The 72,089-nt window shown below is 38.6% G+C and overlaps 1 protein-coding gene and 1 long non-coding RNA gene across 2 annotated transcripts; both read left to right on the top strand.

Moving 5' to 3' along the window:
• Positions 1 to 26,234: 26,234 nt before the first annotated feature.
• Positions 26,235 to 29,176, top strand: LOC122006041 (scarecrow-like protein 14). The gene is made up of 2 exons (XM_042561361.1): positions 26,235 to 26,400; positions 26,721 to 29,176. The coding sequence occupies exon 2, from the start codon at positions 26,777 to 26,779 to the stop codon at positions 28,937 to 28,939; it is 2,163 nt and encodes a 720-aa protein (XP_042417295.1). The 5' UTR covers positions 26,235 to 26,400; positions 26,721 to 26,776; the 3' UTR covers positions 28,940 to 29,176.
• Positions 29,177 to 29,707: 531 nt separating this feature from the next.
• On the top strand, positions 29,708 to 32,980 carry LOC122003841. Its single transcript, XR_006118118.1, has 3 exons — positions 29,708 to 30,197; positions 30,314 to 30,451; positions 32,645 to 32,980. It is a non-coding gene; the product is annotated as an uncharacterized LOC122003841 (long non-coding RNA).
• The last annotated feature ends 39,109 nt before the right edge of the window (positions 32,981 to 72,089 follow it).

The following is a 72,089-nucleotide window of genomic DNA, read 5'->3' as shown; positions in this document are numbered from 1 at the left end:
TATTTTTCGATGTTGTGTTCTTTTGTTTTTTCTTTTCCTTGTGATTTGATTGTTCTCTTTGGTTAACCTAAAGTTATTTTAGGAAATTAAATATTAGCTTTCTATAAAAGGTTTTGTCTAGTCGGTGGTGGTTGCTCCCATATCCAAGAAGGCCATGTGCCTCGCCACGTCAGTACTGGGAACCAATTATGGAAATTAATATTTAATGGAATTAATAACTTAAGGAGACTTGGGTCGAACGTGTTAAGTTCCGCAGGAGATCCAAGTCAAAACCTAAAAGAACAAATAGATTAAGTTTTGGATCAAACGTGTTAAGTTCCGCAGGCGATCCAAAATTTAATTTAAAAGAACACATGGTAGATAGGAAAATGTTCAGACCTTTGTACAAAATTTTTGTACAGTGGAACCTATAGGTTTTCCGAGTAGCAACCAACACTAGTCACCGAATTCACGAATCTTGGAGAAAAGGTAACCAACCGAGATTCGCTAAGGTATGCGTTTAACGCTTTTTCTAAAACATCTGAATGGTCAATTCTAGTAGATGCATATTACATCTTTAGAGACTTAGAAGTAAGTAATTTAAAAGAATTATTTTCTATCTTTGAAATTCATGAGTCTAGATGTGCAGATCTAAAGAAGGAGTCGAAGTAGAACATTGCCTTAAAGGCAAAAATGGACGAACCAAATTCCGAAAAATCTCTCGATGACGACGAAATGACATTTTTGGTAAAAAAGTTTAAAAATATTTTTAGAACTAATAAATAAAATCAAGTGCAGGACAAAAGAAGGAAAAGAAAAGTGAGATGCTATCACTGCAATGAAGAAGGGCACATTAAAGATAACTATCCAAAATTGAAGAACAAGGACAAGGATAAAAGACTGACCTAGAACAAGCACAAAAATCTAAAGGCGATGTAGGACAAAACGTCGTCAGAGTTAGAGATTGAAGCCCTCGTCGAACTTGCACTGATTGCAAGTCATGAAGAAGAAGACGAAGTATGCTCATTCGAAATGAGCATTGAAAGCATCGAAGAAGGGGGAGCAATGTTAGAGGGAAGCAACACTTCAAGTGGAGCATCATTAATGAAATCGATAAGGTAAGTCAGGTACAGTCTCTACCTCTTGACCAACTATATAAATTTATTAAAATGTTATAAAAATGTAACGACCCCACCCTTCTCTTAGCTAGTCTGAGGGAGTGGTTGTTACTTAACTATGAACTTTACTTAACTGGTGTTGCTCATGCTATTAATAGTGATACTTAGAACTCTCAGAAATTTGCTAAATATTAATTAGGCATGCAAGTAGCATTTCTAATTACTTACAGCATGTGTTAAGAATGCGGCCAAGAAACATTTAAGTTAGTAAGCGCTATCTAACTTGAATGATGCAATTAAGTAGCAGCTGAAACATAAAGGATGTAGGTAGTTCATCTCAACACTCTACTCAAAAGATAAAGAGAGCAACTGAAAACCAATCTGCACATACATGCTACCACTATACGACTCAAATAATGGGACTAATGTGTATAGCAATTGAAATGGAAGAATTCTATGAACAGAATCAGCAATACGAAAAGTACAATTTCCAGCAGTGCAAAAAGGAATTAAACCATCTAAGTTTCCCTATCACTCTAAACAGAATCTTAACAAACTTTTAGTGAAGTTTTCCAAGGCTTCCATTCATCAGTCACCACACACCCATCCCACATCTCCTTGTCACCTTCCTTCACTATAGCTTTCCTTTTCCTTTATCTGCAGTAAGAGGAAATGCAACTATAAGCGGATGCTTAGTAAGCGATGTCTAACTCACAAAAACTCAATGTGCATATACATATATATATATATATATGACAGAACTAAAAATTGAATGCTAAAAGAAAATCTGAAACTGAAATTGCTTAATGAAAATCTGCACTGAAATGCTTGATAAAAATCTGCACTGCAATGCTTAATAAAAATCTATCCTGCAATACTTAATAAAAATCTGCACTGCAACGCTTAATAAAAATCTACACTGAAATGCTAAACTCCACAACGAAGAGATCTAAAATTGCATGTATAAAACTGATAACAACAGATCGAACAGCATGGTTAACAAAAGTTGTTCCTATTAATCGTTCCGAAGGGAATCAAACTGCATGTTTAGATGAACTGCTAAAAGATCTAGCTGAATACTCCCAGAAACAAAGGCTGTTCATGTCCAATACATAGCACAAACAAAACTAAAGTCTGCTGGAATTTCAAAACCTGTGTAAAGCTTGTTTCATTTGTTCAAAACTTATACTATTATACTTTAAAATAATAATAAACTCTCTCTTGGGCCCAGGCGTAGTACCAAAGCGCGCTCCCTAATAGAGACTAGGGTGGCGAACCACCAGTCCTACGAGGGTGAAGACCTTGGTCTTACCAGGGCTGAGACCTCGGAACCGGTCACCTGGATTTGTTTAACGACAACCTCGGAAGTCTGGTACTAGCCTCTTCAAGAAAAATACTTGTTACTTGTTAATATTCCTAATAAAAAGAACACCTCCGAATTTAAACAGTAAGCTCAAAAGGGTTGTTCATATTCATTGCATAGAACAAACCGAAACCAAGCTGTAAGGGTGTTCATGCCCCTTTCATAGCACAAACCAAAACTGCACAGCAAGCTCAAAAAGCCTGTTTGTACCCCTTTCATAGCACAAACCAAAACTGCACAGCAAGCTCCAAAGGGGGTTGTTCGTGCCCTTTTCATAGCACAAACTAAAAACTGCACAGCAAGCTCAAAAAGGCTGTTTGTGCCCCTTTCATAGCACAAACCAAAACTGCAACTTGTTGGAATTAAAGCCTAAATTATAAGGTTGAAAAATCTAAACCTCATGCCTAATCTATGAAATTTATGTATTTTCCTTTTGAGATTCACGGCAGCAAGCTTCAAAAACAACACTCTTTACAGCATGCTTCAAAATCAAGAAGAAACAAGGATCCGAAAGCTACTCCTATTGCAGCTGAGAAGCACTTACCTAGTTCCCTTGACTCACAACCGAGATCGGCTTCTAGGGTTTCGGAGAATCTTGAAATTTTGGCAACTTCTTCACGTCTACGCGTTCTCCCTGACGAGGTGATCGCGATGGTGTGGAAGGCTCTCGGAATTGGTCCTTGGCCGACCGCCGGGGACGAAGCCCTAACTCCTTCGTTTCTGCCCAAGAGGAGCCGACGCCATGCACGAGGGGAGGAGAAAAGGTTTTGGACCAGAGAGAAAACCTAATTCCTCTCTTAACTTATCCCTCTTTATACCTAAGTATTTCTGTTATCACTTACCACGTAAATTTATTTCCGCCCTCTATTTAATCAGCACGACCCTACTGGGTTCTTGGTCATCCGAAACAACTTAAAGCTTTGCTTAACGAGGGGTCTCCGGTTTGATCCTTGGCCCGACCTCTTTTTGACTCAACTTTGTTTCTTTTGGTAAAAATACCAAACGAACTCCGAAAATTACATAAAAATACTCTAAAAATCTCTAGAATATTTCTAAAGCATTTCTAATTATTTATAAGTACTATTAGGACTCGTAAAGAGGAAGTTTGGGTTGTTACAATTCCCCATACCTTATAAAAAGTTCGTCCTCGAAGTTAGAATAATTCTGGATATCTCTATCTCATACTGTCCTCACGCTCCCAAGTAGTTTCCTCGCGCTTCTGATTTTGCCAAATGACCTTCACTAGTGGTATTTCTTTGTTCTTTAGTTTTTTAACTTCTCTGTTCACTATCCGTGTAGGTCTGCTCTCATAGCTAAGATCCTCCTGGATCTGCACCGACGGAGGCTGAACCACTTGACTAGGGTCATGGAGGCACTTCTTTAGCATGAAGACGTGAAATACATTGTGTATCGCTGACATGTCTTGTGGTAAGTTCATCTTGTAAGCTACCTTCCCAATCCTCTCTATGATCAGGTAGGCTCCTACGTAGCGGGGACTTAACTTGCCCTTTTTGCCAAATCTCATCACTCCCTTCATCGGAGCAACTTTGAGGAAAACTGAATCCCCTACTTGGAACTCGAGTGGCCTACGACGTGCGTCAGCATAACTTTTCTGCCTACTCTGGGCAGTCTCAATTCTCTGTCTGATCTTCTGGATAGCCTGAGTGGTTTCATCTATCATCTCCATCTGCCCGCCTAGTTCTGATTCCATCTCTTTTCTTTCTCCAGCCTCCAGCCAGCATATGGGTGATCTACACTTTCGGCCATACAGTGCCTCGTAAGGTGCCATCTTGATAGTGGCCTGGTAGCTATTGTTATAGGCGAATTCAGCTAAGTACAGATACTTGCACCAACTGCCCTTAAAATCTAATGCACAAGCTCGAAGCATGTCTTCTAAAATCTGATTTACTCGCTCTATCTGTCCATCAGTCTGGGGATGGAAGGCTATGCTGAACTTGAGTTTGGTGCCTAATGCATTCTGGACACACTCCCAAAAATGAGAAGTGAAGCACCCATCCCTATCAGAAACAATCGACTTCGGAACTCCATGAAGTCTGATGACTTCCTTAACATATAGCTGTGCCAACTGCTCTATAGAGTGGGATACCTTGATGGCTAGAAAATGGGCAGACTTTGTCAACCTGTCCACTATCACCCATATTTCATCGTACCCATTAGTGGCCCTTGGAAGACCTATTATAAAGTCCATGGATATTTCTTCCCACTTCCACTCTGATATTGGGAGAGTCTGTAGGACTCCTCCTGGTCTCTGGTGCTCTGCTTTGACTCTCTGGCATGTCAAGCAGGTACTGATATATTTTGCAACATCTCTCTTGAGTCCAAACGACCAGAATCTCTGTTTCAAATCTTGATACATCTTGGTGGAACCAGGGTGCATGGAGTACGGTGTACTATGAGCTTCTTCTAGAATCTTCTATCTCAATTCCTCATCATTGGGGACACAAAGGCGGCTCCCCTGATAGAGGATTCCACTGTCTGATACCCGAAACTCTGAATTTTCTTCTTTTTGTATCCCTTGCTTGATCCTCTGGATATCTGGATCTTCACTTTGCTTTCTCTGTATATCCTCAAGCAGGGTTGACTCTAAGGTCAATGCAGAGAGTTGCCCATAAATAATTTCAACTTCAAAGTTTGACAATTCCTTCTGCAGTGGCAGTGCTAATGATGACAAGGGCATCAGGGTTGCACTGGATTTTTGGCTTAGTGCATCCACCACTTTGTTAGCTTTACCTGGGTGGTAGAGGATTTCACAGTCATAATCTTTAACCAACTCTAGCCACCTGCGTTGTCTCATGTTTAAGTCTTTCTGGGTAAAGAAATACTTCAAGCTCTGATGGTCGGTGAAGATTCTGTACTGGACTCCATACAAATAATGTCGCCAGAGTTTTAGTGCAGAGACCATAGCTGCCAGCTCAAGATCATGAGTGGGGTAGTTCTTCTCATAGTCTTTGAGTTGTCTGGAAGCATAAGCTATAACCTTCCCCTCTTGCATGAGAACAGCTCCAAGGCCCATCTTGGAAGCATCACTGTATATGTCAAAACTCTTATCACTCTCTAGAACAGTCAGAATGGGAGCACTGGTCAGTCTTTCTTCAATGCTTGGAAACTCTGCTCACATTTGTCTGACCATTCAAACTTCTTGTTCTTCCTAGTTAGGTCTGTTAGTGGAGAGGCTATCCTAGAAAAGTCCACCATGAATTTTCTGTAATATCCAGCTAACCCCCAAGGAAACTTCTGATCTCCCTAGCGTTCTTGGGTTTACACCAGTTGTTGACCACCTCTATTTTGGCAGGATCCACCTGGATGCCTTCTTTAGAAATGATGTGACCTAGAAACGCCACCTGCTCTAACCAGAACTCGCACTTTGAGAATTTGGCATACAGCTATTTTTGCTGTAGGGTCTGCAGTACGATTCTCAAGTGCGTGTCATGCTCCTCTGGGGTTCTTGAATAAATAAGAATGTCGTCGATGAGCACGATGACAAATTTTTCGAGGTATTCTCTGAATACTCTATTCATTAAGTCCATGAAGACCGCAGATGCATTACTCACACCAAAAGGCATGACTATAAACTCGTAGTGTCCATATCTGGTCCTGAAAGCTGTTATGGGTATATCACTTTCTTTCACTTTCAACTGATGGTACCCAGAGTGCAGGTCTATCTTAGAGAACACTGTTGCCCCCTTTAACTGATCAAACAGATCATCTATTCTGGGAAGAGGGTACTTGTTCTTAACTGTTACTTTGTTCAGCGCTCTATAATCTATGCACATCCGCATAGATCCGTCTTTCTTCTTAACGAATAACACTAGAGCTCCCCAGGGTGAATGACTAGGGCGGATGAAACCTTTGTCAAGAAGCTCCTGGAGTTGTTCTTGTAGCTCTTTCAGCTCTGCTGGAGACATCCGGTACGGAGCTTTTGAAATTGGACTGGTTCCAGGAACCAACTCAATTTCGAACTCCATTTCTTTGTTAGGAGGTAGTCCAGGTAGCTCTTCTGGAAATGCCTCTGGATACTCACAAACTACCCGAACACCCTCCTGCTTGAGTCCCTTCTTTTCTTCTGTATTCACAATGTATACGAGAAAACCAGCACACCCTTTCGCTAACATCTGGTGAGCTGTTAGAGAAGATAGGAACTTCTTAGTCCTCCTCTTTGGGACTCCCGTGAATTCAAAGGGTGGTTCGCCTTCTGGGCTGAAGATCACTTTTCTTCTGCGGCAGTCCACCGAAACATTGTACTTGTTGAGGAAATCCATACCCAGAATAACGTCGAAATCCTGCATCGCAAGGACTACTAAATTAACATATAGCTCTCGGTCTGAAATTCTGACTGGTACAGCCCAAAGCCACTGGTTGGACTCCATGACTTCTCCAGAAGGTAGGGTTGTTAAGAACTTGGAGTTCATGCTCTCTGTAGGCACCTGAAATTCCTTGGCAAAGGGCACTGATATAAAAGAATGGGTCACCCCAGTATCAAATAGTACAGTAGCTAAATGCTGAAAAATAACTACTTGACTTGTTACGACTGTGGAGGCACTAGCAGCTTCCTCTTTAGTGAGGGAGAATACTCTGGCACTAGCTGGAACTGGTGGGGGTTCCAACCTTCCTTGACTGAGCTGAGGTCCGTCCAGAGTTGCAGGCATGTAGTGTAACTGAGGCTTGCTCCCGTATGGCGCTGCCTGTTGCTGAGGTGCTTTGAGCTTATTAGGACATGCCTTAGCCAGGTGTCCTTCTTGACCACACGAATAACATCCAGTCATACCCAAAAGACAGGCTCATGGATGTAGTCTCCCACATTTTGGGCAGGGAGGGAACTTGGCCTGCTTGTCTACTGGACCTCCCTTTTGGCTGCCTCCTGTATTTCATCGTTTCCTTTTGTTATCCGTGACCTTCCAGTTCTGCTTACTTGCCTGGGGTTTCTGACTCCCTGCTGTCTTGTCCTCTACCTTGACTGGCTTGAGTTGCATTTGTTGTGCCTTGATGCTGTTCAGATAGTGCTCAGCGACTAATGCCCTGCTAACCAGCTCTTCACCAGTCTGTGGCCGGTGAGTTCCACTACTCACATTAAGTGCTATTTCTAGTCTCAACATTCGGAGCATCAGTCTGACTCATTCCTTCTCTGCACTCACTAACTCTAGGCAGATACGAGCTAGCCTGTTGAATCTTTTGACTGCTTCTTCTATTGGCAGGTTACCTTGTCTGAATTCTATGAACTCCTCATAATGTTTATTGGTGATCCGTTGGCGGAAGAATTCTTCGTAAAACTCTGTCTCAAAGTCAGCCCAACTCATCTAGTTGGCTGCCCTCTTGCTCTTAACTCTCTCTCACCACATACGAGCATCTCCAGATAGGTAGAAGGAGGCACATTTGACTTTCTCGACTTCTGGCCAGTCAAGAAACTCCATTGTGCTCTCCAGTGCCTTGAACTAAGCCTGGGCATCCCGGGGCTCAGTCGTGCCTGAGAAGCTTTCTGGCTTCAACTTCAGCCACTATATCAGGTATGCTTCTTGTCATTTAGGTGCTGTGGTGACTTCCAGGGCAGCTGGTGGAACCTTAGTCACCACCGGGGTCTCCACATTGATAGTACGGGGAGGGGGAGGAACTGGCTGCTGATTTGCCATCAGATTGGCGATTACTTGTTGTTGCTCTGCTACTTGTTTCTGGAGTTGAGCAACAACTTCATAGAGATTAGGCTCAGTTGTTCTGGGCTCTTTGTTCTCCTGAGCTCGGTCCTCAGTACGAGCGGTACGGGGGTGTCCTAATCTTGCCATCTAGTCATGCAGAGAGAGAAAACTTGAAATCGTCCCTATACTCTCTAGACATATATATATATATATATATATATATATATATATATATATATATATATATAAACATAGAAAAACCAAAACAAGAACTTTTATCTTACTTAAACACATATAAGCAAATACTTCTAAGGATTTCTCTATACTGCAATTAATAAGGAAAGGCATAATAAATAAAAAATTAAGTACTTTCTTACTTGAAGACGGAAAGGCAGATGCTGATGTGTGTGTGATGCTGGAGAATGGGGACTATTCTGATACCACCTTGTAACGACCCCACCCTCCTCTTAGGTAGTTTGAGGGAGTGGCCGTTACTTAACTATGAACTTTACTTAACTGGTGTTGCTCACGCTATTAATAGTGATACTTAGAACTCTCAGAAATTTGCTAAATATTGATTAGGCATGCAAGTAGCATTTCTAATTACTTACAGCACGTGTTAAGAATGCGGCCAAGAAACATTTAAGTTAGTAAGCGCTATCTAACTTGAATGATGCAATTAAGTAGCAGCTGAAACATAAAGGATGTAGGTAGTTCATCTCAACACTCTACTCAAAAGATAAAGAGAGCAACTGAAAACCAATCTGCATATACATGCTACCACTATACAACTCAAATAATAGGACTAATGAGTATAACAATTGAAATGGAAGAATTCTATGAACAGAATCAGCAATACGAAAAGTACAATTTCCAGCAGTGCAAAAAGGAATTAAACCATCTAAGTTTCCCTATCACTCTAAACAGAATCTTAACAAACTTTTAGTGAAGTGTCCCAAGGCTTCCATTCATCAGTCACCACACACCCATCCCACATCTCCTTGTCGTCTTCCTTCACTATAGCTTTCCTTTTCCTTTATCTACAGTAAAAGGAAATGCAACTATAAGCGGATGCTTAGTAAGCGATGTCTAACTCACAAAAACTCAATGTGCATATACATATATATATATGATAGAACTAAAAATAGAATGCTAAAAGAAAATCTGAAACTGAAATTGCTTAATGAAAATCTGCACTGAAATGCTTGATAAAAATCTGCACTATAATGCTTAATAAAAATCTACACTGCAATGCTTAATAAAAATCTGCACTGCAACGCTTAATAAAAATCTGCACTGAAATGCTAAACTCCACAACGAAGAGATCTAAAATTGCATGTATAAAACTGATAACAATAGATCGAACATAATGGTTAACAAAAGTTGTTCCTACTAATCGTTCCGAAGGGAATCAAACTGTATGTTTAGATGAACTGCTAAAAGATCTAGCAGAATACTCCTAGAAACAAAGGTTGTTCATGTCCAATGCATAGCAAAAACAAAACTAAAGCTTGCTGGAATTTCAAAACCTGTGTAAAGTTTGTTTCATTTGTTCAAAACTTATACTATTATACTTCAAAATAATAATAAACTCTCTCCTGGGCCCAGGCGTAGTACTAAAGCGCGCTCCCTAATAGAGACTGGGGTGGCGAACCACCAGTCCTACGAGGGTGAAGACCTTGGTCTTACCAGGGCCGAGACCTCAGAACCGGTCACCTGGATTTGTTTAACGACAACCTCAGAAGTCGGGTACTAGCCTCTTCAAGAAAAATACTTGTTACTTGTTAATACTCCTAATAAAAAGAACACCTCAGAATTTAAACAGTAAGCTCAAAAGGGTTGTTCATATTCATTACATAGCACAAACCGAAACCAAGCAGTAAGGGTTGTTCGTGCCCCTTTCATAGCACGAACCAAAACTGCACAACAAGCTCAAAAAACCTGTTTGTGCCCCTTTCATAGCACAAATCAAAACTGCACAGCAAGCTCCAAAGGGGGTTGTTCGTGCCCCTTTCATAGCACAAATCAAAAACTGCACAGCAAGCTCAAAAAGGCTGTTCATGCCCCTTTCATAACACAAACCAAAATTGCAGCTTGTTGGAATTAAAGCCTAAATTATGAGGCTGAAAAATCTAAACCTCATGCCTAATCTATGCAATTTATTTATTTTCCTTTTGAGATTCACGGCAGCAAGCTTCAAAAACAACACTCTTTACAGCAAGCTTCGAAAACAAGAAGAAACAAGGATCCGAAAGCTACTCCTACTGCAGGTGAGAAGCACTTACCTAGTTCCCTTAACTCACAGCCAAGATCGGCTTCTAGGGTTTCAGAGAATCTTTAAATTTCGGCAACTTCTTCACGTCTATGCGTTCTCCCCGACGAGGTGATCGCGATGGTGTGGAAGGCTCTCGAAATTGGTCCTTGGCCGACCGCCGGAGACGAAGCCCTAGCTCCTTCATTTCTGCCCAAGAGGAGCCGACGCCGTGCACGAGGGGAGGAGAAAAGGTTTCGGACCAGAGAGAAAACCTAATTCCTCTCTTAACTTATCCCTCTTAATACCTAAGTATTTCTGTTATCACTTACCACATAAATTTATTTCCGCCCTCTATTTGATCAACACGACCCTGTTGGGTTCTTGGTCATTCGAAACAACTTAAGGTTTTGCTTAACGAAGGGTCTCCGGTTTGATCCTTGGCCCGACCTCTTTTTGCCTCAACTTTGTTTCTTTTGGTAAAAATAACAAACAAACACCGAAAATTACATAAAAATACTTTAAAAATTTCTAAAAATCTCTAGAATATTTCTAAAGCATTTCTAATTATTTATAAGTACTATTAGGATTCGTAAGGAGGAAGTTTGGGTTGTTACAAAAAAATTTCTGTCAATTAGAAAATAAGAATAAAAAATTATTAAAAGAAAACAAAGAGCTAAAAGGAACTTTAGCAAAATCTTGTCCACTAGAAGATTTTAATAAAATAAAAATAAAAAATAAAAAATTAAAAGAACAAATAAAAAATTTGAAGAATTCTACATCTTTAAATATTACTATTTTAAATTTTAAAAATTATCAAGAACTAAATTGGTATTTTAGATATCAAAAGGGTCAAATTATAAAATTATCATAAAAATATATTTCTAGAATGTTTTTGATTAATCGGGTAGGATGGAACCTATACTGGATTCCAAAATCAATCTTAGATTAAATTTTTATGTATGTCTTAATTTTAATTTGATTTTTATTGAATTTTTTATGAATTATTTATCCAAATACTAATTTTTAATATTAAAATTTTTTTAAGAATAAATTTTTGAAAATTTATTTTTTTTGCTAAAACACTTGATCTATTACATTTTTAGAAATTTTTTAAAGATTTTTTGAGCTTAGAAACTATTTTTAAGTATTTTTAAAGAAACTACATCTTTTTATAAAAAATAATTTATTACTACTTAAATTATTTCAATTTTTTGTGAAAATTTTATTCCTTCTTTAGAAGTATCTATTTAATTGGTATAAAAATATTTAGAATTTTTCAGCAATTAAAAATAGTTTTAAAAATTATCTTTCCAAAACTACTTTATAAAATTACAAAAGTTTAGATTTTCAAAAATTTAAACTTCATTATTTTTCTGAATATTAATCATTTTTTCCCTAGAGAATATTTCAGATGATTTTTAAACTATTAAAGATTTCCCCTATTTTTAATGTTATAAAAGGAGGAGAATTAGAGATTAAATTTAGAGGGAGGGTACATTTTTGATTTTGCATTACATATTACAAATTATAAATTATGTACCTGCTATTTTACTGTTATTTATTTTGATTTACCCTAAATTAACTTGGGTTGTGTTGGAGTAATCCGAATGGTCCGCGAGACCATGTGTTTTGGTGTTTGGGCAAAGAGTTTAAGTTAGTTTCACCCTTGTATTTGATATGTGTACTTGAGTTATGCAGGACTGCAGGATACACATGTGACTCAGGTTGATGACTTCGGGTCCGGTAAAGGATGGAGCATCCGAGGGACCGTGGACAAGGCAGCGAGGACAAGGGCCGAGGGAAGCAACTTCGAGGCATACGCGAAGGATGACATTGGGGACGAGCCGCGGGCTTGAATGCATCCGAGGGACGAGAGCCAAAGGAAGTAGGCTTGAAGGCAAGAGGTCAAAGCTGCAAATGAAGCGTCAAATGAGTCATAAGGGTGAGGGTACGAGTGCATGAGAGATTGTACTCGGAGTAAAATCCTAGTTTTAGGGTTTTACTGTAGCAGTACTGTAGCGCTACTGTAGCAGTCGACTGCATGTTTTAGCAGTCGACTGGGGCAGTCGACTGGCAGCGAACAGAATGTCTCTGTTCGCTCGGTTAGTGTGGAATCGAGCCGTTGGGATGTAACGGTCGAATTTCCACAGAGGGCAGTCGATTGCATGTTTTGGCAGTCGACTGGTAGGCGGGGTTTTCAACCCGCGGCCTATATAACCAAGGCTTGAAAGCTTGGTTATCCCTGAAGAAATTAGACTTGGTTAAGGTTTAATTAGTAGTCTACAAGTGCTCAAGAGTTTCCCTTGTGTCCAATAGGTCTTGATGAGTTTGTTGTGAGGTTTCTCCACCCACAAGGAGGTTTGAGCTAGCCGGAGGTCTTCCGGGGAGTAATCCACCGATGGATAGGGATCGTCCACCTTACGGACAGCCGTGGAGTAGGAGCTTTATCTCCGAACCATATAAATCGGCGTGTGTTGGTTTGCTTGCTCTTTCTTGTTCCTTGTATTTGTATTTAGCTTTCATATTTGTGTATGTATTATTTGTATTCCACTGCGCAACTAACAAATACGTAGAAAGCGATCGATTTGGGGGCACCGTCTATCCAACCCCCCTTCAAGCCGACCACCGATCCCCAACAGGTTGTTCACATCAAAAATGGAGAGATTATAAGTACCTTATAGTACTTTTGATGTGATCAACCAAGTCAAGTTAAATCTTGTTGTGTTTTGATCATTGTGTCTAACTGTGCAGGAACTTAGGAGCACACGAAGTCGAGCGAGAGACGCAGCTAGCGAGAAGGATGACATGGAAAGGAGTTGACGGGCTCAGTACGTCCGAGGGATGAGGTGCTGCGGAAAAGTATGCTAGTGGATGAGAAGGAAGCCTGCGATATTTCCGAGGAACGAGAATTCGGAGCGGAAGATTACTCGATGATGTGGTGGTAACTACAAGCACATGGTTATCATCAAGTAATAAAATTTATAAAAGTCGATCCCACGAGGATTGAAGCTTAAAATGCTAGTTGAGTACCTGCATGTACCTCCCTCCATATCCGTGGGGCCGACACTAGGGGGCGTTAATGTAGCAGATCTACATTTAAAATGATAGTTGGTTTTTGCACATCAAATTTAGCTAGATAATAATTGATAAACGAGTGTTTTGAATTTTCTACTTAAGATATGAAAATAAAAGTAAAGAAAGATAACTAAGAAAGTCCTTAGTTCAGAAAATGTTCTAGGCCGAAGATGTCATTATAATGGTGGATGTTATGCGACGAATTAGCCCATTCCTAGTTCTCTACTTGTATATTTGCAGGATAGCCTAAACATTTACCGAATTCCACCCCACGACAGTGTATCAGAGTACTTCCCCTGCCAGTAACCAAGTATGCCATCAAGTGAAGAAGTAACTTAGAGAGTCCGAGCTTTGGTAGAGTACCTCCTGTCACAAGGTCTCCCCTGGGTATACATCTCTAATTTCATAGGTTACTTGCGTAGCACAATTTTTAGAAGAAGCCATTAAGTTAAGTGATAGACTTATCCATACATAGAATTGTTCTCTCTTAGGAGGTTATGTTCCATATAGAAGGATAGATACCTTAGATACTCAACTCCAAACAAGTATCTTAAGGCCATGCCGAGCTATATCGGAACGCACACTTAGATGAGGTAACAATCTACGTATCCATCCAATGAAAATTCTGGTTCATGCTCAGATTTGAATACACATCAATGTATCTAATACAAAAAATAAGATCTATGCATACATAAATATAATCTAGATAAAAAAATTAATGATCATAAAGAAAGTCTTCATACAAGTATTTCATCAAATAGAACAATTGCATACAAGCTTCATCAAACTAGGAAATTGGCAATTCATAGAGTTTATATCATCCACACATTACAATTACATCACATCCTAGAACAGTATAAATCTACTCCATAATAGCTAGAAATGCAATCCAAAGACTCAAATACATAGAAATCCAAGAGTAGGAAGAGGAAATCTTATCCTTTGATGTCGAGTGAAGCCTTGGATGCAAATCTTGGCGTGTCGACAAGGATGGAGCAGCATAACAGCCTCGGATCATCTACATGATGCCTCCGGATGCAAGGATTTGACCTAGATGGTCTCCTCCCATCCACCAAAATTTCCTCCCTATGAAGGAGATGAAGTTCCTGTTGGTTGCTACTCGGAAAACCTAGAGGTTCCACTGTACAAAAATTTTGTACAAAGGTCTGAACCTTTTCCTAGCTACCATGTGTTCTTTTAAATTAAATTTTGGATCGCCTGCGGAACTTAACACGTTTGATCCAAAACTTAATCTATTTATTCTTTAAGGTTTAGACTTGGATCTCTTGCGGAACTTAACACGTTTGATCCAAATCACCTAAGTTATTAATTCCATTAAATATTAATTTCCATAATTGGTTCCCAGTACTGACGTGGCGAGGCACATGGCCTTCTTGGATATGGGAACAACCACCACCGACTAGACAAAACCTTTTATGGAAAGCTAATATTTAATTTCCTAAAATAACTTTAGGTCAACCAAAAAAGAACAATCAAATCACAAGGAAAAGAAAAATAAAAGAACACAACTTCGAAAAACATATTCGAAATACTAGAATCGTAAGCCTCTTGTATTTGGTATTATTTTCATAAATAACTAGCATGATGCGGAAAGGAAAAATTACTAGTTATACCTTCTAAAAAGACCTCTTGATCTTCTACCGTATTTCTCTTCTAACCTCGGATGTTGTGTGGGCAACGATCTTCCGAGATGAGAACCACCAAGCACCTTCTTCTTCCTTGCAAGTTTCGGCCACCACAATTCTCCAAGAGAAGTAGAGGTCCGGCCACCACCACCAAGCTCCAAGGGATGCAAGAAACAAAACCACCTTTCTCTCCTTCTTCTCCTAGCTAGAACCGGCCATCATCAAGAGCTCCAAGAGAGGTTGCCGCTGGCCATAAGAAGAAGAGAAGAGGAAGAAGCTAGGGCCGACCACCAAGGAGGAAAAGAGAGGAGAAGAATAATAGAGTTTTTCACCCGTGAAGGCACCTCTACCCCCTCTTTTATAATCCTTGGTCTTGACAAATAAGGAAATTTTAATAAAAAATTCCTTAATTCTTTTGTCATAAAAAAGAAAAATTATTTTAATTAAAAAACAATTTTCTTCTTTTAATAAAAATGGCCGGCCACTTCTAATTCCACAAAATAAGGAAAATTTAATTCACACAAGAATTAAAACTTCCTAATTTGTTTCTAGAAATTTATAAAAATTTCTCCAATAATTTTTATCCCTTCATGATTGGTTAATAAAAAGGAAATTTTATAAATTAAAATTCTTCTTCTAAACATGTGGATAATTTCCAAAAGGAAAGTTATCTCTAAAAATTAAAATCTCTTTTCAATCTACAAATAAGGAAAGATATCAAATCTTTTCTTAATCTTTTGTAGAAACTAATAAAAGAGAATATTTAATTTTTAAACTTCTCTTTTAAATTATTATCATGGTCAAAAAGGAAAGTTTTTCTTAAAAATAAAATCTCCTTTCAATCTACAAATAAGGAAAGATTTCAAATCTTTTCTTAATCTTTTGTAGAAAGCTTTAAAAGGAAAGATTTAATTTTTAAACTCTCTTTTAAAACTATGATATCCACATAAGAAATTATTTTAATAAAAAATCCTTTTTAATATGATGTGGCCGGCCACCTAAACTTGGGCTCCAAGCTATTGGCCGGCCACCTTAAGGCAAACCTTTAGACTTAGCCGACCCTAAGCTTGAGCTTCAAGCTTAGCTTGGCCGGCCCCTATTGGTTGGGTAAGAAGGTGGGTATGTGGTGGGTATAAATCTCTATATACAAGAGGCTACGATAGGGACCGAGAGGAAGAATTGGTTTTGGTCTCCCGATGAAATTAAGCTTCCCGTGTTCGCCCCGAACACACAACTTAATTCCATCAATAATAATTCATTCCACTAAAGAACTATTATTGAACTACCGCACCAATCCCAAATTATATTTTGGGCTCCTTCTTATTATGAGTGTGTTAGTCTCCCTGTGTTTAAGATGTCAAATGCCCACTAATTAAGCGAGTTACTGACAACTTATTTAATTAATATCTTAGTCCAAGAGTAGTACCACTCAACCTTATCGTCATGTCGGACTAAGTCCACCTGCAGGGTTTAACATGACAATCCTTATGAGCTCCTCTTGAGGACATTCTCAACCTAGATCACTAGGACACAGTTTCCTTCTATAATCAACAATATACACTATAAGTGATATCATTTCCCAACTTATCGGGCTTATTGATTCATCGAACTAAATCTCACCCATTGATAAATTAAAGAAATAAATATCAAATATATGTGCTTGTTATTATATTAGGATTAAGAGCACACACTTCCATAATAACTGAGGTCTTTGTTTCTTTATAAAGTCAGTATAAAAGAAATGACCTCTAATGGTCCTACTCAATACACTCTAAGTGTACTAGTGTAATTATATAGTTAAGATAAACTAATACCTAATTACACTACGACCTTCCAATGGTTTGTTCCTTTCCATTATGGTCGTGAGTTACTGTTTATAATTTATAAGGTACTGATAACATGATCCTCTGTGTGTGACACCACACACCATGTTATCTATAATATAAATTAATTGAACAACTACATTTATCATAAATGTAGACATTTGACCAATGTGATTCTTATTTCTAGATAAATGTTTATACCAAAAGCTAGGCTTTTAGTATACACTCTAACAATCTCCCACTTATACTAAAAGACTAAGCTGCCATATCTGCTGCCATACATCTGATTCCCAACCCTTCAATATGTCCATCAAAAGCTCTCGCCTTAAGGACCTTAGTGAAAAGATCTATAGGTCATCATCTGATGCATTCTAGGCGGCAACAACTTCTCCTCGTTTATACGATTTCTTGTATTGGGTAGTACTTGCGCTCTATTGTGTTTACTTGCCTTATAGACTCATGGTTTCTTCGAGTTTGTTACTGCACAATTATTATTATAATAAATTGTAATAATCTTTGGACAAACTAGAAATCATATCTAAGTCTATCTTGAGGTAATTAAGTCATTTAGCTTTTATGGTTTCCTCAGAGGCTTGCCATATACTAAGCTTCTATGGTGGAGTCCAGAAAAACACCTATGCTTATCACTCTTCCATAGTTATGACTTTACCTCCTAAAGTAAACACAAAACCCCGAGGTTGACTTATTATTGTCCCTATCCGATTGGAAGTCAAAATCCATGCAACCCACAGGGACCAAATTAACTGCCTTGTAAGCTAGCATATAATCTCTAGTTCCTCTAAGGTACTTTAATATATGCTTTACTGCAGTCCAATGTCCTTGTCTAGGGTTACTTTGATATCTGCTAACTATGCCCTTGGCAAAACAGATTTCTGATCTCGTGCATAGCATACATTCGGTTGTCTAACTGCCGAACCATAAAGAACTGCCTACATGTTCTCAATCTCCTTTGATGTCATCGGAGACATCTCTTTAGATAAAGACACTCCATGCTTAAAAGGTAAGAAACCTTTCTAGGAGTTTTGCATACTTAAAATGAGCAAGGATTTTTCCGATGTATCAAGCTTGGGATAAGTAAAATATATTTTTTTTCTTGCGATCCCTTATTACTTTGATCTCAAGAATATATACATTCTCCCAAGTCCTTTATATCGAATTGTTTGGACAACCATACCCTTACTTCTGACAACATTTTGATATTGTTTCCAACTACCAAAAATGTTATCTACGTATAGTACAAGAAATACCACCACGCTTCCATCACACCTTTTGTATACACAAGACTTATCCGGTTACTAAATCCATAGATCTGGATTACTTTGATAAACTGGATGTTCCAAGACCTTGAAGCTTTGCCTCAGTCCATAGACTGATTGAGCTTGCACACAAGATGCTCTTAGCCCTTTGCAATGAACCCTTCTGGCTGCTTTATATGGATGCTTTCTTCAAGACTTCCATTAAGGAATGCTGTCTTGACATCCTCTTGCCAAATAGATAAAAGAATCCGGATAGACTTAAGCATGACTACCAGTGAAAAAGTTTCCTTTTTCATCAAGCCTTGCTTTGAAAGTTACTACCTTCCTGTCTATCCCTCTTTTCCTATTATAGACCTTTTTACACCCAACGGCTTTTACACCATTTGGTGATTCTACAAGCTTCCAGATTTTATTAGAATACATATATTCTAATTCTTTTATTCATTACTCTTTGCCAAGATGCTGCATCTTTATCTTGGAGTGCTTCATCATATGACCGGAGATCAGGTTCATGTCCTCCAGGGATCGAGTCCAAAAACTCTCCCAAAACATGAACCTATTTAGGTTGCATAACAACCCTCCCACTACAACAAGACACTTTCTGTAATTGTGTATCAATTTGTGATACGTGTTGTAGTTTTCTTGTGGTATCTCATCTTGTACAGTTGGTACTAGGTTAGACATGTCCTTTATTATTTCCTTAAGAACAAATTTACTTATGAGCACGTGACTCATTATATAGTCCTTTTCTAAAAAATCAGTCATTGATGCTAACAATGACCTTCTGATTTTTAAGACTATAAACCTACTTTTGTTTATCTAGGATAACTTACAAACAAGTGAACTCCTATCCAACTTATCATTGTCTCTTTTTAACATATGTGTTGGATTACCCAAATCCGAATATGCTTCAAAATAGGTTTTCACCTATTCAGCAATTCTATATGAGTAGAGAGTTCTAACTTGGAAGGTACTATGTTCACTTTCGTTTTCAGAGTTTATCCTTAAAACAAATTTGGTAATTTTCTGAATAACTCATCATCTATCTAATTATTTCATAAGAGTCCTTTACCTTCTTTCTACTACACCATTCTGTTGGGGTGTACCAGGTGCAGTTAGTTGGGATTGAATCCCTACTTTTGATAAGTGACTCCTAAATTCTCCCAAGAGGTACTTGCCACTACGATCTTACCATAGTGACATTTACTTTAACATTTCTCCGCATCAGCCTTGTACTCTTTGAACTAATCAAAGTACTTAGTCTTGCGGTACATTAAGTAAATTTATTTGTATCTTGAATAGTTGTCTATAAAATAGACGAAATATTCAATACTACCTCTTGTTTGGATAGTCATAGGATCACACAAATCAGAATGAACCGATTTCAACATATCTTTGACTCCATACCCTTGGACTTAAAAGCTTCTTGGTTATTTTCCTTCCAAGTAAGACTCGCAGGTTGGAAAGATTCCCAGTTGGAAAGATTTCCACTACCAATGAATCCTACTTAAGTATAACCTAGCTTTAGGTGCCAAAGATATAATTGGTTCATTTCCGAAGGTTGCTTTCTCTTAAAATTAGAAGATGTGTTACTAATTTCCATTTGTTGCATCGTGAGAGTTATTGGATTATAAATTGTCAACCATCATACCAGAATAGATAACTTCCCTATTTTTCTTGATAACAACTTTGTTATCAAAATAGACACAATATCTATAATAGTTTAGAAACTGAAATCAGGTTCTTTCTAAACTTGGTACGTAAAGATAATTACTTAAAATCCATATTTTATTCTTATCAAAGGATAAACATCTCCCACTGCAATAGCTACCACTTTTACAGTAGTGCCCATGTGGACGGTGATTTACCTTTCATTTAGTTGTCGGGTTTCCTGGAACCCTGCAATGAATTGCAGACATGATTAATGGCATCTTGTATCTACACTCCAAGTTCTGGTAGATAACACCACTAGGCATGTTTCAACTAATGAATTAAATACACCTAAATTGTTCTTAGTTCTAAGAAGACAGTCTACCTTAATGTCCAAGTCCTATTTCCAATCATTACAATTGGGACTACTAAGTCTTTTCTATAGTATGACTACTAGGGATTGACAAACATCCTAAGAATCTCAAAAATATTTGGTCAAGATCAACTCCTTAAAATCTCCATGAATTTTGTGTATACAAAATCGAAGAGGAGATTTTATTCATTAATTTTATTATCTCGTCAACTTTACTTTATAACGAATAAAATTAATAGTTGATCTGTCTTTGATAAAATATTTGGTCAAAACTCTTTGAATTTAAAATAACATTGATTCCTCAAACAATATTATTTAAATTTACCAACACCTCAAACACCGTGAATTTTGCATGTCACGTTAGTGTGGACGTATACAAATTCATCATTTGTAAGAGGAGGGTTTTACCCATTGACTATCTTGTCAATATAACTTTTTGACAAATAAAATTACCTCAAACACCATGAATCTTGTATGTCACGTTAGTGTGGACGTATACAAATTCAAACATTTGTAAGAGGGGTTTATTAATTTTATTATATTGCCAATCTAGTTTTATGACAAATCAATAGTTGATTTCCTTTTGGTCACACAAGTGATAGTAGTGACTCCGTTGGGGAGGATACTATTAAATGTGTCTAAGTGTATATCATTACTTGACACTAAGTCCATTAATAAGATTATGCCCCTTCCGTTGGGGAAGATCACACGCTCTTAATTAACTTCCTATAGTCATCAAAAAATGGAAGTCTGTTCTAGTGATCCACAAACAAGCTCATCCGTTAAGGAGGAAGGCACTCAGAGCCAACGCGCAAGCTTGTTTGCATCACTTACAAACCAGTAATGGAGACCATGGGATTTACTTAAAAATCCCTCTCCCACTTAGTTATTTATAAATAAGGAATTTTAACTATGCTAGCCTACTAAATATGCATACTAACAAGCACACACAACACAGCATAAAAAGCAATAAATAGAAAAACTAATTTTCAACTATTATGGCTTTTATCTATTGTTGTCCTCCGTGTGTCACCAACCCTAGCTGCTGCCATCTTTGGCCACTGCCACCGGGTCTAGTTGTCGGATCCATCTTGCTCCTTATTCCGCTGCACCTCTGGTCCTTAAAAGGTTCCACGCCTTGCAAGACTCGATCCGCGACATAAATAGAATTTTACATTTTTCGATCCTATATTCCTCGAAGGAATGTACATGTATCTAGATCAAAAAATAAAATCCTAATAAAACTAAATACAACTCCTGCTGTATTTTATAATACAATCATGCACACACAATAAAATGCCCTTGACATGTCCAAGGGTCCAATCACACACATAATAACTATAAGTCATAATAGTTGGATCCTGCATCCACAAAGTTAGCACATCCTACTATTAATCTGCCTAAATTATGTATGACATGTGCATAATTAAACTAATACCAAATACACAGAGGCAATACCCTAGCTCTGATACCAATTGTTGGTTGCTCCTCAGAAAACCTAGAGGTTCCACTGTACAAAAATTTTGTACAAAGGTCTGAATCTTTTCCTAGCTACCATGTGTTCTTTTAAATTAAATTTTGGATCGCCTGCGGAACTTAACACGTTTGATCCAAAACTTAATCTATTTGTTCTTTAAGGTTTAGACTTGGATCTCCTGCGGAACTTAACACGTTTGATCCAAATCACCTAAGTTATTAATTCCATTAAATATTAATTTCCATAATTGGTTCCCAGTACTGACGTGGCGAGGCACATGGCCTTCTTGGATATGGGAACAACCACCACCGACTAGACAAAACCTTTTATGGAAAGCTAATATTTAATTTCCTAAAATAACTTTAGGTCAACCAAAAAGAACAATCAAATCACAAGGAAAATAAAAATAAAAGAACACAACTTCGAAAAACATATTCGAAATACTAGAATCGTAAGCCTCTTGTATTTGGTATTATTTCCATAAATAACTAGCATGATGCGGAAAAGAAAAATTACTAGTTATACCTTCTAAAAAGACCTCTTGATCTTCTACCGCATTCCTCTTGTAACCTCGGATGTTGTGTGGGCAACGATCTTCCGAGATGAGAACCACCAAGCACCTTCTTCTTCCTTGCAAGTTTCGGCCACCACAATTCTCCAAGAGAAGTAGAGGTCCGGCCACCACCACCAAGCTCCAAGGGATGCAAGAAACAAAACCACCTTTCTCTCCTTCTTCTCCTAGCTAGAATCGGCCACCATCAAGAGCTCCAAGAGAGGTTGCCGCCGACCATAAGAAGAAGAGAAGAGGAAGAAGCTAGGGCCGGCCACCAAGGAGGAAAAGAGAGGAGAAGAATAATAGAGTTTTTCACCCGTGAAGGCACCTCTACCCCCTCTTTTATAATCCTTGGTCTTGACAAATAAGGAAATTTTAATAAAAAATTCCTTAATTCTTTTGTCATAAAAAAGAAAAATTATTTTAATTAAAAAACAATTTTCTTCTTTAATAATAATGGCCGGCCACTTCTAATTCCCCAAAACAAGGAAAATTTAATTCACACAAGAATTAAAACTTCCTAATTTGTTTCTAGAAATTTATAAAAATTTCTCCAATAATTTTTATCCCTTCATGATTGGTTAATAAAAAGGAAATTTTATAAATTAAAATTCTTCTTCTAAATATGTGGATAATTTCCAAAAGGAAAGTTATCTCTAAAAATTAAAATCTCTTTTCAATCTACAAATAAGGAAAGATATCAAATCTTTTCTTAATCTTTTGTAGAAACTAATAAAAGAGAATATTTAATTTTTAAAACTCTCTTTAAATTATTATCATGGTTCAAAAGGAAAGTTTTCTAAAAATAAAATCTCCTTTCAATCTACAAATAAGGAAAGATTTCAAATCTTTTCTTAATCTTTTGTAGAAAGCTTTAAAAGGAAAGATTTAATTTTTAAACTCTCTTTTAAAACTATGATATCCACATAAGAAATTATTTTAATAAAAAATCCTTTTTAATATGATGTGGCCGGCCACCTAAACTTGGGCTCCAAGCTATTGGCCGGCCACCTTAAGGCAAACCTTTAGACTTGGCCGACCCTAAGCTTGAGCTTCAAGCTTAGCTTGGCCGGCCCCTATTGGTTGGGTAAGAAGGTGGGTATGTGGTGGGTATAAATCTCTATATACAAGAGGCTACGATAGGGACCGAGAGGAGGAATTGGTTTTGGTCTCCCGATGAAATTAAGCTTCCCGTGTTCGCCCCGAACACACAACTTAATTCCATCAATAATAATTCATTCCACTAAAGAACTATTATTGAACTACCGCACCAATCCCAAATTATATTTTAGGCTCCTTCTTATTATGAGTGTGTTAGTCTCCCTGTGTTTAAGATGTCAAATGCCCACTAATTAAGCGAGTTACTGACAACTCATTTAATTAATATCTTAGTCCAAGAGTAGTACCACTCAACCTTATCGGCATGTCGGACTAAGTCCACCTGCAGGGTTTAACATGACAATCCTTATGAGCTCCTCTTGAGGACATTCTCAACCTAGATCACTAGGACACAGTTTCCTTCTATAATCAACAATACACACTATAAGTGATATCATTTCCCAACTTATCGGGCTTATTGATTCATCGAACTAAATCTCACCCATTGATAAATTAAAGAAATAAATATCAAATATATGTGCTTGTTATTATATTAGGATTAAGAGCACACACTTCCATAATAACTGAGGTCTTTGTTTCTTTATAAAGTCAGTATAAAAGAAACGACCTCTAATGGTCCTACTCAATACACTCTAAGTGTACTAGTGTAATTATATAGTTAAGATAAACTAATACCTAATTACACTACGACCTTCCAATGGTTTGTTCCTTTCCATTATGGTCGTGAGTTACTGTTTATAATTTATAAGGTACTGATAACATGATCCTCTGTGTGTGACACCACACACCATGTTATCTACAATATAAATTAATTGAACAACTACATTTATCATAAATGTAGACATTTGACCAATGTGATTCTTATTTCTAGATAAATGTTTATACCAAAAGCTAGGCTTTTAGTATACACTCTAACAGTTCCCCTCTTATAGAGGTGAGGCACAGGTTGGTCGTGCCTCTGGGCACGACCATGTCGCATTTTCGGCATCTAGCCGTACCTTTTGGCACGACTAGAGCCAACTTGGCTCTGGCTTCAAGCACACGGCCATGCCATTTGGCACAACCCAGGTAGAGCTTGCTCTACTTTGTCTTCAGGAATACTTAGTTGGAGATTGTCGAGAGGGTGCTCAAGGCAATCTTTAGTCATGCAGTCGAGGCTTGATGGGTCGATGGCGTTCCTTGGCGTACTGTTGGTATTTATGGATGAAATGCTCATGCGTTTGGTGGTACGCATAGAAGCGACCTCACATCTTGGGGATTGGTCATCTTGGCTAGATAGCTGAGGTCGGAAATACTTTTACCATTTGTACTATTTTCTCCCCATTCGGGTCGATACATTCTGGTGATTTAGATTTGGCTCCTTGTGTTGGAGGGGTGGTGGAAGAGCTTTACGCTCAGGTTGGGCTACTACTGATGTTGGGCTACTGACCTCTTTTCTTCTCTGACATTGAGATTCTTCCATATTAATGTATTTCTCAGTTCAACCCAAGAGGAGGTCAAAATCCATCGAAGGCTTCTTCACTAAAGATCAGAAGAAATCTCCTTACAGCAAACCTTGAGAAAAGACGCTCATCAACACCTCCAAGGTGGTCGAGGGTATATCCAGGGTGGTTCGGTTGAACTGCTGAGTATATTCCCTCAAGGTTTGTTTGGGCTTCTGCTTCAAAGAGAATAGATTCAAGGGCATCTTATGGTATCGCTTGTTGTTGGTGAAGTGTCGATTGAACCATCTTTGAGCCAGGCCAAAGAGGGTTGTCAAGAAGACCCTACACTTGATGTCGTTAGTGTATAGATGCACCAGGGAGACATTTTCAAACCGGCCCAGATGGTCCTCAGGATCATCTGATCTCATATACTCTCCAAGATGAGGTGACCAAGATGTGGCTCGAGAATGGAGTGCCTTGAGAATTCCTCTCTTCGATGAGTGCAGGTCATTTGCCTTTGCTCAAATTTTGGGGAGGTGTCTCTCTCATCATTGATTCGTGCGAGTGTTCTCAGGTGAGATCATTGTCCTAGTACGATGGTTTGGAAATATAGTGGGGAAGCACCCTCCGAATTCGATGACACTTGGCCGGGGATAGGAGGCACCTCAATTGAGGCGGTGGATATTCCTTCAAGAGTTGAATTTACTGGAGGGAGTTTCTATAGAATTTCCTACATAGCTTAATCGACTAATCGTTGGAAATATTCTCTCGCCATGGTGATAGTCTCATCGCGGACTCTATCACATGTGGAATTGGGATCCTCAGCAGTTCTCTCAGGTTCTATAATATCAACGGTTCAACTCAAGCGAGTTTCTCATAGATGATGTCAATTTGTTCCATTCTGAGATCGTTGTTGAGTGAGTTACCAAGGAGTAACTGCTTGGAGAAGCTTCTTGAGGTTTCGATGGTGAAGGAGATGTCTGAGGTCCTTTCAACATTCATCAAAAGGTTAAAATGAGGACGAGGTTGAATTTAACATGACCACTCTAATATTTAAATTATGAGAAGATTGAGTAAAAGATAAAGGATTAGAAAATAATAATTTAAATATGTATGTCATATTTAGCCAAAGTAGTCTTCCTATGTTTTAAAATGGATATATTTTTTTAATGTGAAAATAGGTTATAAACCACATAAGTTTCAAAAATAAATTTCTAAGAGAAAATGTACTATTAGATTATATATATATTCTAAACAAAAATTATTTTGTCTTACTATATTTTAAAACTTGACATATTTAAAATAAATATTCCACTTTTGATCGGTCCGCCGATTATGCCGTTGTGTCGGGCGCCAATTCGCCCGTCAACCTCCCCACGTTCATCTGTGCGGTGACCGGTGCTGGCTAGTAGCCGGTGCGAGCCACCACTGTTTGTTCGTCGCCTTCGCTGAAGCTTCCAGGCGACAGCGGCGATTTTTTTTAGTCCCACCTCTAGCCGTCATACCCAACTGCTCACTCAGGCATATTCTTCTCCTCCCACTATAAAAGTCCAACCTCACAACCTTCGGGTCTCAGCTCCTCGGCTCCTGTCCTTTCCCCTTCCCTTTGACGCTCGTCGAGGTATGCTCGCTCTTATCTCATAGATTTTGTTCTTCTTCCCTTTTTATGTTGTTAATTTCTGCTCTTTAAGCAAGCTCCTCGTTTTGATTTGGTGGCGGTTTCAGATCCCTCAAAAAGTCCAGTTTTTGTAGTCGTAAACCATCAAAAGATGATTTATTTTTAATATGTTTTTCTTGAGAAAAATACATGAGATCTGATTTATTTGTTTACCCCCTTGGCTATTTAGTGATGATTTATTTGTCGAACTTCGTTTTAATATGATGAAATAGGGAGATGTGTGTTGAGAGCTGAAGTTGTTCGATTCACTTGTTTTGGTGCAGAAGGCGATGGAAAGCCACTGACCTGGAACTCAGGGCTCGGAGTGTGCAGGAGCAAGATGAATCAGTTTCAGTATGATGAGTTTTTCATTCAGCCGAGCGATTTGGAAGATCTGAGGAGAGGAAATTTTCCAATCACTTCGGTTACAGACATCCAGGACGGGCATTTCCATTACTTGATGGGAAATCACTTCTTGGATGAGAACGATTCGCCGAGCACTTCCTCTTTCAGCTCCGCGCTGACCACGGATCATCAGACTTCCTCTCTGAGCCCGAGCAGCGAGATCGAAGTTCCTGAGTTGTCTTCGGACACGGTGTTCAGTTACATCAGCCAGATGCTGCTGGAGGAGAACATGGATGATAAGTTCGATGTGTATCCGGAAGATCCAGCTCTTCTGGCCGCCGAGAAACCATTCTACGAGATCCTCGGCGAGAGCTACCCGCCTTTGCATGATCAGAACTCCAGCCCTGCTGGTGGTGCCAACGACGGCGTGCTTGCAGGCGATAGCTGGCCTTATGATCCTCTCGAGTATCATCAGCTGCAGACGGATCCTGTTCCTGTTGATTACTCTGCTCCGTCTCGATTTTCCTCCGCGATAGAAGATTCGGCGTTCTCGGTTGATGATCTCCTCGCACAGAGTGCTCCGGCTTGGCAGTTTCAGCAGGGCCCTGAAGAAGCTCGCAGGTTCCTTCCCAGTGATGAAAAGTTGGTGATCGATTTGGAGGCCAATGGGTGTCGGTTCCCTCCAGAGCCAGCCGAGGAGAGGAATTCCTCGAGGGGGGAACCAGTTCATGCGTCTCGGGGACGAAAGATTCAACATGAGGATGACGATTTGGATTTGCAGGAGGGGAGAAACAACAAGCAGCCAGCTTTCTCCAATGCCGGAGCTGTCAATTCAAAGTTCTTCGACGACTTCCTGCTCTGTGGCTGGGACAACAAGTGCAAAAGGAAAAGCGATCGGAAGCGTTCTGAATCAGAGAACGACAAAGCGAGCAGAAGTTCTAATGGCGGCGGTCAAGCCAAAGCGTCAAGCAGTGCCGGAAAAGGCCGAGGGAGGAAGCAGCCCAAAGAGGAGGTCATCGATCTCAGGACACTTCTTATTCATTGCGCACAGTCCGTTGCCATAGACGACCGGCGCAGCGCCAACGATCTTCTGAAGCAGATCAGACAGCACGCCTCCCCCACCGGCGACGCAAACCAGAGGCTGGCGGCTCGCTTCGCCGACGGCCTCGAGGCGCGACTGTCCGGCACGGGGAGCCAGGTCTACCGTTCCATCGTGGCCAGAGGAATCTCCACCGTCAACATGCTGAAAGCTTATCGGTGTTACATGTCCGCATGCCCTATCCATAAGATCAGTTACTTCTTCGCCAATCGAACAATTATGAACGTCGCCAAGGAAGCCGCCAGGCTGCATATAATCGACTTCGGCATCTACCACGGCTTCCAATGGCCGTGCTTCATTCGCCGTCTCGCCGACCGGCCAGGCGGCCCTCCGAGGCTCCGGCTGACCGGCATCGACGTACCTAGGCCTGGCTTCCGGCCAACCGAACGCGTGGACGAAACAGGACAGCGCTTATCTGACTACGCTCGCAGGTTCGGCGTTCCGTTTGAGTTCCAAGCGATCGCAACCAAGTGGGAGACCATCCGGATCGACGATCTCAACATCGCCGACGGCGAGATGCTCGTCGTCAACAGTCTGTTCCAGTTCAACAACCTGATGGACGAGACGGTGCTCGAGGAGAGCCCGCGAGACGCGGTGCTGAGGACCATACGAGACCTCAACCCGTCCGTCTACATCTGCGCGATTGTGAACGGCTCGTACAATTCGCCGTTCTTTGTCACTCGGTTCCGGGAAGTCCTGTTCCACTACTCCTCCCTGTTCGACATGATCGAGACGAACGTCTCGCGCGAGGACGAGGTGAGGCTGCTGATCGAGAGCAACATCTTCGGCCGCGACGCGCTCAACATCATCGCATGCGAGGGCGCGGAGCGGGTCGAGCGGCCGGAGACGTACAAGAAATGGCAGGTGAGGAACCTCCGCGCCGGCCTCAAGCCGCTGCCGCTGTCGCCGGACATGATAAAGACGGCGACGGAAACGCTCAAGGAGTACCACAAGGACTTCGTGATCGATGTGGACGGGCAATGGCTGCTGCAAGGGTGGAAAGGGAGGATCTCTCATGCCCTTTCCTTGTGGAAATCCAACAACGCTGCTAATCACTAGCTGGCTTTGGCAGTCGAGGATTCTGCATGGCATTTGGCTTCTCATGGCGTTGAGAAAGTGTAGCATGTAGCTTCTTGTTGTAGGGCTAAGGCTAGAGAGAGAATAGAGGCCAAGATGCCTCGTCTCATTCACTCTATGCTCACTGCCGTTTATTTTTTTTTCCTAATTATTAGCATATGGATGAAAATGAGAATTATAATATTATGAAGTAAGAATGATTATTATTTTTAAAAATAATATTTTGTTAGTTAAATATTTTTATCGTAATAAAAAAAATATAAAGGAAAAGAATGAAAAGAGGAAAAATGTGATGAGAGAAAATGAAAAAAGAGAGTGTGATGAAATATGATGAGAAGAGAGAAAATACTGTAAAATATGGAACTCAAATAATAATTAAATAATAAAATTATTTGAAAAATAATTTTATTAAATTTTTTAAAATTTTTTAGAAATTTTTTGAAATTTAAACGGTTCGTATGACTCATTTTTCGAGGATGAAATTATTGAACGGGAGAAAGCATGTTTGGATCAGCAGGGATCTCCTGGTCCGCAAATTGCGGATCAGGGGATGGTCCACTGATCTGGACCTTTGATTTGAATGGACCCCATCTTTAAATAAGTGGAGTTCATTCAAATCAAAGGTCCACATGTAATGGACCATCCCCTGATCCACAATTTGCGGACCAGGAGATCTGCTCTCTGTTTGAATTACCTAACTTACATAAGAGTTGATTAGGGATTTAACTTAGTGTTTAATTAAATTAAACTTAAGTTTTATTTCTTATTTTGCCCTTATCTCCCGATTCTTTCTCCTCCGACTTCGCCGAACCCATTTCTCCCGATCTCCCCCTTCCTCTCGTCTCTGCCCATTTCTCCCGATGCCTCATCCTTGTGCGACCATTCTTTTCCTCCACTCGATCCGTCGCCCTCTCCCTTTTCCCTTGGTGTCGCCTTTGCCCGACATCACCGACGTCGTCCGGTGCCGCACTGCCCAGCGGACACCGCCTGATCGTATTGGCGTCGCGCGACCACCGGGCCTACCTTCTTCCTTGTCGATCGCCTGCGCCCTCCAACCATCTTTCTCCTCAGATCGTTGCCTAGTGTCGCAGTTAACCGAGGGTTCCCATCGTCGGGAAAAGGAGATTCAACCAAGAGATTAGGGCAATCTGTTCCCCTTGCTTGCGGAGTCAAGAAAATGCTGTGGATCTTGCATCAAAGATTCCACCGTCTCTTCCTTTTCACCGCTTCTGGATAAGGGGTAAGGCATGGTTGGTGTTTAATTACCTAGAGTCGATCTCTGCGACTGTTTGGGGGATATTATGAGTAGGTGTTTGATCGATTTATGAAACTCTGTGCATTCATGTGGTGATGCAGGATAGATGTTTGACGAAATGCCCTAAGTCTTCTTATCTCCTCTGTTTGCGCTCGCAACCCCATTGGCGACCACTTGTTTCTACCTATTGCTGTGAGTAGCTGTCGGGACAGTGGACATCCACTGTAAGAGGCTGTGAGGTAACAAGAACCTTATTCCATGTTGTTGTTTCATTCACGTATTTAGAATTTGATTAGTGGCAAATATGTGGGTAAGTAAGTTTATTATATGAAATTGGAATTTGTTGATTAGTAGATGATGTTGTTAGTTGGATTAGGAATGAGAATTATGGTTTAATTAGTTTTGGTTGAATTAACCCTTGACTAATAATAATGGGGTGTTGGAGTTTGTGATCGATTGTGGATAGGTGAGTTTTGAAGATTAATTTCATTTCTACATTTGTTTAGATTAGTGTAGATGAATTGTAGCTATTGATTTAAGGTGCATTGGATTGATTGATGACTTGTAGTAAATCTTTACTAGAAGATGAAGTGGTTAGGGATGTTGAGTCTATTTGGTTATGGATTTGGGATTCATTTATGGGTTGATTTCTCTAGTTGGATTAATTTACAAGGCGATTAGCTATGAAGTGAAAGGGTTGTGGATTGAGTTAAACCTAGTTGGATTAATGAATTAGGTTAATTATTTTGATTTGAGTTTTCCCTAATTAGATTGGGGATTTTATTTAGTTATTTACTTCGTATGTAATTAGCTAAATACATTATATGATTTAAGGACTGTGATTCGAGGCGAGCATCTCGATTTGGGATTGGTTTATCACGATCGACAAATAAAGACGGGTATTTCTTCCTTGACCTTTATGTAGTTTGCCTTTGAGGTTAGTGCATGGTTATTATTCGATGGATTAGACTGCTTTACCTTATATCGTATTCGTTTGTTACTTTCCTGCTTGATACTTATGCTTGATCTTTAAGGTTTCTAGTTATATCATATACAGTACTCTTGATATCTACTCTGCTATGTTTACACGTGTAGAGTATGTATTGTAGGGATTGTTGGGTTGTTTGTATTACTATGCTGATTGTGCATATGACGTGGCTTGTACGTAGGTTGGTATATGTTATAGGAGTCATCATGTTGACCGTACATTTGCATGCTGTATGTACACACGTGTTGGTTATGTACTTTTGGAGGAGTTGTGTTGATTGTATTTTTGCTGTATATACATGTGACTGATGTGTTTTTACTGGAGGATACACGTTGATTGTACCGATGTTCTGTGTACCTGTGTTTAGAGGGATTATTGGAGATTTTTGGGTGATTATACATGTGTAGTGGTGTACATGTGTTTGGTGGGATATGTGGATATATCATTATGATTATATTCATGTTGTGGTGTACTTATGTGGATTTGGGGGTTGCATGGATGATGACGTTGTCCGTATCATGATTATATATATATATCATGTTCATCATTTATTACATTGCTGATGACTATTGTCTCCCTTGTGGTTGAGAGAGTCGTCAGTCGTTTATAACTGTCCTTTTGACCACTGATGGAGAGTGGTACCTAGGAGTGGAGCTAGTCCTGTCGCGCTTACTCAGCCGCTCAGTGTTCTGTCAGCCTCAACCACACTGGAGTAGTGAGTCTTGAGGGTACAGTAGTTAGAGGGCTAGAGATGTGAGTGGTCAGAGACCCTTAGCTATGTAGTTAGATAACTACTTAGCTGACCGTTCGCTTCGGCCGCCTATAACGGTGCATGTACTCGAGGCTAGTACGGTTTGTCACGGACCCAAGCCTCTCGTCCATACAGGGGTCGTGGTGTCTAGAGAGGGGCAGGGGTGACCATGGAGCATGCATACGCATTTTTTGCATATGATGCGCGGTGTATCTTTGGAGATATATTTGCATACATGCCTAGTAGATACTAGATGCATGTGATTGTGGTTATTGCACTTTTTTGAGATATGCTTGTTGTTTATGGTTGTCATGCTGCATACATGTCATTTATTTTACATGTATATGCAGTTGTATTTATATTGCACAGGTGTCATGAGTAAGTTTGTTGCAGATCCGGTGAGTTTATTGATCATTGTACCATGTGTCATTTCCAGATTAAATATGTATTTATCATTTTGTCAGTTGTAGTATGTGCAGTTTTTGTATATCAGTTATGACCGTTATACCATGTGAGATAGATTGATACTGGTAGTTGTGTTTATTGGATATGTTAGTATGATCATGTTCTTTATTCTCTACTGAGGTTGTATACTTTTGATCTCCATATTTATTTATAGACCATGCACTATCTTGTCTATTACCCGCTGAGTTATCTATACTCATCACCGCATTTATACCTTTATGTTTGCAGGTAGCAGTTAGATGTTTGGTGTGTCGCTTGGAGTATCCTGTCTGCCGGGTCCTAAGTCACATCTGAAGACCGTTTCGAGTTTTGTATATGTTTTATTTGTATTTGGTATTTGCTGTATTTGGTGTGTTGTTGTATTTGTTGTTGTGGTTGTTGTATAAAGCCTAGCCGGCTAGAAGTGTGTTGATTTGTTTCGTATTAGACTTTCCGTTATCGTTTTTCCGCTGTGTTGGTTTTTAATGCAGCTGAGTGGGTTGTTCATTGTATATATATAAATGTATGGTTGTGTTTTATTATGTTCCAGCTGAGTGGACTGAATATAAACTGTGTGGTTGTGTATATATTCCAGCCGCATGTGCCTGATATATTTTTGTATGTATGTAAGTTTCAGATTGTCACCGGTATAGGGGAGATGTCGAAATTTTTCGGTAGGGATTCCTTTGGGGGCGTGACAATTTAGTAATCCCTAATCAACTCCCATGTAAGTTAGGTAATCCAAACATGCTTTCTCCCATCCAATAATCTCATCCTCGGAAAACGAGTCATACGAACTCCGTTTAAATCTTGAAAAATTTCTTAAAAATCTAATAAGATTATTTTCAAATAACCTTATTATTTAATTTAATTTGGATATTGTATTTTATATTCTCCCCCACTAATAAAAATTTGGTCCCCAAATTTACTGGTCAACTCAGAGATCCTCATCCAAGGGTAACATCCAAGCATCATACTCATATACCACACATCCAAGTATCATGAACAAATCTCCAACCAAAGGGATAACTCTGTGTTATGAACACATCCTGCTTCCACTACTCCTATACTGTCATCTTGCCAAATATGAATAAATCAACTATCTCTGAAATCCAAAATCCACTATCATCAGATCTTCCAACATCTGTATAAAGTACTCAAACTATTCATCAGTCTGAGGGTGAAAATCTATACTAAAACAAAGCTCCTAATCCAAAATCTGTTGTAACCATAGTCAAAATCATGATGTGAAATCACTGATCTACATCCAATACAATATTCAGAGATATACCATAAGGTCTAGTAATCTCTCTATAGTATAATCCTACTACTCAATCCAAAAGAATCCACCCTACAAATCGATAGCTAGGGAGCAAGGTCGTCACCCAACAATGATTACCCAAACCATCATATCCTCCCCGAGTCCTGGGTAATCCCACAATCAAAATTCATCATATCCTACTCCCAACTCCACTCCAATATACGAGTCTACTGACACAGTCTTACTGGTCTCCGATGTTCAGCCTCCACTGGCTGACATACTAGACATCAAGCTACAAAATCCGCGATGTCTTTCTTCATATCGTTCCACCAATAAGAATGCTCCAAGTCTCCATACATCAGATGTCACCCGAATGTATTGCAAATCCAGATCAAATGTGTTTCTTGCAGTAACTTCTCTCGGATAAGAAGTGACTCGGAAACACACATAATCTCCCATGGAAATAAAGAATCAAATTCTCATTTCATGAGAATTCTAATACTGGCACGAGACTACTCCGCTTTTTACGTTGCTTAAACCTCGAAGCGACCCATGGATCCGTGCGAAGATAAATAAAAATTATTCATGTACATGTTTATCTACACTAGATCTACCTTAGATCTACATGAAAAGGAAGTTTTACCCTTGTAGCGATGCCTTTCGCTTATCCCGCTCGTCCAAACAGTTACCGGATCTCGTAGAGTGTCAAGTGTACACTCCTCTACACGTATCCACACGGACAAAAGGTGGAGAAAACCACTTAGAGTGTGTTAGCACCCTAAAGTGGTTTTGGCAATGGAGGAGAGGAGAATAGAGAAGAGAGGAAGAAGAAGAAGGGAGAATCAATGAGCACACAATTGCACTTACTCCATCATCAAGTGGTCGACCACTTTATTGTGTGCTTTATACCTCCATGTAATACCAAGAGTCATGGATCTTGGTCTTCCTCATGAGGTGACACACAATAATGTAGCCTTGATGATGTGGAACACCATCATTGGCCGGCCCATGCCAAGTCACAAATGAGGTGGCATTTGGTCAAGTCAAACTTGACCCTTCATCTTCCCCCTCAAGTCAAGTCAAACTTGACCTCTTATCTCCCATGGTTGATCAAATCTACCATTTGATTCAAATCAATTTAATTTAATGAATCTCTATTCATTGGTTTAAATTGACTCAATGAATCATAATTTAAATTAGACTCATTCGACATATGAATCAAATTGAGTCCAACTCAATTAGTCTAATTTGGATTACTCTTAATCCAATTTGGTTCATCACATGAACCTAATCCTCTTGGTCCATTATATGAACCTAATATCCATCTAACTGCCCTTTATGTGTGACCCTATAGGTTCTTGTAACGTTGGTAATGCTCCTAAACCCATTTAGAAACATAAGTAATGAGCGGTATCTAGCAACACATCATTACTACCCAAGTTACAAGAATGTTGAGATCCAACATCACCATTGTGACTACTAATTGTGACTCTCACAATATGTGACAATGTCCTTCTATCCTTGACATATAAATTTATTAATTGAGGTATAGATTGTGTCATCCTCTAATCAATTTATGTCCTGAACTCCAAGTAGACTCACTCTAATCAAATGAGCTCAATATATCATATTGACTCATTTGGGCATGACCATGCACTTAGTGGTCTCACTCTATCAAGAATCATGATGTCACTCCCGTCATATAGGAGGGATAGATCCCATCTACATCACTCACATCCCTCCGCATATTTGTTACATACCCAGTAATCGCCTTTATAGTCCACTGATAACCATGATTTAGCTATATTATTTTGATTCATAATGCATATTTTTGATGGTCTATTCATAGCTTAAACTCATATATACATTACATTTTGTAATTACATTTGATTTTGGACTTAATTGTAAATTAGCTTATTTTCATGGTATTTGGTGCTAATATTTGATTCTTATTTTGTAGGCATCAAAAGGGTCAGGGACCCGATCAGATTGTACCACACTTGGGCTCAAATCAAGGGTTAAACGAGGCGATCAAACCTTGGAACATTATGGACCGTTCGTTGAAGATCAGAGAGATCTGAGCCATCCGTTGAGAATTTGGTCCATTCGACCTAATGAGGAGCAGATCTCGTCCATTTATGAATATCCAGAAGTTTTGATCCAGATCTGACCTCATCCAGCCGTTGATCAAGACCCGGATTGTTCTGGACCGTCCGATCAGTTTTGAGGAGGTTTAAAAGATTCGTGAGAAGCTACAGTGCACCGGGGCTCGGCTTCGCGATTTTGAGCTACAGTGTGTCTTCTTCTCCGCTGCAACGCCGATGCTCCCATTCCTCAAATCAGATCTAGTTCTTCCTCTTCTTCAACGACGGCGATCTCCAGCTGCTGGCGTTCATCTTCCGATGACCAGAGAGTTTGAAGGAGGTTTCCCGATGGAGACTTGAATTTTGTCCGCCGCCGCATTCCTGAGGGGAGGTTTCCCGATCAGCGAATTTCGCATCCACCAGAGCTTCGAGGGAGGTCTCCTGAGAGCTTCTGATCTTGTTCCGATCTCCAATCCGCAGCGAAGCTAAGTAGATCCGATCAATCGACTTAGTTTTGTAATTCACAGGATTTTAGCTCTGTTCTTCGGCTGATGAGATTACCAGGCGGGTATGAGCTGAGAGGAGGTTTCCCAGAGCTATGAGCATCTCCTGGTAATAGAAGGAAGCTTGTTTGATTGTTGTTGAATGCTTATAGGGGTTCCGAGAGCATTTCTGTTGGTTTTACAGCAGATTGGAGGAGGTTGAGCTTGGATCCGGATTGTGGAATGCTAGGGTTTTAGATTTCTTTATCTTGTTTTAGAATTTTGCTTGAACATGCTCAGATTTGAAGATTTGATAGTTTAGATTGTGTTTTAATCTTTGTTCTATATTTCTTACTTCAGATTTTGTTAATTTCTGTTTGCTCTTCTTTGCAATCCCAATTCTGAAATTCTACTTGCTAACCTGATCTTGATGAACTGCTGTAATCCAAATTTTGTTCAGCTTCTTAATTTCTGTAATCTGATCTAGATTTGAAGTTTCATAATTTTATTTGCCTTTAATCCATTCCTATATCAAAACTCCTTGATCTTAACTTTTGATTGTTGTAACTGTGAACATGCTATGATGATGAATGCTCAACTTGAGATTCAAATTGTTTCTGAGAAGGTGAGTGTAGAATGCTTGGAATACTTTGTTATTGTGACTTTAAATAGAAGGTATGTTAATTGAGTCAATGGTGCATTTAAATCTGAATTTAATTGATGCTTATTTGATGAGAAGGAAATGGATCATGTTTAGATGAGAGTGAACCTTATTAGATCTTATTCTTTGATCTTGTGATGTAATACTTTGATTGGAACTAATTCTAGGATATACACACATTCACTAGTTAACCTTGGAAAAATACGACTTGGGACTCGTTACTACAATATTAGTTTTAATTTAAATGAGTTCCAATCTTTATTAATTTGGAGCGCCTTGTGACATGCAAAAGGCCGACATCAAATTTTGGCGCCGTTGCCGGGGAGCAACTAACTAGTAGTGTGTTTATTTTAGATTGATGCATTGATTGATTTTATTTGTTAGCATGTTGATTGATTTGATTGCTTATTTCTCTTTTGTATTTTCATGTTGGGTTGTTCTTGAATTATTAATTGCTTTTACTGTTCATGTTTTCATGAGATTGAAACTTTATGCTCTAGAATCTTCTAACATTGATTTGTAGTGTTGTTTTGAAAGAACAGGAGATTTCTTTAGCATGGATCCATATTTTCAGAATTTTGGAGGTGGAATGGAGAGTTATCAGTGTTTTCAGCCTGAGTATCAGTTTTACCCAAACATGGATCAACAAAATAGGTATGAAAGTGCACGAGGACAATTTATTGAGCCATATTCAGCTTACCAGAGTTCATATGGGTTCCAAGAAGTTTCAACAAATTTTATGCCACAATCTTTTCAACAAAATGACCCTCAGATGGATGAGTCAACATGGAAACTCAAGGAGATGATGCAACAAATGATCAAACATCAAGAGCAACAATTCTCAAGGATACAGAACCTACAGATTCAATTAGATCAGATTACATCATCTATTAATCAGCCGCAAGCACAAAACTCCAGTGGAGAGATGGAAAGTAGCGATTCTGCCAGGCCTGACCCTACTTCCATTAATTCACATGATTTTTCTAATATTTTTTGTGATGATTATGTGATTATGCAAATTTCTGATCCTAATGATTTTGTTGTTGAAGATGTTGTAAGTGATTCAGGTTCTGAACATATTTTTGAAGATGATCTAAGTGTAGGGTATTGCTTACTGGAAGCATTACCTCAAGAATCACAAAGAGTTGAAGATGTAAGTGTAGGGACTTGTGCTATGGAGCCAAGCATCCAAGAATCACTACATGAGGATGTACATTCACCAGAACAAGAGCTTGAGCCATATCATGATGAAAAGGAGGTAATAATCACCACTCCAGGTACCTTTCAACATGAAAAGGTGAGTTTTTCTTATGATTTATCAGAAAATTTCATTGAGGTACCAATTGTTGACTTTATTAGATGTGATTCATTTCTTGATACATATTTTACCCACACTAATATTCTCCTATCTTCTTTTTACCTCACATGCGTGTGGGAGACGTTTTCTTTGATTGATGTTGTAGGAGAACATAAGATTCCGGAGTGGATGCTTGAACTGAACCGCCTCCGTTCTCCAGAAAAAGCTTTGAAAGGAAAAATGAAGAATAAAAAGGAATTGAGTGGAACCAAAAGTACTCCACTACCGGCATGGATTATTCTTCTCAATCTTCTTCGACCACCGGAATGAAGGGGAATTGGTTCTAATTTAGCTTTCTTTTGCATTTTAATTCATGCTTTGTTAATAAATTCTTTTTATGCATTTCTTTAGTTACATACTTTGCAATTGCACTTTGTTTTTACATTTTGCATTTTATTTTCACATTTGCTTCCATACTTTGCATTTTGCTTACATAGCATGTCATTTTTGAATAAATTCTTCATGGAATTTTTCTAGTAATATTTTTAAGATGGTAAAAGTTGTCTTAAATTTGATCATCAATTTTAGGTCATTTGACATGATTGGATGCCTTCCTTACATGAAATTGGTTAAAATGGTGGTGGATTCCATTTTGATTAATCAAGCTTGATTTCACGAAAATACCTAGAGAGGACCACTTTAAGCCTATACTCTATTTTATTTTTGTGTGGCATGCACTCATAGCAATTGAACTCTAGAACTTGCTTAGTTTCTTTTCAAAGTCACAATAGCATTTGTGTGCATGGAAATTGAGGATTTTGTCAATTGTGTTTCCCTTCATACTTTCCTATTTCTTTCCCACAATTTTATTTAGAAAATTTCATTTCATCTAGCATTCTAATTCTCATTCCACTTTGCTTGTCATTCTTATTTTATTTTGTTGAGAGTTTTGGGTTAATTGCCTGATGAGTTAGATTTGCAAGATGAACTAAGTTTTAAGTGTGGGGGAAATTGCATATGCCTGAGACTCATAGAGGAATTTAATTGTTTGGAAGTTCTTGAACTTGTGAATTTAAGTTGATGGATGCATTGTTTGAGGTGAAGGATGCTTTAAAAGTGCAAAATCTGAACAAATAAGTCTGACTTGCAAAAGTTGAGAAGTTAATATCTGTAATTTCAGAGAAGAAACTGTTGAAGATCCTTTTGAGTACAATTCTAGTTGTAAGGACAAGATCAAAGGATTTGGAATGAAGCTTTTATTCAATCATTATCAATTGAATCCATTTGAACCAATTGCTTTTGTTGTAAACTTCTGAACAGTGAGTTCAATGTGATTACCATGGTAATTGCAGTGCAAGAATGCAGTAAGGGCAGTAATAAAGAAAACAGAATGCAGAGTCTAAATTTGTACTTGGTGTTCTTGCAATTTTTCTTCAAAACCTGTAATATACTGGAGTGCTGAAAATTTTTGTATAAAGTTGATGGAATTATTTTAAAACAGAGAATTGGTGCTGCTCTTTACCTGAAAATAAAAAGCTGATGAAAACAGGGAATTTGCTAAGGGAATTGAGTTGAAACTTTTGTAGTTAAGATGTGCCACTGCAGAAACAAGCTCAAATCAGACCACTCATGATGTTCAGGAATGGAAGCTTAAGAAGTTGCAGAAATAGGTGGGGAACAAATTCAATTAGTGTGGAAATAGTGGAGTAGCAAATGGTATTCTTGCAAGATGAAATAGAGAAGCTAGTAGGCTGTTAGAATTCAGGAAAAGAAAACAGTGGCACAAGGGGCGTGCCAAACTGTTAAACAAAGGGAATGCTGAAGATCCATATTCTCTGTTGAAACTCTACATCAAGGATCCGTTCCATGAAGTCATTTTGTTATTGATTCATAAGCTCTGGTGTGTTTAGAAGTTAGAATTTCTGATTGAAAAATGGAAATGCAGGAATACTTAGTCTTATGTTATCCTGCTCTTGAGGAGTAAAACTTGTGCCAACCTATTCCGGAATTCTTTAACTGAATATTGGCAGCTTTCTGATACTGAAGCAGTGATAAATTAGATATCAGAGCTTAATTTCAGTTCTGATATTTACAGAACAAAAGGCTGCAAAGGATAGAAATGAACATAGAGAAGTAGCAACATGGAAGTGCAGATTCTGCAGGATGAAGTGGTGATAAACTGTGCCAATTTGGGAAGAGGATTAAGACGAGTTGGAGCTGCCGAAACCTGTGAAGCTTTCAAGTATGCATTTATTAAGATCTTTAGAAGTTAGATGAAGAATGATGGGGATTTTTAGTGGCTTCAAGATTACTAGTTGATACGAAGTCAAGAATTGTGTAGGAAAATGCTGAAATCTGCACAGTGATGCATGGAATAGAGTTCAAAGCCATCCATTCATGGAAAAATTGAAATCCGGATGTTGTTTTAGTATTGATAGATGCTGATCTGTTTTCTCCAAAGTTTACAAGATTTATAGGAAAGACATTTGATATCAAACAGAAATACAAAGCTGAGGAATGGAAACTGAAATGGTTGCACTAAATCCGAAATTCCAGCAAATCAAGTCTTCAACAGCTAACATTGGATGTATCAATTGTTCAGATCCAAAAGAAACTCCAAACTCAGAAACATACAGATTCTTTATAGAATTGCAAATCTCAAGCAAAGTGGAAGGGAAGTGAGGTACATTGTTTATATACTTGTTAACAAATTCAGAATCCAATTAATGAAAAGGGAATTTGATGGGTTTAATCTGTTTTGTCAATACAATGGGAATGCAAATATCAAGATTTAAATTTTTATGTGATGAATCCTGGAATTAGAGGGGCTGAAGCTGATAGTTGTTGCTGCTGAGTAATTGGGATTGTGAATCAAAATCATATGGATGCTGGAATACAGAACAGAGAAAGAAAGAAATAAAAGGTGTGGCTGCTGGAATCCAGAGCTGGATCTGCTTTTTGTTGCTGTCCATTTACTTGGATGGAATTTTAAAATGGCACATTTAAAGATGATACACTGAACTTGAGGCTGTGTTATCAAGCTGCAATTCTGAAACTGAAGACTGGATTTTGGATTTCTGAAAATGCCAGCTGGTGACTACTGTAAGTTCTCTGTCAAGTGATTGGTTGCAGGGTAGCATTTGTGTATCAATTTGGACTAGTTATGTGCCAAACTTTCTGTACAACTTCCTGGTTATTGATAAACTCACATAAACTTCTAGTTTTCTCATTGACATATGTTATTCCTCCTCTTCCAAGTGTCCTACAAGTTAGAATTCTAATATGCAGAAGTGTATCTGAGCATGACTGAATCTAATTAGTGCTAGAAAATTCAGAGAAGGAAAGGATTGAATGGAAACTAACCATTACTGGAAATGAAGCTCCTACCAAATCATGGCTACCAATTCATGGCTTATTGACATCCTCACCTTTAAATTCCAGATTTTGACTGAGTTAGAAATCAGAGCAATGTTAGAAGATAGTCCTTTGGGAAGTTAAAAGAGTAGACCGGAAATTTGAAGAAGATAAGAAAAATTCTTGAATTTCTCCAATAGTTGATACAAGCTCTGCCATTTCAGATTCAAGCTCTGTTTAGAAATTAACTTCCTTGTAAATGAGTTACAATTCTGTAGATGATTCTGAAGCAGGAAGAAAATCTGTGTGTCAAAGACTAAATCTCATTTCTTAAATTCCACTTTTAAGCTAAATTTTGGAAATTCTGAGCTGAATTTAATACTTCACTGCACATTTGAAAATATGCAGAAACTTGATGGAATTAACTTCATTGTTGAAGACAATTGGGATCTGATCTTGGAAGCTGCAGGAATATAATACTGATCTTTATCTTGCTGTGTTATTGCTGAAATGAAAGAGATGAACATAAAATGCAGGAATTCATGAAATGCAGCAGCAACAGAGAGAATAAGAAAATCTGCAGAATGATAGACAGTAGCTTCTAGAGTGTTAATGCATTGTATGCATGAGATGTGTTGTATTGCCCGAGACGGCCTACATTTTAAGTGTGGGGGAGGGAGTTGTTCATAAGGTGATATTGAATTGTTTTAGTTCCAAATGTTGAAATTGAAGTGGAAACCAGTGAAGAAAATGACACATTCAAGAGAGTATCAAAGTTAGAGATAGAGTATCAAGATTCTATGTTTGCATTCAAATTGAAGGAGAGGATAACTTGATACTTTGAAGTGGTAATAACAAATGGTATTCATCTCTTTATACATCAAATTGGTCAACTCATCAAGTATATTCCTCCAATACTCTTATCTTCTCATTTTCTTCATTAAATACTTTTCTTTTGCCATTTTCATTCACTTTCATTGTTCTTTTTGCTTCCATTTAAATTCTTGATGATAAAATCCTTTTGATTCATGTATGCTATGTTTTATGGTGGTGGAGAATTAGACACTAAGCAAGCTTATGGTAGTGAAATGTTGTGAGTTGCATTGAGTTGAACTCCACTAATACATGTTTTGAGTGTGAGAGCTAGAATAGGTAAATCCTTTGTGAGATTGCATCTTGCTTAATTTTTCAATTGGATTGAAACTACCATACCTACTGATTATTGTTTGGATTGTATTCATGATTGTTTGTGATCTTTAAAATGATCGTAGTTAAATTCTTTTTACCATCTTCTAGGTATTGCTAGAAAATTTGTGTGGAGATGATTTTTAGTTTCTTGACTTGAACGGGACGTCCAAGACTAAGTGTGGGGGATTTGATAACCATGATTTAGCTATATTATTTTGATTCATAATGCATATTTTTGATGGTCTATTCATAACTTAAACTCATATATACATTACATTTTGTAATTACATTTGATTTTGGACTTAATTGTAAATTAGCTTATTTTCATGGTATTTGGTGCAAATATTTGATTCTTATTTTGTAGGCATCAAAAGGGTCAGGGACCCGATCAGATTATACCACACTTGGGCTCAAATCAAGGGTTAAACGAGGTGATCAAACCTTGGAACATTATGGACCGTTCGTTGAAGATCAGAGAGATCTGAGCCATCCGTTGAGAATTTGGTCCATCCGACCTAATGAGGAGCAGATCTCGTCCATTGATGAATATCCAGAAGTTTTGATCCAGATCTGACCTCATCCAGCCGTTGATCAAGACCCAGATTGTTCTGGACCGTCCGATCAATTTTGAGGAGGTTTAAAAGCTTCGTGAGAAGCTACAGTGCACCGGGGCTCGGCTTCGCGATTTTGAGCTACAGTGTGTCTTCTTCTCCGCTGCAACGCCGACGCTCCCATTCCTCAAATCAGATCTAGTTCTTCCTCTTCTTCAACGACGGCGATCTCCAGCTGCCGGCGTTCATCTTCCGATGACCAGAGAGTTTGAAGGAGGTTTCCCGATGGCGACTTGAATTCTGTCCGCCGCCGCGTTCCTGAGGGGAGGTTTCCCGATCAGCGAATTTCGCATCCACCAGAGCTTCGAGGGAGGTCTCCTGAGAGCTTCTGATCTTGTTCAGATCTCCATTCCGCAGCGAAGCTAAGTAGATCCGATCAATCGACTTAGTTTTGTAATTCACAGGATTTTAGCTCTGTTCTTCGGCTGATGAGATTACCAGCGGGTATGAGCTGAGAGGAGGTTTCCCAGAGCTATGAACATCTCCTGGTAATAGAAGGAAGCTTGTTTGATTGTTGTTGAATGCTTATAGGGGTTCCGAGAGCATTTCTGTTGGTTTTACAGCAGATTGGAGGAGGTTGAGCTTGGATCAGGATTGTGGAATGCTAGGCTTTTAGATTTCTTTATCTTGTTTTAGAATTTTGCTTGAACATGCTCAGATTTGAAGATTTGATAGTTTAGATTGTGTTTTAATCTTTGTTCTATATTTCTTACTTCAGATTTTGTTAATTTCTGTTTGCTCTTCTTTGCAATCCCAATTCTGAAATTCTACTTGCTAACCTGATCTTGATGAACTGCTGTAATCCAAATTTTGTTCAGCTTCTTAATTTCTATAATCTGATCTAGATTTGAAGTTTCATAATTTTATTTGCCTTTAATCCATTCCTATATCAAAACTCCTTGATCTTAACTTTTGATTGTTGTAACTGTGAACATGCTATGATGATGAATGCTCAACTTGAGATTCAAATTGTTTCTGAGAAGGTGAGTGTAGAATGCTTGGAATACTTTGTTATTGTGACTTTAAATAGAAGGTATGTTAATTGAGTCAATGGTGCATTTAAATCTGAATTTAATTGATGCTTATTTGATGAGAAGGAAATGGATCATGTTTAGATGAGAGTGAACCTTATTAGATCTTATTCTTTGATCTTGTGATGTAATACTTTGATTGGAACTAATTCTAGGATATACACACATTCACTAGTTAACCTTGGAAAAATACGACTTGGGACTCGTTACTACAATATTAGTTTTAATTTAAATGAGTTCCAATCTTTATTAATTTGGAGCACCTTGTGACATGCAAAAGGCAGACATCATCCACCCATTTACGGGTGACGTTTGACGAAGCCAAAGTATGCAACTCCTTATATAGGGAACCATGGTGACTTCAGGTCCAAGGACTGATAGTCATACTAATAGTCACATGAGAAAGTATATGACACTCATATAACGATCCATGATACTTTCTCATAGCGGGTCATTCAGTATACATTCTTCAATGCATACCCATGTGTCAACTTGATATCTCATATCCATGACTTGTGAAATCAAGTCATCAAGTTGACCTACATGCTAATCTCATCGCATTAACATTGTCCCTGAATGTTAATACTTGACTAGGAATGATTAAGAGTAGTGCTCTCTTTATCATCTCACTATCAATTCAATCAATCGATTGATATAGATAAAAACCTTCTACTCAAGGACGCTATTATACTTAGTTATTTGGCACCAATACAAGTAAGTATGATAACCATAAAGAAATGCCTTTATAAATATAGAAATATGATACATCGAGTCCATACAACAATCATCACATGATTGGCTCTAGGGCTCTCACTAACAACATCGAGTCCATACAACAATCATCACATGATTTGCTCTAGGGCTCTCACTAACAAATATTAGCTGAGTCGTCTAACCATTGTCTTATACCCCCATCAGTCTATTATTGCTCCACCGTGAGGTTCAGTAACCTCCAGTATCGAGCAATGAACACAAAGATAGAGGAACACTATAACTAAATAGCTGATCAAAATATCTTTCAATCTATTCTCTACTCCTCAAAGATCATCATATGAAATTATACCTAGTTACGGTCAGACCTCCTAGGTATTACTCAACTAACACCACTTCCTTTGTACCATTGTGAGATATATATCACTAAGTATATCAAGGATATCTAATCATATCTAATAGTTCCATGAGTCAAGATCTCCCATGGAAAAACGTTAGACGAGTCGACTGATCATCGTCTTATAAACCATCCTGCTATCAAAAGAAGTAGAGAACTACTCTCTCTCCAAATACCTCAAAGAAATCACTAAGTGATGACCTGATCTCCAAAAACATTCTCTGCTTCTTTCTTCACATGGTACCGGGTCCCGTAAAGGATAAGCAGGTAACTTCAACTCTCTCACGTCAGTACAAATCATATACCCAATTGTACTCTCCAATTTATACACCCTAGTAACGGCTGAATAGACATATTTTCAAAAAAAAAAACATCTTACTAAAACATAAAGAAACATTTAGCATGAATAAACATATGCAAGATGTCCTTTGAAAACATGTATCATGAAATGAGTATATGCAAGATGTCCTTTGAAAACATATATTATATAAATACTTAAATATAATTTCATCATGAGGGCCCGGCTTTGTACCACATACATACATGAATGCACGCATCCTAAGTAGATCCAAGGTAGCTAATCTTGAACCTACTAGGAACTAGGCCCGTTTCATTGACCATCGACCTAGGGGCAACTTAGGAGCCCATCCCTTTTTACTAGGCCCGTTTCATAGACCATCGACCTAGGGGCACTTAGGGGCCCACCCTTGGTAAAAGCCATACAAAAGTAAAATAGCATACATGTTTCTTGTCATATCATAGCATATCATATCTCTTGTCATAACATGAAGAGTTCTCTTAGTCCCAACTTAAGGGAAGCATCTCTTAGGCTTTCATGAAGAGTGCTCTTAATCCCAACTTAAGGGAAGCATCTCTTAGGCTCTTCCTCATACATAAGCCTTGCATAAACATAACATGATGGCAATGAGTGCCCATAACATATAGCATATCATAGGAATCATATCATGGTGACATAATGTGCACATAACATGGAGCATATCATAGAAATCATAACATGATGGCATAACGTGCATATAGCATATCATAGGAATCATACATGATGGCATAAAGTGCATATCAATTAACATGGTGACATAAATTCATATTCTATCATAGAAAGTCATTGTCATGCGTGGTTAGGGTTTTGATCTTCCTACAAAACCTAAATCACAACTTAGCCGAGACCTAGAGGTAGGATTCTAGGTTTTTAACCCAACATGAAGCATGAAACCTTAAACTAACCATATATCAAGAATCATACATCATGAGGAAACATAACAAGCATAGTTAGGTTTTAAAACTTTTCCCTAAACCTTTCATTCAATCTTGGCCGAACCTTAAGGGTAAGGTTCTTGAACTTTTAATACCACAAGAAGCATGAAAACTTAAACTTACAATATATAATGGTCTACATATCATGAGGACTAATAAACAAGCATAGTTGAGGTCTTAAATTGTCTCTAACCCCTTTATCCTTCTTTGGCCGAAACCCTAAGAGTATGGCATGAAATTTCTAAGCAACATGAAGCATGAAAAATTTATACTAGCATCACATAATGGTCTACATATCATGAGGACTAATAACCAAGCATAGTTGAGGTCTTAAATTGTCTCTAATCCTCTTATCTTTATTTGGCCGAAACCCTAAGAGGATGACATGGAATTTCTAAGCAACTTGACGCATGAAAAATTTATACTAACATCATATAATGGTCTACATATCATAAGGATAAATAAACAAGCATAGTTGAGGTCTTAGATTGTCTCTAATCTTCTTATCTTTCTTTGGCCGAAACTCTAAGAGTGTGGCATGGAATTTCTAAGCAACATGAAGCATGAAAAATTGATACTAACATCATATAATGGTCTACATATCATAAGGACAAATAAACAAGCATAGTTGAGGTCTTAAATTGTCTCTAATCTTCTTATCTTTCTTTGGCCGAAACCCTAAGAGTATGACATGAAATTTCTAAGCAACATGAAGCATGAAAAATTTATACTAACATCACATAATGGTCTACATATCATGAGGACTAATAACCAAGCATAGTTGAGGTCTTAAATTGTCTCTAATCCTCTTATCTTTCTTTGGTCGAAACCCTAAGAGGATGACAAGGAATTTCTAAGCAACATGAAGCATGAAAAATTTATACTAACATCACATAATGGTCTACATATCATGAGGACTAATAACCAAGCATAGTTGAGGTCTTAAACTTCCTCTAAAGCTTTTATCCCTTCTTGGCCGAAACATACAATAACCTAATCCTAGGTTTTGAACATTATTAACACATGAAACACACGGAACTACTTGTACTGCAGGTGAGGGAGATACTTACTTCCTTCCGCTTGGTTTACTAATGAAAATACCCTTGCTTGTGAAGCTTTTTCCTAGAGAAAATTCCTTGGCTTGAGTTCGGCACAATGAGGAGGAGAGAGCTTAGGTTTCGGTGGAGGGAGAAAGGAGAAGGAAGGAAGAAGAAAAAATAGATTTTTCCCTTCCTTTCTCTTATTTATGCTCAATGAAGGAAGAAAACAAATTCATCTTTTCATTAGGGAGGAAGAAGAAAACTCAAACTTTTCCTTCTAAGTGAAAGGGCCTTCATTTTAACTACAATATCCCTTCTTTTCCTATCAACACACCCCTGCTGGGGCTACTGGTTATCACATACATGCATCTAACAAGAGGTCCAAGGTTCAAACCTTGGTCATGCCTCTTTTTAATTCTATTTTCTCTTATTTTTGGGAAAATTAACATAAGGCCCATTCTAATCATGATAAAATTCATATGAAATTATTAGAGATCCTATGGGTGTTATAGTCCCCTATACCTCATAAAAGTTCGTCCTCGAACTTAAAATAACTCCGGGTACTTTTGTTTCATATCGTCTTCACGTTCCCAAGTGGCTTCTTCGAACTGTTGATTTTGCCACAGGACCTTTACTAAGGGCACCTCTTTGTTCCTTAGTCTTTTGACATCTCGATCTAATATCTGAACCGGTTGGCTCTCATAACTTAGGTCCTCTTGAACCTGCACTGTCTGTGGTTCGATCACTAGGTCTGTGCAAGGAATACATTTCTTGAGCATTGAAACATGGAACACGTTGTGAATCGTCGACATCTCCAGGGGCAGCTCTAGATCGTAAGCTACCTTGCCGACTCTTCTCAGAATCTGATAGGGTCCCACATAGCGCGGGCTTAGTTTTCCCTTCTTTCCGAATCTCATCACTCCTTTCATAGGAGCTACCTTGAGAAATACCGAATCCCCGACACTAATTCTTCTACATAATTCTTCTGCTGACTCTGAGCAGTTTCTATTCTTTGGCGGATGTTCTGTATAACACGAGTGGTGTTGTCAATGAAATCTGTTCGGAATCCCATCTCCTTCTTTTCACCACCTTTGTACCAGCATATAGGGGATCTACATTTTCTCCCGTACAATGCCTCGTAAGGCGCCATTCTAATAGTAGCTTGGTAACTATTGTTGTAGGTAAATTCCGCTAAGCATAGATATCGGCACCAGCTTCCCTTAAAGTCTAAGGTGCAAGCTTGTAACATATCTTCTAGTACTTGGTTCACCCTTTCTGTTTGTCCGTCGGTCTGAGGGTGGAAGGCGGTACTGAATAATAACTTCATACCAAGAGCCTTCTGAACACATTCCTAGAAATGTGAAACAAAGCGACCATCTCTATCAGAAATGATGGTCTTAGGAATCCCATGTAATCTAACAATTTCCTTGACATATAATTGAGCCACTTGCTTAATTGAGTGGGTCATCTTGATTGCTAGGAAGTGGGCGGATTTTGTCAATCTGTCCACGATTACCCATATAGCATCGTAATCGTTCGTCGTTTTGGGTAATCCGGAGATGAAATCCATAGATATGTCCTCCCATTTCCATTCTGGAATCTGAATTGGCTGCAGTACTCCTCCAGGTCTCTGGTGTTCTACTTTAACTCTCTGGCAGGTCAGGCAGGTACTGACATACTGAGCCACGTCTCTTTTCATACCGAACCACCATAATCTCTTTTTCAAGTCTTGGTACATCTTGGTGGATCCAGGATGCATCGCATAGGGTGTTGCATGGGCTTCTTCCAGTATCTTCTTTCGTAACTCTGTATCATCGGGAATACATAAGCGGTCCCTGAAGTATAATACTCCACTGTCAGCGATACGGAATCCATCATTCTTTCCTTCTAAGCTCTCTTGCTTGATCCTTTGAATGCTTGGGTCACGAGTTTGTTTCCCCAATATATCGTCGAACAGCGTCGGTGCTACTGTCAGGGTAGAGAGCTGTTCGGACATAATTTCGACCCCGTAACACCTAATTCCCCTTGGCTTCCCAATGAATTCAAACATCGGTTCTGCTTCAGGCTGAAAGACTACTTTTCTTTTTCGGCACTCTATCGAAGCACCATATTTGCTCAGGAAATCCATGCCCAATATAAGGTCATAATCCTGCATGTCAAGCACTATCAGATCACAGTAGAGTTCTCTGTCTGTGATTCTGATGGGTGCAGCTCGCAGCATATGAGTAGATGGCATTACTTCTCCCGAAGGTAGGGTCGTTAAGAACTTGCAATCTAAGGCTTGTGGTGGCATGTCTATCTTCCTTGTGAAAAGTGTAGAGACAAACGAGTGCGTTGCCCCAGTATCAAATAATACAGTAGCAGGCTGACTGAAAATAAATATCTGACCTGTGACAACCGTAGAATCATTTGCCACGTCTTCCTTGGTGAGGGAGAAAATCCTAGCATTCGTTGTGACTGGCGGGGCTTCTAATCTTCCTTGGCTTATCGAAGTCCCTTCTATAGCAGTCTGCGTCTGATGTAGCTATGGGGGAGCACCTCGGTTCTGAACATATTGCTGAGGAGGTGTCTGAACCTGAGTAGGGCAGTTCCTGGCCACATTTCCTTCCAATCTACAGTTGTAGCACCTATTTGTGCCTATCCGGCATATCCCTGGATGCTTCTTTCCACAGGTGATACACTGAGGAAACATGGGTTGCTTGCTTGCTAGACCACCTTTAGAGTCGTTCCATTGCTATCTCTTGCCACTGTGGTTTCCTTTCCAGTTGACTCTGGTATTTTGAGATTTCTGTCCTCCTGACTGGGCTTGACTCTTGCCCTCGTTCAACGCCTTCAGATAGTGTTCGGTGATTAAGGCACTGCTGATTAGCTCTTCTGCAGTCTGCGGTCTATTAATTCCGCCGACCACGTTCAGGGCTATCTCGAGTCTGAGCATCTTCAGCATGAGTCTGACCCTTTCTCTTTCTGTACTGACCAACTCGGGGCATAGGCATGCTAGTCGGTTGAATCTCTTCAACGCTTCATTAACCGATAGGTCACCTTGTCGGAATTTGGTGAACTCGTCGTAGTGCTTGTTCGTCACACGCATGTGGAAGAATTCTTCGAAAAATTCAGTTTCGAAGTCCGTCCATCTCATTTGGTTTACTTGTCTCTTTTCTTTGACACTGTCCCACCACATTCTGGCATCACTCGTAAGGCAGAATGATGCACACTTGACTTTCTCATGTTCCGGCCAATCTAGGAGTTCTACTATACTCTCCACAGTCTTGAACCAGGCTTGAGCGTCCCATGGTTCACAGTTACCGGAGAAAGTTTCCGGCTTCAGTCTTTGCCACTGAATCAGGTACGCCTCCTGTCTAACCACTGGAGCAAGACCCACGGGTGGTACTGGTGCTGGTGGTACTGGCACAACCGTAGGTATGACTGGCATCGTATTTTGATTCCATGGTGGGGTGGTAGGGTTCCCCTGTTGATTCATCAGAGTATTTATTACTTGCTATTGTTCAGTGACCTGATGTTGAAGTTCAGTGACTACGTGCATCAGATCAGGTGGGGGTACCGCCTCCTCGGCTCTGGTATTGCGTCTTCTAGCCATGCTTATCTTCATAAATGACAACAAGGCTAGCATAAGTTATTATTATTCCTAACTAGGCTAGCATAAGGTCATTATCATTCTTAACAGGGCTTAGCATAAATTATCATCATTCCTACCCTACCTTCATGCATACTTAGACTAAAACATTCCTTATCATAATTTAAAAGAATAGAGTAGGAATGCATACTTAGATTAAAGCATTTCTTATCATGCACAAAAGAAATAGAGTAGGCATAAAGATGGCATAGAAATTCTTACTTGAAGTGACAGGATGGAAGCTTGATGTGTGTGTAGTGGAAAGGCAGACCTGCTCTGATACCAAATTGTAACGCCCGCCCCTCTACTATACCCTAAGGGAGGGACGGGGTTACTTACTTGAATCATGCATACATATGGAAATCATGGCAGCGGAAGCACATATATATATAAGAAAACTAACTACTGATCATGCTATCATAAAAGAATACTAATAAAACATGGCATGTGAATTATAACCTCATGTAACATAGTAAACGTGTTAACATGCTAGTGTATATAACTTGATTCAATATTTACTACTTGCAGCATGATCATATTACTAAAGCATAAAACATGAAACATAAGTTCACTTCAAGTATAAACTATCCAAAAGTATCTAGTAGAAAAAAATAGTTCATAGGTAAAACTTAGAGAATGAATAAGTCTTGAAATATAAAATAAATCTTCTTTCCACCATGCCACTCCCACACACATCTTTCGCCCTTCCTGCTGCTCATCTTAGTGTAGCCATTCCTTACCCTTTTCTGTAGTACAAGGAAAACATAAAACTATAAGCACATAGGCTTGGTAAGATTCGTTCCTACTCACAAAACATACATCATGCATCTTAACATAAGGTGGTGACATATTCATTCAATCAACATCTAGATATAAATCTGCATGCTAGCATAAAGTAGAGTCATACTCATGTAAGTAAATCATAACATAGCATGTGAGAAACTCATACATAAGGAGTAGCATGATCATCTAAGCATCATAGACATATTTTCAAAAAAAAAAAACATCTTACTAAAACATAAAGAAACATTTAGCATGAATAAACATATGCAAGATGTCCTTTGAAAACATGTATCATGAAATGAGTATATGCAAGATGTCCTTTGAAAACATATATCATATAAATACTTAAACATAATTTCATCATGAGGGCCCGACTTTGTACCACATACATACATGAATGCGCTCATCCTAAGTAGATTCAAGGTAGTTAATCTTGAACCTACTAGGAACTAGGCCCGTTTCATTGACCATCGACCTAGGGGCAACTTAGGAGCCCATTCCTTTTTACTAGGCTCGTTTCATAGACCATCGACCTAGGGGTGCTTATGAGCCCAACCTTGGTACAAGTCATACAAAAGTAAAATAGCATACATGTTTCTTGTCATATCATAGCATATCATATCTCTTGTCATAACATGAAGAGTGCTCTTAGTCTCAACTTAAGGGAAGCATCTCTTAGGCTTTCATGAAGAGTGCTCTTAATCCCAACTTAAGGGAAGCATCTCTTAGGCTCTTCCTCATACATAAGCCTTGCATAAACATAACATGATGGCAATGAGTGCTCATAACATATAGTATATCATAGGAATCATATCATGGTGGCATAATGTGCACATAACATGGAGCATATCATAGAAATCATAACATGATGGCATAACGTGTATATAGCATATCATAGGAATCATACATGATGGCATAAAGTGCATATCAATTAACATGGTGACATAAATTCATATTCTATCATAGAAAGTCATTGGCATGCATGGTTAGGGTTTTGATCTTCCTACAAAACCTAAATCACAACTTAGCTGAGACCTAGAGGTAGGATTCTAGGTTTTTAACCCAACATGAAGCATGAAACCTTAAACTAACCATATATCAAGAATCATACATCATGAGGAAACATAACAAGCATAGTTAGGTTTTAAAACTTTTCCCTAAACCTTTCATTCAATCTTGGCCGAACCTTAAGGGTAAGGTTCTTGAACTTTTAATACCACAAGAAGCATGAAAACTTAAACTTACAATATATAATGGTCTACATATCATGAGGACTAATAAACAAGCATAGTTGAGGTCTTAAATTGTCTCTAACCCCTTTATCCTTCTTTGGCCAAAACCCTAAGAGTATGGCATGAAATTTCTAAGCAACATGAAGCATGAAAAATTTATACTAACATCACATAATGGTCTACATATCATGAGGACTAATAACCAAGCATAATTGAGGTCTTAAACTTCCTCTAAAGCTTTTATCCCTTCTTGGCCGAAACATACAATAACCTAATCCTAGGTTTTGAACATTATTAACACATGAAACACACGGAACTACTTGTACTGCAGGTGAGGGAGATACTTACTTCCTTCCGCTTGGTTTACTAATGAAAATACCCTTGCTTGTGAAGCTTTTTCCTAGAGAAAATTCCTTGGCTTGAGTTCGGCACAATGAGGAGGAGAGAGCTTAGGTTTCGGTGGAGGGAGAAAGGAGAAGGAAGGAAGAAGAAAAAATAGATTTTTCCCTTCCTTTCTCTTATTTATGCTCAATGAAGGAAGAAAATAAATTCATCTTTTCATTAGGGAGGAAGAAGGCAACTCAAACTTTTCCTTCTAAGTGAAAGGGCCTTCACTTTAACTACAATCTCCCTCCTTTTCCTATTAGCACACCCCTGCTGGGGCTACTGGTTATCACATACATGCATCTAACAAGAGGTCCAAGGTTCAAACCTTGGTCATGCCTCTTTTTAATTCTATTTTCTCTTATTTTTGGGAAAATTCACATAAGGGCCATTCTAATCATGATAAAATTCATATGAAATTATTAGAGATCCTATGGGTGTTAGATTCATATCTGAATGTACCTTCCAAGTCATCCAATCAGATATAGACAATCCATGGTCAAAGTTCCCATGGAATATGATACATTGATCCTCTATAGACTGACCAAGGCGACAATGGTATATGGCTAATTCAGTCTTTTCCACGACGGTACAAGTCATGTACTCAAATGTGTCTTCCAAAATATCTAACCAAGCACGAAACAACCCAAAGATAGGAATCCCTATAATATAGAGTTTGTCGGTTCCCTACTAGTCGAACCAACAAAAATAGATCGGTCCTCAACTACTATATGATCCAACAAGAATAAAACAATCATCCACTGATGAACCTAGCTAAGGTTATAGTGGTACACAACTACCCAAATCGCAAAGGTAAATCAATACCCAACTACTAAAGTCAACCAGGGTAAATCGGTCCTCTACAGACAGAATAAAAAAGAATCCAAATTAATCCTATACTGATCGAACTAACAGGAACACAAAACCAACTAAAATAAGTCAAACCCCAACTACACCAGTCAACCAGATAAATCAATCTTAAACTGGCTGAACTAATAGGAGTAAACCAGTACTCTACTAACTGAGTCCACATGAGTATACAGATATCATCCACTACCTAGCTAATAATAACAGAGAGTGGTATGTGACTCTAACTCTCAACCAACTCGTAGTAACAAACACTAAAACTACTGGTAGTATGATATGACGAATCCCCTGAGACTGTAATCCTTGATCTCCAGTAGGGTCAACCGTGATCAGTGATTGACCCAACACATGAAATGCATGATACAACAACTAGACAGGTACTAACAAAAGTGTACTAACACATGTCATAACTAACTATCATGGACACCAATACATATACCAACAGAAATGTATGATAACAATATGCAAACATACCTCCTATAGCCTGGAGATGTCCTGCTGTTGCCTGGTCCCAAAGCCTGAAAAGTCACATCAAGAAAATTGAAACACGAAATCCTAAAACACGAACACCAGGCATCGTAAACCTGCTCTGATACCACTTAATTGGTATCAGATCAATCTCGAAAATCCAGAACGCATAGAAAGTATCATATACCTTGCTCTGATACCACTAAATTATCACGCCCCCAAAGGAGTCCCTACCGAAAAATTTCGGCAGCATCTCCCCTGTACCGGTGACAATCTGAAGCATACATACAAAATACATTAGCCACATGCGGCTGAAATATATACACAACCATGCAGTTTATATTCAGCCCACTCGGCTGGAACATAATAAAACATAACTACGCAGTAATATATATACAATGAACAACCCAATCGGCTGCATTAAAAACCAACACAGCAGAAAAACGATAACGGAAAGCCTAATACAAAACAAATCAACACACTGCTATCCGGCTAGACTTTTTACAACAATCACAACAACAAATACAACAACACACCAAATACAGCAAATACCAAATACAAATAAAACATATACAAAACCCAAAATGGCCTTCGGATGTGACGTAGGACCCGGCAGACAGGATACTCCAAGCGACACACCAAACATCTAACTGCTACCTACAAACATAAAGATATAAATGTGGTGATGAGTATAGATAACTCAGTGGGTAATAGAAAAGATAGTGCATGGTCTATAAATAAACATGGAGATCAAAAGTATACAGTCTCAATAGAGAATAAAGAACATGATCATACTAACATATCCAATAAACACAACTACCAGTATCAATCTATCTCACATGGTATAACAGTCATAACTGACATACAAAAACTGCACATACTACAATTGACAAAATGATAAACACATACCCAATCTGGAAATGACACATGGTACAATGATCAGTAAACTCATCGGATATGCAACAAACTTACTCATGACACCTGTGCAATATAAATACAACTGCATATACATGTAAAATAAATAACATGTATGCAGCATGACAACCATATACAACAAGCATATCTCAAACAAGTGCAACAATCACAATCTCATGCATCTAGTATCTACTAGGCATGTATGCAAATATATCTCCAAAGATGCACCGTGCATCATATGCAAAAAATACGTATGCATGCTCCATGGTCACGTCGCCACCTCTCTAGACACCATGACCCTTGTATGGCCGAGAGGCTTGGGTCCGTGACAAACCGTACTAGCCTCCAGTACATGCACCGCTATAGGCGGCCGAAGCGGACAGTCAGCTAAGTAGTTATCTAACTACAAAGCTAAGGGTCCCTGACTACTCACATCTCTAGCCCTCTGACTACTATACCCTCAAGACTTACTACTCCAGAGTGGTTGAGGTTGACAGAACACTGAGCGAATGAGTAACTGTGACAGGACTAGCTCCACTCGTAGCTACCACTCTCCATCAGTGGTCGAAAGGACAACTATAAATGACTGACGACTCTCTCAACCAGAAGGGAGACAATAATCATCAGCAATGTAATAAATGATGAACATGATATATATATAATCGTGATACAGGCAACGTCATCATCCATACAACCCCCAAATCCACATAAGTTCCCCACAACATGAATATAATCGTAATGATATATCCACATATCCCACCAAACACATGTACACCACTACACATGTACAATCACCCAAAAATCTCTAATAATCCCTCTAAACACAGGTACACAGAACATCGGTACAATCAACGTGTATCCTCCAGTAAAAACACATCAGTCACGTGTATATACAGCAAAAATACAATCAACACAACTCCTCCAAAAGTACATAACCAACACGTGTGTACATACAACATGTAAATATACGATCAACATGATGACTCCTATAACATATACCAACCTACATACAAGCCACGTCATATGCATAATCAGCATGGTAATACAAACAACCCAACAATCCCTATAATACACACTCTACACGTGTGAATATAGCAGAGTAGATATCAAGAGTAGAGACTGTATATGATATAACTAGAAATCTCAAAGATCAAGCATAAGTATCTAGCAGGAAAGTAACAAACGAACATGATATAAGGTAAAGCAGCCTAATCCATCGAATAATAACCATGCACTAAGCTCAAAGGCAAACTACATAAAGGTCAAGGAAGAAATAGCCGCCTTTATTATCGATCATGATAAACCAATCCCAAATCGAGATGCTCGCCTCCAATCACAGTCCTGAAAACATATAATGTATTTAGCTAATTACATACAAAGTGAATAGCTAAATAAAATCCTCAATCTAATTAGGGAAAACTCAAATCGAAATAATTAACCTAATTCATTAATCCAACTAGGTTTAACTCAATCCACAATCCTTTCACTTCATAGCTAGTCTCCTTGTAAATTAATCCAACTAGAGAAATCAACCCATAAATGAATCCCAAATCCATAACCAAATAGACTCAACATCCCTAACCACTTCATTTTCTAGTAAAGATTTACTACAAGTCATCAATCAATCTAATGCACCTTAAATCAATCTTCAAACAAATGTAGAAATGAAATTAATCTTCAAAACTCACCTATCCACAATCGATCACAAACTCCAACACCCCATTATTATTAGTCAAGGGTTAATTTAACCAAAACTAATTAAACCATAATTCTCATTCCTAATCCAACTAACAACATCATCTACTAATCAACAAATTCCAATTTCATATAATAAACTTACTTACACACATATTTGCCACTAATCAAATTCTAAATACATGAATGAAACAACAACATGGAATGAGGTTCTTGTTACCTCACAGCCTCTTACAGTGGATGCCCACTGTCCCGACAGCTACTCACAGCAACAGGTAGAAACAAGTGGCTTCCAATGGGGTTGCCAGCCGAAACAGAGGAGATAAGAAGACTTAGGGAATTTCATCAAACATCTATCCTGCATCACCACATGAATGCACAGAGTTTCATAAATCGATCAAACACCTACTCATAATATCCCCCAAATAGTTGCAGAGATCGACTCTAGGTAATTAAACACCGACCATGCCTTACACCTTATCCAAAAGCGGTGAAAAGGAAGAGACGGTGGAATCTCTGATGCAAGATCCACAGCATTTTCTTGACTCTGCAAGCAAGGGGAATGGATTGCCCTAATATCTTGGTTGAATCTCCTTTTCCCGGTGACGGTAACCCTCGGTTAACTGTGACACTAGGAAACGATCTGAGGAGAAAGATGGCTGGAGGGCGCATGCGGTCGACAAGGAAGAAGGTATGCCCGGTGGTCGTGCGGCGCCAATAAGATCGGGGGGTGTCCGCTGGGCAGCATGGCACGGGACGACATCGGTGATGTCAAGTAGAGGTGACACCAAGGGAAAATGGAGAGGGTGATGGATTAGGTGGAGGAATAGAATGGTCACGCAAGAATGAGGCATCGGGAGAAATGGGTAGAGACGAGAGGAAGGGGAGATCGGGAGAAATGGGTTCGGCGAAGTCGGAGGAGAAAGAATCGGGAGATAAGGGCAAAATAAGAAATAAAACCTAGGGTTTAATTAAATTAAACCTAAGTTAAATCCCTAATCAACTCCCATGTAAGTTAGGTAATCTAAACGGGCTTTCTCTCGTCCAATAATCTCATCCTCGGAAAATGAGTCATATGAACTCCATTTAAATCCCCAAATATTTCTAAAAATTTATGAAAAATCTAATAAGATTATTTCTCAAATAACTTTATTATTTAATTATTATTTGGGTGTCATATTTTACAAATACGATAGAGAGAAAGTATGATAGAGCAAAATGAGAAGAGAGAGTATGATAGGAGAGATTTGAGGAGAGAAAAAGTATGAGAAGAGATAAAGCATGATGAGAGAGGATGAGGAATGGAAAGTGTGAAGTGAGATAAAATGTGATGGAAAAGAATAAAAAGAGAGATAGTGTTGATGTGCGTAGATTGTATACACTTGTTTAGCATGTTTTGACACATATTCACGTACTTCAAGCATGCTTTATCTTTGCATTTTCGTACTTCCAGCTTTCCTTTTAGCATATTTTACTCTTTTTGTTCGAAGATTTTCTTTTTCGCCATTTTCTATGTGCAGGAGTCGAGTTTGGAGAAGATTTGACGCTTGAACGAAGAAGGAAGGCACAAGCCCAGTGTGCCACACAACCATGACATGGGGGGTTGCCCAGGCCGTGTGGTGATCACCACCTGTGTGGCTGTAGTAGAGAAGGAAGAAGCCATGGTCGTATGAGCATCACACGACCGTGCCAGGTTTGAAGCCAAGAAGGTTCTTGGTCGTGTACACCACACGACCTTGCAAGCCATCCAGAACTGAAGTTGTACACGACTGTGTAGATCTACATGGCTATGCAGCATTTCCAGAGCCCAAGAATTCCTTGGCTATGTGCATCACACGGCCGTGCAGGAGCTCCAGAGCTGGAGGCAGTGCGGGCCGTGTAGATCTACACGGCTGTGCAAGGGGAGCAGTGGCAGATGCATGCCCGACCATGTAGACCACACGTCCGTGTGAGATAGGCAGTGAGGGGAGTGAGCCATGTTGTGTGAGCTTCACACAGTCGTGTCTCGGGGCCATGTGGCACCCAAACCCCCCTTCTATATAAGGCCTTCTTCAAGATTTGAAAGGGGATCTTCTCCCCTTTGGGAGAGAGCAAGATTTGGGCGATTCTTCTCCATCTTGGAGGGATTTTGCAGCGATTCAAGGGGAGATCTTCAAGGCATCGACTCCGAAATCGAGGATTGGATCCGAAGACATTCTTCATCATAAATAAGCTTTCTTTCTCTCTTTTCTTGGATTTGGGATCAAGAATGTTTGTAATCTTCTTCTCTTCGGATTTCTTACCTCATTTTATGGAGTAGATCTCTTGTTCTAGGATGGAGGGAGTATTTGTAATGGAGATTTGATGTAAAACTCTTGTGGCTTTGCCAAATTCTTATTTCTATAATTTTGCCCTGTTTGTATCCATTTGATCTTGCATGGATTGTTGTGTTTGGACCTAATTACCATGCTTGGTTGAATGTTTGAATATCTTGTGGATCTTGTAGAGATTGTTTCTCATTCGATTTTTTGAGGGACGTTCGTGACAGGAACAAGCCCGTGTAAGGACGTTTGAGGAGTAATCTTGAAGGGGAAATTAGGTTATTCAAGAGGGTAGGATAGATTGTATGCATTAATCTTTATATCTTAATGAGGTTGAAAAGTGATGAATTCTTATGTTGATTATCCGAGGGACGCATGTGACAGGCAAGCCCGTGTAAGGACAACATAGAGTTCATTCCTAATTGATCACATTTAGATATATTTCAGTCCTAGGCCGGTTGTCTATTGCAAGAGAGAACCGACAACCTTCTACAAATGACGGACAATTGAAGAATAAGATTTGGTAGATCATTTACATTGAATATCCTTATAAAGAAACCAAAGCTCCTAGAACATCCCTTTATCATTGCCCTTATTCTTGTTTCTTATTCTTTTGTTTCAAAGTTTTACTTTTCATAGTTACACTTTGCTTTTGTGAATCAATTGATTAGTTGTTTCGCTAACTTGCATTGAGACATCTTTAGTGGTTATTCCAGTCCCTATGGATACGATATCTTTTATTATTACTTACGACATTTTCGTACACTTGCAGAACACCAACAAGTTTTTGGCGCCATTGCTGGGGACTGCGGTATAACATTAGGGATTATCAATTGTGTTAGTCTAAACATAACCTTTCTTTTCGTTTCATTACATAGTTGAAAAAAATCTTTAAAATTCTATTTTTCTTGTATATCCTTTTACCTCTTGTCAATTCTTTTTGTTGCAATTCATCCTAGTATAAATTTTCTCTGTTTTTCTTTTGATCTAACTTTTCTCTTTCTTTCCTCTTTTCTTTTAAACATATCTTGCAAACTTGTTCTTGTGTATGTGAAGATCTAACTTTGCAAGAGAGCTTCTTCCTCTAGATCCCGAGATAGACAGAACATTTCATAGAAGAAAAATTCTGCAAAGACAACAAACAGAACAAGAACATTTTAACATGGTAAATAGGCCACTAAAGGATTATGCAGAACCTTACGCTAGAGGGTTTAGATCTAGCATTTCAAGACCTTCAGTGGAAGCAAATAATTTTGAGATCAAACCAGTTATCATTTCTATGGTGCAGCAAAATCAGTTTGGTGGAGGACCGCATGAAGACCCGAATCAACACTTGGAGGTCTTCTATGAGATATGCGACACAATAAAGATGAATGGTGTTCCTTCTGAAGTGGTGCGCTTGTTATTATTTGGGTTTTCTTTGAGAAGTAGAGCTAAGCAATGGTTATATTCTTTAGCTCCAAATAGCATCACCACATGGGAACAATGTGAGCAACAATTTCTTGATAAATTTTATCCTCCCAGTAAAACAGCTCATATGAGGAATCTTATTGTAGGAGGATCGGTGGTCGGCTTGAAGGAGGGGGGGTTGGATAGCTAGGCCACCCCCAAATCGATTTCTTTTCTACAAGAAGGTTAGTACGCAGCGAAATACACTAAACAAAACAATGAAAGCAATCAAGGAAAAATACAAACGCTAACAAGCTCGATGTAACGTGGTTCAGAGATTGCTTGCTCCTACTCCACGACGTGTCCTTGAGGTGGACGAGCCCTTGATCCTTCGGTGGATCAGTCACTTCCAATCTCCGGCTAGAGCTTCTCCTTCTCGGTGGAGCAAACCTCTCACAAAGGGTCTCTTCCTCTTTACAAGATGAAACTTAAGATTGGAGAGGAAGAGTAGACTTGGAAGCTTTGGGGAAGACTAAGAGAGTTTACAATTAGCACAGTAACCTCCTTCATGCCCCCAAAGCTCCTCTTAAATAAGAGGAGAGAGTTGATCAACAATCAACTCAAACCCCGACACCAGTCGACTGGTCCATGCACCAGTCGACTGATGTAGCCGTTAGACACAGCCAACGGCTCTCTTTAGAGCCCATTTTCTGCCAATGGCTATGTGCTAGTAGACTGGTCCCCGTAGTCGACAAGCACAAAATGCTTCTGTTCATTCTGTGAAGCTGGATCAGTAACTGGTACCATGACCAGTCGATTGGTCCCAATACATTCTCACACACTCATCCTTTCCGAAGTCGCCTTTGAAGCCCTCTTCCTCGGCCTTCATCCCTCATATGCACCCGAGTCCGCGGCTCCTCTCCGTGCCATCCTTCACGCTTCCTTGAAGTCAACTTCCCTAGCTCTACTCCATCGCTCCTCATCCGGCGGTCCCTTGGATGTCTTCCACACCATCCTTCACCGACTCAAGAATCTGAGCCCTTTGATGAGCTTTCCAACCAAGTTTCTCATGTTTTTCACCAAGTCCTGTAAGACTCAAACACATATCCAATACATATGAAAGTCTAACTTAAACTCTTTGACACACACATCAAAACCTAGGTCGATTGCACCAATAATCTCCCCCTTTTTAATATGTGGCAATATATTTAAGTTATGCATAAATAATAACTTTGAAAATTACAAGCAATATGTAAACATGAAGCATAAAACCCAAGCTCCCCCTTAACATATGCTCTCAAACTTAATTTTCAAGTTTTGCACACAAGTAGGTTTCTAACTTAAACTTACCCATTTCTCCCTCTTTGACACCATCAAAAAGATTGTACCAAACAATCATACACTATATGACATCAAGTATATCTGAAAATTTGACCAAAAAATTGATTTTAGAAACCAACAGAATGCTGGAAGGCTGGTACCTGACACAGTCGACTGGTACACTTTGAAATCAAATTTCAACCTTCTGAGGCTAACTTCAGAAATGCGTAAAAAATTTCAGAAAATTCAAAAAATCATGAAATTTTGGACAACATATTTCTTAGAATGTCCTTTATCTAGGAAAAATATGTTTTCATAAAAAGTCAAAATATTTTTGAAATTTTGACCAAATCTCAAAAATCTCAAAAACATGCAAGTTTGTATCAAATTGAAACCTAGTTTTGCAATCATATGTTTCAATATAGCTATGCCATAATAAATAAAACATAGAATTGTTTTCAAAACATTTAAAATATCCAACTATTATCTATGGGCAAGATGTCCATTAATTAAACATTTGCTTTCCCCATAGTTGGTCTATGATTACTAACAGTTTGGTACATATCATAACTCATCAAAATGCCATAAGCATAAGTGAATTATTTGTATCATCCTAATATCTCACATTTATGGTTAGAAAATAATGAAAATCATTGTGAGATAAAGGTAACCTCTACTTAGCCCTCTTGATCATGAATCTTTATCAAGGCTAAGTGCTCCCCCTTAAGGTTTCAAGTCAACCATTTTTCAAAGATTTAAATTAAGATTTCCATGATTGACTTGACCCAAAATCCTCTAACCCTTGAGGATTGATTTTGGTACCCAATAGAAATTCTTTCTAATTGGGTTAACCAAATATTCCTTGGGAATCCATTTTCTATCTATGGTCTTGGTCTTTGATTGTCCCCTAGCAAGTAGACAATGGTAAGTCTTTTCATTGTTGGGTTCATTGTATCTTAACCCATTTTTCTTAAAACTTGCTCTTTGGCTCCCAATGATCATATTTAGAGTTTTAGAGCCAATTTCAAATTTCTTAAGGGCATTGGTAAGGTATTCTACATTTTCCCTTAATTTCCTATTTTCTTCTTCTAAACATGAATCATTTGAAGAATTAGAAGAAACATGCATATTGTTGTCCTTAGAGCACATGGATTCTAATCTTGCTTCAAGCATGCAAATATCATTTTTCAAGGATTTATTTTTCCTTTTATCTTTAAACAAATCATCATTTGTACTTGAAATAATTTTGATTAAAATATGGGGAGGAAGATTATGTACCTCACTTACCGAGAAGTCCGAATCCGAAGTTTGACCTCCCCCTTCACTTGAGCTCCCCTCTTCATCTTCACTTGAGCTCTTTCCCTCTTCATTTTCGGATGAGGTGGAGGCTATATCATCAATTTTCATTAGAGTAAAATTAACTACATGATGCTCTTCTTCCTCCGATGATGATGAAAGATCATCCCATGTTGCTTTTAGGTTTTGAGCCTTCTTCCCCTTTTCTTTTATCTTTTTCTCCTCCGTATTCTTCCCTTCCTTCTTCTTCAAGAGAGGACAATCATCTTTTATGTGTCCCTCTCCTTGGCAATTGTAGAAAATTACCCTCCTTGTTCTACTTTTGCTTCTTGAGCTTTTCCTAGCATGAGATTTGTTAGTAGAAAACTTTTTAAATGCCCTTCTCATTTTTCTTACCATATATGCCTCTTGATCACTATCCATTAAGGCGCTTGATTCTTCAGAGTCGAAGGATGGTGGGGATGAAGACTTCTTCTTCTTACCCTTTCCCTTGTTTGCCACAAGGGCTACTCCTCTTGATCTATGAGCTTCTCCATCTAATCCTTCAACTCTTGTTTCATGGAGCTCCATTGTTGAGAAGAGTTCATCTAGAGAGGATTTCTCTAGGTCCTTTGATATGTAGTATGAATCTACAATGGAGCTCCAAGTTGTGATTTTTGGGAAAGCATTTAGGGCTTTCATCATCATGTCTCGATTTGAAAGTGTCTCACCTACACTTGTTAGTCCATTAATAATTTCCATAATTCTAGAATGTAAAATTGATACCTTTTCTCCTTTCTCAAGTTTGATATTGTTGAGTTGAGTTCGAAGGGGGTCTCTTCTTGCCAATTTTGCTTCCGATGTGTTAGGATGTATACTAAAAGCCTAGCTTTTGGTATAAACATTTATCTAAAAATAAGAATCACATTGGTCAAATGTCTACATTTACGATAAATGTAGTTGCTCAATTAATTTATATTGTAGATAACATGGTGTGTGGTGTCACACACAGAAGATCATGTTATCGGTTCCTTATAAATTATAAATAGTAGCTCACGACCAAGATGGAAAGGAACAAACCATTGGAAGGTCGTAGTGTAATTAAGTGTTAGTTTATCTTAACTATATAATTATACTAGTACAATTAGAGTGTATTAAGTAGGACCATTTGAGGTCGTTCCTTTTATACTGACTTTATGAAGGAACAAAGACCTCAGTTATTATGGAAGTGTGTACTCTTAATCCTAATATAATAACAAGCACATATATTTGATATTTATTTCTTTAATTTATCAATGGGTGAGATTTAGTTCGATAAATCAATAAGCCCGATAAGTTGGGAAATGATATCACTTATAGTGTGTGTTGTTGATTATAGAAGGAAACTGTGTCCTAGTGATCTAGGTTGAGAATATCCCCAAGAGGAGCTCATAAGGATTGTCATGTTAAACCCTGCAGGTGGACTTAGTTTGACATGACGATGAAGTTGAGTGGTACTTGTAGGACCGTTAGATTCGATAGAGGGGGGGGGTGAATATCGATTCGAAAACTTAGAGTATAAACGCAGCGGAAAAGTAAAATAGACACAAATATTTTTTACTTCGTTCGGAGCCTGTGACGACTCCTACTCGAAGGCCCGTGGTCCTTGACCACTTTCGTTGGGCATTCACTAACAAGTCGAAATATGATTACAGAATGAATACAGGAAATGCTAGTGAAAATAACGCAATACCGACAAGGAAATTAAATAAAAATTGAAGGAGCACTTTGTCGGAGCGTTGTTGGCGTCGCACTGAACGTCGAGCAGCAAGACCAGCAGTAGAAGAGTTCTCAGATTGATTATTTGAAGCTCCTGTCTGGGGCTTCTTTTATATGCTGTTCCAGGCGCCTGGATCCCCTCCGGGCGCCCGGACCTCCGGGCGCCTGGATTCCTTCCGGGCGCCCGGACCCTATTTTCCCGCAGAATCCGTCCTGCACGACAAACGTTAGTCCGGAGGCAAATATATATCCTGTAAAACAGATTGTTAGCACAATTAAAGTTCAACAAAGTAATAGCAAAGAGTATGACTTAGATTCCGTCTTTCCGAGACCGGAATCTAGTCACGATCTCGACTTAGACATCCGAAATGGATCTAAGCCGGATCGACGCCTAATGTTCCCTTCCCGGGAACGCGTCCTCGCAGTCACTCCCCTCCAGTGACTTACCTCACTTACCTGCCAGACGTCCGGTCAGCCCGTCGACCCGTCTGGACTTCTCGCCAAGCGTCCGGTCAGCCCGTCGACCCGCTTGGACTTCTCGCCAGCTATCCGGTCAGCCCGTCAACCTAGCTGGACTTCTCGCCAAGCGTCCGGTCAGCCCGTCGACCCGCTTGGACTTCTCGCCAGCTATCCGGTCAGCCCGTCGACCTAGCTGGACTTCGTGCCAGACATCCGGTCAGCCCGTCGACCTGTCTGGACTTCTCCTGCACACTTGATCAAAGTGTCAGACAACAACAAAACTAACTTAACCTATTTGTCATTCATCAAAACCTGGGTTAGACCGTTAGTGCTACCCGCACCAACAGTACTACTCTTGGAGCTAGATATTAATTAAGTGAGTTGTCAATAACTTACTTAATTAGTGGACATTTGTTATCTTAAACACAGGGAGACTAACACACTCATAAAAAGAAGGAGCCCAAAATGTAATTTGGGATTGGTGCGGTAGTTCAATAATAGTTCTCTAGTGGAATGAATTATTATTGATAAAATTAAGTTGTGTGTTCAGGGCGAACACGGGATGCTTAATTTTATCGGGAGACCAAAACCAATTTCTCCTCTCGGTCCCTATCGTAGCCTCTTAATTATAGAGTACTATACCCACCTATACCCACCTTCTTACCCATCCCATAGGGGCCGGCCAAAGTTTGGTTCATGGGTGCTTCAAGGTAGCCGGCCCTAGCTTGGGTTCAAGCTTGGTGTGGCCGGCCCAAATTAAAATTAAAGGATTTTTATTTTTTAAAATTTTTCTTATGTGGATAACATGATTTAAAAGAGAGTTTAAAAATTTAAATCTTTCCTTTTATAAGATTCTACAAAAGATTAAGAGAAGAACTAAATCTCTTTCCTTATTTGTAGATTAAAAGGTTGATTTTAATTTTGGTAAAAACTTTACTTTTAACCATGTTCATGATTTAAAAGAAAGTTTAAAAAATTAATAATTCTCTTTTATTAGTTTCTACAAAAGATTAAGAAAAGATTTAATATCTTTCCTTATTTGTAGATTAAAAGAGATTTTAATTTTTAGGGATAACTTTCTTTTTATCCACATGTTAAAAGAAAGATTTTAATTTATAAAATTTCCTTTTTATTAACCAATCATGAAGGGAAAAATTATTGGAGAAAATTTTTATAAATTTCTGGAAGCAAATAAGGAAGTTTTAATTTGTGTTTAAAATTTTATTTGCTTGGAAATTTTATGGTGTGGCCGGCCATTGTAAATTGAAAAGAAAAATTGTTTTTAATTAAATAAATTTTCCTTTTCAATGGCAAAAGAATTAAGGAAGTTTTTATTAAATTTTCCTTATTTGCCAAGACCAAGGATTATAAAAGAGGGGGTAGAGAAGACTTCATGGTGAACGACTCTATTATTTTCTCCTCTCTTTTTCTCCTTGGGTGTGGCCGGCCCCTTCTCTTTCTTTCTTCTCCATCTTGTGGCCGAACCTCTTCATGCTCTTGGAGTTTTAATTGGTGGCCGGATTCTAGCTTGGAGAAGAAGGAGAGAAAGCTTGCATCCCTTGGAGCTTGGTTGGTGGAAAAAGTTCTTCATCCTTTGGAAGTTTTTGCTTGGCCGAAACTTGAAAGAAGAAGAAGAAGGTGCTAGGTGGTTCTCGTCTCGGAAGATCATTGCCCACACAATGTCCGAGATTAGAAGAGGAATACGGTAGAAGATCAAGAGGTCATTGTCTTCAAAGAAAGGTAAAACTAGTAATTGTTTCCGCATCATACTAGTTTTGTTTTTTTTGTAAAAATACCAAATACAAGAGGCATGCGATTCTAGTATTTCGAATTTGTTTTCGATGTTGTGTTCTTTTGTTTTTTTCTTTTCCTTGTGCTTTGATTGTTCTTTTTGGTTGACCTAAAGTTATTTAAGGAAATTAAATATTAACTTTCCTTAAAAGGCTTTGTCTAGTCGGTGGTGGTTGTTCCCATATCCAAGAATGCCATGTGCCTCGCCACGTCAGTACTGGAAGCCAATTTTGAAAATTAATATTTAATGAAATTAATAACCTAGGTGATTTGGATCGAACGTGTTAAGTTCCGCAGGAGATCTGAATCTAAACCTAAAAGAACAAATAGATTAAACTTTGGATCAAACGTGTTAAGTTCCGCAGGCGATCCAAGTTTAATTTAAAAGAACACATGGTAGCTAGGAAAAAGTTCAGACCTTTGTACAAAATTTTTGTACAGTGGAACCATTAGGTTTTCCGAGTAGCAACCAACAATTGGTATCAGAGCTAGGGTTTTGTCTCTGTGTATTTGATATTAGTTTAATTATGTACATGTCATACATAATTTAGGCGGGTTAATAGTAGGATGTGCTAACTTTGTGGATGCAGGATCCAACTATTATGGCTTATAGTTATTATGTGTGTGATTGGACCCTTGGGCATGTCAAGGGCATTTTATTCTGTGTGTATGATTGTATTATAAAAATACAGCAGGAGCTGTATTTAGTTTTATTAAGATTTTATTTTTTGATCTAGTTACATGTACATTCCTTTTATGGAATATAGGATCGATTGATCTAAATTTTATTTTATGTTCGATCTAGTTTACATGTACATTCCTTCGAGGAATATAGGATCGAAAAATATAAAATTCTATTTATGTCGCGGATCGAATCTTGCAAGGCGTGGAACTTTTTGAGGACCAGAGGCGCAACGGAACAAGGAGCAAGATGGATGCGACAACTAGACCCGGTGGCGGTGGCCAAAGATGGCAGCAGCTAGGGTTGGAGACACACGGAGGACAGCAATAGATAAAAGCCATAATAGTTGAAAATTAATTTTTCTATTTATTGCTTTTTATGCTGTGTTGGGTGTGCTTGTTAGTATGCATGCTAAGTAGGCTAGCATAGTCAAAATTCCACACATTAAATAACTAAGTGGGAGAGGGATTTATTTTTAAATAAATTCCACGGTCTCCATTACTGGTTTATAAGTGATGCAACAAGCTTGCGCATTGGCTCTGAGTGCCTTCCTCCATATCGGATGAGCTTGTTTGCAGATCACTAGCTTAAACTTCCATTTTGGATGACTATAGGAAGTTAATTAAGAGCGTGTGATCTTCCCCATCGGAAGGGGCACAATCTTATTAATAGACTTAGTGTCAAGTAATGGTATACACTTAGGTACGTCTAATAGTATCCTCTCCATCGGAGTCACTGCTATTGTTTGTGTGACCGAAGAAAACCAACTATTAATTTGTCAAATAAATAAGTTGACAAGATAATAAAATTAAAAACTCCTCTTACAAATGTTTGATTTTGTATATGTCCACATTATCGTGGCATACAAAATTCACGGTGTTTGAGGTAATTTTATTTTGTTATAAAGATTTATTGACAAGATAATTAATGGGTAAACCCCTCCTCTTACAAATGTTTAAATTTTGTATACGTCCACACTATCGTGGCATACAAAATTCACGGTGTTTGAGGTGTTGGTGAATTTAAATAATATTGTTTGAGGAATCAATGTTATTTTAAATTCAAAAAGTTTTGACCAAATATTTGATCAAAGACAGATCAACTATTAATTTTATTCGTCAAAAAGTAAAGTTGACGAGATAATAAAATTAATGGATAAAATCTCTTTTTTGATTTTGTATACGTCCACACTATCGTGACATACAAAATTCATAGGGATTTTAAAAGAATTGATCTTGACCAAATATTTTTGTGATTCTTAGGATTTAAAATGTTTGTCAATCCCCTAGTTGTTATACTATAGAAAAGACTTAGTAGTCTCAATTGTAATGATTGGAAATAGGACTTGGACATTAAGGTAGACTGTCTTCTTAGAACTAAGAACAATTTAGGTGTATTTAATTCATTAGTTGAAACATGTCTAGTGGTGTTATCTACCAGAACCTGGAGTGTAGATACAGATGCCATTAATCATGTCTGTAATTCATTGCAGGGTTCCAGGAAACCCCACAACTAAATGAAAATAAAAACACCGTCCACATGGGCATTACTGCAAAAGTAGCAGCTGTTGCAGTGGGAGAGGTTTATTCTCTAATAGGAATAAAATATGGATTATTAGAAATTGTCTTTACATACTAAGTTTAGAAAGAACCTGATTTCAGTTTCTAAACTATTATAGAATAGATATTGTGTCTATTTTGATAACAAAGTTGTTATCAAGAAAAATAGGGAAGTTATCTATTCTGGTATGTTGTTTGACAATTTATAATCCAATAACTCCCACGATTCAACAAATGGAAATTAGTAACACATCTTCTAACTTTAAGAGAAAGCAACCTTTGGAAATGAACCAATTATATCTTTGGCATCTAAAGCTAGGTTATATTAACTTAAGTAGGATTCATTGGTAGCTGATGAACTTTTGGGTTCATTAGTAGTGGAAATCTTTCCAACCTGCGAGTCTTACTTGGAAGGAAAAATAACCAAGAAGCTTTTAAGTCTAAGGGGTATGGAGCCAAAGATATGTTGGAATTGGTACATTCTAATTTGTGTGATCCTATGACTATCCAGGCAAGAGGCAGTATCGAATATTTCATCTATTTTATAGATAACTATTCAAGATACAAATACATTTACTTAATGTGCCGCAAGACTAAGTACTTTGATTAGTTCAAAGAGTACAAGGCTGATGCGGAGAAACGTCAAAGTAAAAGTATCAAGACACTACGGTGAGATCGTAGTGGCAAGTACCTCTTTGGAGAATTTAGGAGTCACTTATCAAAAGTAGGGATTCAATCCAAACTAACTGCACCTAGTACACCCCTACAGAATGGTGTAGAAAAAGGAAGGTATAGGACTCTTATGGAAATAAGTAGATTGATGATGAGTTATTTGGAAAATTACCAAATTCATTTTAAGGATATACTCTGGAAACAGAAGTGAACATAGTACATTCCAAAGTCAGAACTCTCTACTCATATAGAATTGCTAAATAGGCATAAGCCTATTTTGAAGCATATTCAGATTCGGGTAGTCCAGCACATATGCTGAAGAGAGACAATGATAAGTTGGACAGGAATTCACTTGTTTGTAAGTTATCCTAGAGAAATGAAAGTAGGTTTATAGTCTTAAAAATCAGAAGGTCATTGTTAGCATCAATGATCGATTTTTAGAAAAGGACTATGTAATAAACCACAAGCCCATAAGTAAATTTGTTCTTAAAGAAATAATAAAGGACATGTCTAATCTAGTACCAACTGTACAAGATGAAATATCACAAGAAACTGCAACATGTATCACAATTGATACACAATTATAGACAGTACATCATCGTAGTGGGAGGGTTGTCAAACAACCAAAAGGATTCATGTTTTAGGAAAGATTTTGGACTTGATCTCAAATGAACATGAGTCTGATCCCGGAAATATGATGAAGCACTCCAAAATAAAGATGCAGCATCTTGGCAAAGAGCAATGAATACAGAACTAGAATATAAGTATTCTAATCAAATCTAGAAGCTTGTAGAACCACCAGATGGTGTAAAAGCCATTGGGTGAAAATATGTCTACAATAGGAAAAGATGGATAGACAGGAAGGTGGAAACTTTCAAAGCAAGCCTTGATGAAAAAGGAAACTTTTTCACTGGTAGTCATGCTTAAGTCTATCCGGATTTTTTTTATCTATTTAGCAAGTGGATGTCAAGACAACATTCCTTAATGGAAGTCTTGAAGAAAGCATCCATACAAAACAACTAGAAGGGTTCATTGCAAATGGCAAAGAGCATTTTGTGTGCAAGCTCAATCAGTCTATGGATTGAGTCAGAGCTTCAAGGTCTTGGAACATCCGCTTTATCAAAG

Source organism: Zingiber officinale, chromosome 7B, assembly GCF_018446385.1.
Source record: "Zingiber officinale cultivar Zhangliang chromosome 7B, Zo_v1.1, whole genome shotgun sequence".
In the NCBI taxonomy this organism is placed as follows: Eukaryota; Viridiplantae; Streptophyta; class Magnoliopsida; order Zingiberales; family Zingiberaceae; genus Zingiber; species Zingiber officinale.
Note: the sequence above shows the minus strand (reverse complement) of the source record. Positions and strands in the feature narration are given on the sequence as shown.

What these genes read in the sequence shown, in the direction of transcription:
- LOC122006041 (XM_042561361.1), top strand. Translation starts at nt 26,777, where the DNA reads ATGAATCAGTTTCAGTATGATGAGTTTTTCATTCAGCCGAGCGATTTG.